We start from the raw sequence: 72,089 nt of genomic DNA, 5'->3' as shown, positions 1-72,089 counted from the left end.
GCACATAGCCTAGGGTAGTGGTAAGTGTTTGATAAATGGCATCTAGCCACAAACTGTATTCCCTCCATCTTTTAGAGATGAGACTACACATCAGCATATTGGAAGTTCTGAGAAGAGTCTCAAAGTAGAAATACTTTTTATTTTTACCTTTGGTTAACCCAGCCTTTCCAAAACATATTTGCCCACAGAGCCCTCTCTTTTTAAATTTATTTTTATTGTTGAGAGTATTACAGATGTCCCCATTTTCCCTTCTTTGCCTCCCTCCACCCAGCTCCAGCCCTATCCCAGTCCTTCACCTCACTATTGTCTCTGTCCATAGGTTATGCATATAAGTTTTTTAAAAATATTTTTATTGATTTCAGAAAGAAAGGGAGGGGGAGAGAGAGATAGAAACATCAATGATGAGAGAGAATCATTGATTGGTTGCCTCCTGCACATCCCACACTGGAGATGGAGCCCACAACCCAGGCATGTGCTCCTGACTGAAGTCGAACCCGGGACCCTTCAGTCTGCAGGCCAACACTCTATACACTGAGCCAAACCAGCCAGGGCTGCATATAAGTTTTTTGGTTAATCTCTTCCTACCTTCCCTCTCCCTTTCCCTCTGAGATCTGTCAGTCTGTTCCATGCTTCCATGCCTATTTTGCTCACCAGTTTATTTTGTTCATTAGATTACACCTATGAGTGAGATCATATGATACTTATCTTTCTCTGACTGGCTTATTTTGCTTAGCATAGTAATCTCCAGGCCTATCCATGCTGTCTCAAAGGGCAAGAGATCCTTTTTTTTTTGCAGCTGCATAGTATTCCATTGTGTAAACGTACCACAGCTTTTTATCCACTCATCTGCTGATGGGTACCTGGGCTGTTTCCAGATTTTAGTTATTGTAAATAATGCTGCTATGAACATATGGGTGCATATATTCTTTCTAATTGGTGTTTCTGGATTCTTAGGATATATTCGCAGGAGTGGGATTGCTGGGTCAAACAGCAATTCCATTTTTAATTTTTTGAGGAAACTCTATACTGTTTTCCATAGAGCCCTCTCTTTTACATTACCCTTTCAACATCCAGTAGAACTGGAACCCTCTGAAACATGCTTTGGGAAACTCTCCTCTCTTTCCAGTGAGGGACTCCAATAAAATGTGTCTGTACCTGGAGATTTTTTTCATTGATGTTATAAATACTTTCCTATTCATTATCTTCTATTTGGAAGGGGGATGGAGAGTTGTTTATTTTATTTATCATTACTTTTTTCTTTTAAGTGTATTTTTATTGATTTCAGAAAGGAAGGGAGAGGGAGAGATAGAAATATTAATGAGAGGGAATCACTGGTGGGCTGCCTCCTGCACACCCCACACTGGGGATCAAGCCGCAACTGGGCATGTGCCCTGACCAAGAATTGAACCCAGGACCTCCTGGTTCATAGATTGATGCTCAACCACTGAGCCACACCAGCTGGGCAGGTTTTAATATATATATATAGATTTCAGGGAGGAAGCGTGAGAGATTGAAACATCAATGATGAGAGAGAATCATTGATCAGCTGCCTCCTGCATGCCCCCCACTGGGGATCAAGCCCACAACCCAGCCATGTGCCCTTGACCAGAATCAAACCTGGGACCCTTTAGTCCTCCAGTTGATGCTCTATTCCAAGCATATCAAACTCAAAGGCTAACATGGGCCAAATAAACAAGGTTTAAGTTTATGTGGGTTGCAAAAAAATAAAAGCTTCAATTTTCATAGAAACATAGGTTTATTTCGATAGAGACATGCTGAATACAAAGGACTGAAATAAATGAGTAATTGTTAGCATAAAATAATAGAACATTTTAATAAAAAGTAATATTTTTTCTTGAACATTAACTTACCAGACACTGAATAACTGCACAAATTAATAAGTGTAACACAAATAAACCTATTTTTCTTGTTCTCCAAAAGTGAAATATTTCCTGTTATGCACACCAAACAGGTCAGTATAAGACTAATGACGTGGTAATCGGCTGCTAAAATATTATCTGCTAGTATTAGTGGAGAGAAACGGTGCGCCTGCACATAAGGCGCGAAAGGGAAATGAATGCAACACGATTATAGTAATCAGTTATTAGGGAACTTTGTAGTTCATTATTAATAATTATGTATAACAGGATATTGTAAAAATCAAATTATGAATTTTTATTAAAATGTTTCTTACATACCGTTATATTGGCTGGATCGCAAAAATATTCATTGTGGGCTGCATGTGGCTCACGAGCCACGAGTTTGACATGCTTGCTCTATCCACTGAACCAAACCGGGGCGGGGTTTTGTTTTTTTTTAAATGCCAGCCTGTGTCAGCTGACTGCTGAGGACAGGAAAAGAGTCATTGTGTCTTTGTTGGGGGTGGGGCTTTCTAAGAGGAGTAGTAGAAACTGGGCTGGTGGCTCTGGTGACTCTGAGATAAACAAAAAATGGAAGTCCAGATAGCTACACTCCAGCCTTCCAGATCAAAGCTGGGAGGATCAAATCTCAAGAATACCATGGATCATTCCAATGATTTAGTTCCCTTCTTAAGTCTATGAGTAGAGATGGGAAAATGTTCTCTGATTATTTAATAAAGGCTAGCCATGAACAAAGCACTGCACCTGGCTAGGCCTTTGTGGGGAGAGGATATCTGGTCCTTATAGCCCTTACACGTGGACTATATACAGCACATCTTCTGCCCCTACCAGCCACAGTGCTCTTGTGGGAAGGTCCTACATATGGTCTTGGGCAGTTCATAGACAGGCATCTGAAATAGTTTGGCCCCTGCCGGTTCTTTCTCAAGATTCTAGACCCTCCTCCTTTGTCCCATCTCTCTTACCTGCTTGGCTCAGGGAAGGAGTCCCATTCATCACACCTGAAAGCAAAGGTGGCTGCAAACAGCTTTAGCTCTACCCTTACTGCTGTAAGCTGCCACCTGCTCACCAAGCCACCCTAAATGAAAGCATAATCTAAATACAGTACCCTTAAGCAGGTGCAGCCTTCAGGCAAACTCCCCTTCTCCCTTAACACACATTTCAGATCACTGTCCCTAAACCCCTGCTGCATAAAAATGTCTGGAACTTTGTTTCTGGTCTCCCTCCCTTTTCTCCCTCCTCCTCATCCCTTGAGACTTTTTGGACTGGTAATGATTTGAAAACAGACATGCTTGGGTCAATGAATGCTCCCACTTATTCATCATAGGGTTTTCAGGATTGTGTCTCTTGCCCACAACAGCCAGCACGTTCATCCCCTCCCCCTAAAAATGCTTCCTTTAGCATCTCAACACAAAGCACCAAATGGGAGGGAGAGAAGAGAAGGCAGGAGACAGTCTCATCAGAGGAGGCTAAGATAAGTTTCTTAGGGCAGAAGCCATATTTTATATTCCTTCCAAACCCCTCCTCCACCCTGTGCTCAGCACAAGGTGGGCAGGAGGCTGACAGCAGTAAGAATTCACTTTATTCTTGCTGGCTGACTGATGGCCTGTTCTCTGCTGTTAGCACTAAATAGTCAGAAGCTGTGCAGTTGGCAGCCCTGGCTCCTCCCTTCATGCTCCTTAGCAATTCCTGCACTGAGCTACCAGCCTCACTAGGTCTCCTCAGCTCCTCATCCTGAAAGGGGCCTGCAGATATGGTCGGATGATTCTAGTAACTATGGTATGTGCAGACCCCAAGACAAATCACAAGACACATCAACATACTACTGTTCTGCATTATCTGTGGGGAATATGTTCCAAGACACCCATACTGAAATTGTGGAGATATATCATCTATCTATCATCTATCTATCTATCTATCTATCTATCTATCTATCTATCTATCATCTATCTATCTATCATCTATCTATCTATCTATCTATCTATCTATCTATCTATCATCTATCTATCTATCATCTATCTATTTATCTATATACACAGGCTGCGGCCCCCACCCGGTGGGGCTTGATGAGGGATCTCAGGCCATGCCGCCCGCCCAAGCGCCAGGCTGGGGGATCTCAGGCCATGCCCCACACCTGGTAGGGCTTGACAGGGGACCTCAAAGCATGCCCCCCACCCTGGCCCAGGCTGCGGTACCTCAGGCAGCCCCCCTCACCCCAGGCTAGGGGACCTCAGGCTGCGCCCCCTGCCCTGGCATTGGGTCGGGGGACCGGAGGGTGCACCGGGTGACCTGAGGCTGTGCCCTGTGCCCAGCATGTGCCGGGGGCCCTGAGGCTGCACCCCCTGCCCAGTAGGGCTTGACAGGGGACCTGAGGCTGCGCCTCCCACCTGGCAGGGCTTGATTGGGGGCTTGAGGCTGCGCCCACCTCCTGACAAGGCTTGATGGGGGTGGGGTCGGCTGGGTCTGGGTCTCGTGCAATTTTGAGGGGTGTACAGGTGGGCGGGGATTTGACTCTGGGTCCCCCGGCGTGCCCCAGTCTCTGACAGGAGGAAGATTTTCATATACATTTTACTAATTTTCTTTCATCTCTGACATTTCTATTATAGAGAAAGGGCAAACAGCAATATTAAAATGTTTCCTCTAATTAATTCCCTTTTAATGTGCATGAATTTCCTGCACTGGGCCACTATATATATACTTTTTCCCTGTACATACCTACATCCTTTTTTAGTTAAAGGAAGCACTTGATGATTTCTCTTTGTCATATCCGAATTGCCAGCATCACTACTCCTGTGCTTTGGGAACATTATTAAGTAAAATTAAGGGTTACTTGAAAACAAGTACTAACAGTTGATCTGACAACCCAGACAGCTACTAAGTGACTAAGGGGCTGAGAGCATCTACAGCATGGAGATGCCGGACAAAGGGATGATTCACATCCCGGGTGGGACAGAGTGGGTTGGCATGAGATTTCATCATGTACTCAGAACAGCATGCAAATTAAAACTTATGAATTGTTTATTTCTGGAATTTTCCATTTAATATTTTGGGCCTCGGGTAACTGAAACTGTGGAAAGAGAAACTGCAGATAAGGGGGGACTACTTAGAGTGCTTCCCAACCAAACCACCTCCATACTCACAGACACAAACACACAGACAAAATTTTATGAGCCAGGGTTCTGTGCAATGTTAATGAGAGAATAATCAAGGTGGGGACGATATGCCAACATATCAACTAAGATGCAACATATTGGAAAATAGAATTTCTTATGGAGAATTGCCAGGAATCTAATAGAATCTCCCTTTAAAAGGCACTCTTTTGAAAGCAGCATGACATACCCCAAAGAATAAGTCCTGGGTTCTTGTGGGTTTCTCTGCTTACTAGCTGGGTAGTCTCAGTTTCATTATTTGCAAAAGGGTGATAATTATAATTTTTTCCTTGTGGGATAAAAGTGAAGTAATGTACATCATGCAGGTTCATGGAGCACTTCTGGATATCAACTTAAGGGATTTTGGAGTTTAATGAAATGGGGCTTTGCGCTGGATTGGATGTTGTCAGAAACCAGGAGTAATTCTATAATTGGGTACCTCAATAAATCTTATCTAAAAAGGGAATATTAGACCAAAGATAAGGATGTAATTAAAGGAACAGTAGTCACTCATATTAGGCAGAATAGAGGAAGTTTGGTCATTTCTATGGTTTAGATAATGTTCATGTTTTGTCTGTGTTCAGATCTGATTACATAGTGATTTTTTCAGTCTAACACTCTCCCAGCTGAGCTATTTCAGCCCACACAGTGGTCCTTTTTGGTATTGATCCATTATGATCAAAGGGTGGCCTTGTCTAATGTTATATTCTGTGAAACTTTAGTACCAGGCCAGGTTTTAGCTGTCAGGCACTGACTGCTAGTGTCTTTCTTAGTGCTTCCCTTATGGCCAAAGGTAGATGAAGTCAGGCTGCAGGACATTAATCAATGATGTCCAGATTTTCACCATTGCCAAGATTCTGCTGATTAGGAAGTTGTAGTCTATAGTAGGACTAGGGTTAGTCTGTTCTGCTCATTATATTGCAGGATGAGTTGTTGAGTCCTCTGATGTAACAATGGTTGTGCAGCAGCATTTGAAACATGAAACAGGATACTATAATACTAACAATTATCAAAAACAAAATAAATGATTAGTACTGGAAACAAGTGACTTCCCCACACCCCAGCTGTTTTACTTATCTTGTAGTATACAGGCATAGCAAGAAGAATTTGTTACAGCATAAATTCCCCTTGACTAATTGAGAGGGGTAATGTGATTGTCTGTAACAGCCCTGTTTATTGAATTTAGACTACTTTGTCAGGCTTTCAGAATAGAGGTTATGTTACTTATGACTTTTTCTAGGTCCAGAAACAAATTTTAGACCATATTTGCCAGCTGTATTATTCCTAATCATGGGAATCACAGTCAGATAGTATAGGTACATAAAGAGGCAATCAATTATTCTCCCCAGGAGTTTTCCAAAGTATCTTGTGTATGCCTCATTTTGGAGATAATTGAGTAATTTTGGGGTAATTTAAAAATTATTTCCAGAGAAGCATGATCCTCTAGTAAAGCGGTAATTCTAAACATCTAAAAATTATCCTGAACACACAGGATAGATAAGATAGTGTGTGACATTGATGTGTGATATCTAGATATGAAGCAGTACCCTAGTGGGGCACATATGAGCAAAAATGTCATTTGTGACAATATCAGTGAGCCCATTTTGTGTACTGTTAAGTTAACAGAGTTTTTTGAGTCAAGTTAAACAGTTTTTACAAAGCAGGCTGAAGTGTCTCTGAGGTCTCTATAAGATGAAAAATTCCCCAACAGAAGTAAGAAGAAGAAATGGGTTCAGTGAGCATCTGTACAGTTTCTGCCACTCTGATCCCATACTCTGTAGTGCAATCCACCAAAGTATCAGCTCTGTTGAGTACTAGCTTGTGACTTTGACTTAGCCTCTCTGTGCCTCCGTTTCTTCAAGTATAGATAGAAGAGAACAGTAGTATCTACTTTATGTAATGAGGATTATATGATGATTAATACATATGAAGCACTTAGCACATAGCCTAGGACAGTGGCAACTTATTTAATTCATAAAGCAAGTATAGGAAATTTAGGAAGTTTGAATTATGAGAAATTTAAATCTGGTCTTGAACAAAATAAAATAGTGTGCTAAAGACACTGACTCACACCCAAATTCTTTTAAAAGAAATATGTTTTATTTACTTTCAAGTGAGAGGAAGGGAGAGGGAGAAGGAGATAGAAACATCAATGATGAGAGAGAATCATTGATCAGCTGCCTTCTGCACGCCCCCTACTGGGGATCGAGCCTGAAATCCTGGCATGTGCCCTGATGGGGATTGAGCTGTGACCTCTTGGTTCATGGGTCGATGCTCAACCACAGAGACACACTGGCTGGGCAAGCCTCTTATTTTCTTACAGCTATAATAAAAGGCTATTCTGTAAATACACTTTCAGTGCATATAAAAATTAACACAGTTTAATAACAAAATATTTTAGACAAATTTGACATCTTGTCTAGAGTGTATACAAAATAACTAAATTATATTTTGATAAGTTAATATTTAAAATTTCACAAAAGAGGGAAAAAAAGAGAAAATGGGACAGGAAAAAATAAAAATGAAAGAGAGAGCTACTTACAGTCAAATATGTAATTACCACTGTAAAGGACTATGTTTCCTCTGCAAGGAGAAAGAAGAAAGTAAACATGCAGAAATACAGATTTTAAGCTATACATACACAAAAGAGAGTAGCATATAACTGGTTTTGACAAAACATGGACCCTTGACAAGTCTTTCAAGCTGTATAATTAAAAAGCCAGCATTTATTCATTCCCCAAATATGCAAACCAAGGAAATAATATTTCCTAAGTTTAACAAATTGATCTCTCTTTTAGACAAAGAAGACAATCTCATAAAGGTTTCTTTTGCTTTTTGTTCTTAAGTACTTCTCTTGTTTAGTCCACAGCTCCCCAAAGGGGTCATTGAAATTTTCTTTTTAATATATATATATTTATATATATATATATATATATTTATATATTTTTAATATATATTTATATATATAATATATATTTTAATATATATATATTTCTTTTATATATATATATATATATATATATATATATATTCCTCACCTGAGAATATGTTTTTTAAAAAATTGATTTTTTTTAGAGAGAGAGGAAGGGAGAGGAAGAGAGAGAAATATCAATCGGTTGCCTTCCGAACTCGCCCCAACCAGGGATCCATACTGAAACCTAGGTTTGTACCTTGACCTGGAATTGAATCTGTGACCCTTTGGTGCACAGGATGACACTCCAACCAACTGAGCCACACTGGCCAGTGCTGTATATATTTTAATGTAGCTGTGAACACATGGCATATCAAATGGAAGTATCGATATTTAAAAAAAATTAACATCTTATTTTAAAAGGAAAGCATACACATTATAGAAAACTTGGAAAATACTGAAATGTATAAAGGAAATTATATCACCTAGAATTCTACTAGCCAAAATAATCATACTTAATATTTTCGTATTTTCTCTTAGTCTTTTTCTATTAATTTTCTTCTTTACATAGGTAAGCTCATAATATATAAGGTTTTTAGTATGGTTAACAAAGATCTACGTGGATGATGACAAAAATGCTACTGCAATTTTAAATAGTCTCTGCTGAACTGTTCTAGCCAGAGAGATAAACATACAAGTTAGCATCATGGGGAGAAGACATGAAAGAAGCAGGTGTTTAGCCTGAAATAGGTGCAATTTTAGAAGGAGAAAACATCATCAGAACTCAATAGTCTGTAAAGATGATGATGGTAAACTTTGTGTCTCCAGAATTTGGCTAAAGGACAATCGTCAACAATTAGGGGCCAAACAAAACTCCTGATTCTGGGTAGATGAAACTAAGGAAAACAAGTCTCATGGAGAAAAACAAGATTGAGAAGTCTTTATAAGGTTTTTAAATGATAACCTGAGATAAATTTTGTCTGAGAAAACTGTCTGAACTCAGTCCCCAGGGCCAGCTCAAGAACAAGTTTATTGAATTTATGCCATCCTCTCCCTAAAGACTTTTCCTTTTATAAACAAATAACATTAAAGACACTAGACAAGCAGACAGACTATAAGGGCATGTATCAAAAGGCTAGAAAACAGTTTCATCAAAGAATAATACAAATCCGAACAGATAACCAAAATTAGCCCAAAGGGTCTCATTCCTAAGAAAGCAAAATAAATCCTAAGAGAAAGGACTAAAATGAAATATAAGAGCTCACTTCAGCATTAACTTACCTTGCAGATATGGGCAATTTGGCACCTCAAACAGGTAGGCATAAGGAGTCTCATATGTGATTACTATTACTAAGTAGCCAATCTGGGTCAAAGGCAGTGGGGGCTTCAGCTGAATCTCAGTGAACGTCCATGTCCCTCAATGCCCTTCAGCCAAAGACCACCAGGAGCGCACACCTGGGGTTGAGCAAGTTGAGTTTATTGCTCGTTGCTGCAAGAGAGAACACGCACCTTTGGGGACAGTAGGGTGTTGGGGTGTCTCCCTTTGCTGTAATGAGCAATAAACCCTACTTGATCAACCCCATATGTATTTTTGGTAATCTTTGGCTGAAGGCAGTGACAGCATCTGAAGCCAAAGAGCCTGCATTTTGGCTTCGGCCACTTATTAGCTGTGTGACCTTGGACAGATCATTTGAGTTTTCTGATACTCAGTTTGCTTGTTTGTAGATTGGACATAGTAACAGTACACACTTTCTTGGGCTGCTGTAAAACCTGGAAATAAAATTTGTTTTAAAAACAAAACAAAAGTGTGATAGTTAGATCGTGTCTGAAGTGGCTCCTAGACTGAACAACTCAGGAACCCAGTGGCCTAGTGAAACTCTGTGCCTGTGATTTTGCTGTAGACAGAGAGCACTGTTCTGCTGGCTCTAGAGCTAGCCTGAGGGAGACGCTGAGAGCCAGCAGGATACTCTTGACAAAGGTTTAATTTCTAAAATATATAAAGAATTCATAAAACTCAACACCAAACAAACAACCCAATGAAAAAGTGGGCAGAGGATCTGAAAATACATCTCTCCTCAGAAGACATACAGTTAATAGATATATGAAAGGATGTTATACCTCATTGGCAATTAGGGAAATGCAAATCAAAACTACAATGAGATACCACCTCACACTTGTTAGAGTGGCCATTATCAACAAGACAAGTAGTAAGTATTGGAGAGGTTGTAGAAAAAAGGGAACCCTCATCCACTGCTGGTGGGAATATAGACTGGTACAACCACTATGGAAAGCAGTCTGACAATTCCTCAAAAAATTGAGAATAGAGCTACCATACAACCCAGCAACCCCTCTCCTGGGTATATACCCCAAAACCTCAAAATCATGTATCTGCAAAGATATATGCACCCCTATGTTCATTGCAGCATTATTCATGGTGGCAAAGACATGGAAACAACCTAAGTGTCCTGCAGTAGAGGTCTGGATAAAGAAGATGTGGTACATATACACAATGGAATTCTATTCAGCCATAAGAAAGGATGATATACTGCCATGTGCAACAACATGGATGGATCTTGAGACCATTATGCTAAGTGAAAGAAGTCAGTCAAAAAAAGTCAAGAACTGTATGATTTCATTCATCTTTGGGATATAAAACTGAAACGTGTGAACACAAACAATAGTGTGGTGGTTTCCAGAGGGAAGGGGGTGAGAGTTGGTCCTAATATATGGTGACAGGAGAAGATTTGACTTTGGGTGGTGGGCACATGGTACAGTATACAGATTTTGTAACATAGAAACTCACAACTGAAACCAATATATTCATGCTAACCAGTGTCACCCCAATAAATTGAATTAAAAAACCATAATAAGCATGCTATTACCATACCTAGCAATTATAACAAAGTCCTTAGTATCATCTGATCTCCACCGACTGATTTTGAATCTCATTAATCCTACATACTGCATGCAACTCACCCTGCCTGGATTTCTAATCTTGGCCTCCTGCTTAGTTTGAGAAGTGCAGAGAGTTGGAAAGTCAGGCCACAGTAGTCTGATGCCTGTCCATCCTCACTCTGGATCTTCTGGCTTAGGGCAGAAGCTCTCTGTTCAAACATTCTTTTGGAGCGGAACAACCTTCCAAGCAATGTGAGTCTGGAGAGAGGCATTCTCTAGAGGTGGCTCTGTTCCTTGCCTGCTGGGTGGCACTGGAAAATCTGCCTCTGTACTCCATCAAGAAAATGGAATATATAACTTTGGTCCTCAGGAGTTAAGTGAGTATTTGACAGCCAAGGCCTGTAGTAGTATTTCTGCTGTGCTCAGAGATCATATCAAACATGTCACCTCTCTTCATGGGCCACTGTGCCACACCTACTCGTGCTTCCATGTCAGTGAATGTAGGTTATGTGGACATCTGTTTTCTTCACATTGCTAACAGCTGTTTGGTACTCCCCAGGCACTTCTTTCCTGAGCTTATTAATCTGATTATTTTGCATTCCTCTCTACCCTTCACTCTACCATAATCCATGGGCATCTCCCCCTCTCAAATAAACAGTCAACTCATAACTAGCCTCCATCCAATTTTGCACTTCTCCCTGAATCTTCAGTAGAGGAAGAAGAGCAGACTCCACTTACCCTGCTAGTACCAGCTCAAAGTATGTAACACCTCTGGACCTCAGCCCTTTTCTTGGCCAGAAAGACATGGTCAAGCCTATTGGCATGAAATTGGGTGTGAAAAGTTTTATTGGCAAGTACATAGGGCATAATATATTGCCTGCTTGCCAGCCAACCAGCCTTATGTGCCCAGGATAGAAAAGCTGTAAGAATAAATCACTTGCCTTCCTAAATTTTTTTCTGAGAGGACATTATCTTGTGGAGGAGAAGCAAAGCCTCAACTCCAGAAACCCAAATGCTGGCAGGTGACCCTTGGCTTTCACTGGTACCATGTCTTCTCTATTCCCCTTTGATGATCTATGTGGGCATAGAGAAGTAGACATGCCCTCAAGTGCTCAAATTGGGCACTTGAGACCTTATTTAGCTTTCTAAGAGGGATTCACTGGAATTCCTTGAGTTTCATAATTCAGTCTATATATGGAGCAAAGAGAAGCCCCTTGCCTAGTAGCCTTTACAAATCAGGTACTATGGGATCACAGAGCAAAGAATGGAGTTAAAATCCAAGTGTTTTGGACTTGTTTGCAAGAAAGCTGTATAACCAAAGCAAGTTATGATCAAGGGGGCCCAGATCCTCTGGGAACCCTCAGAATTGCATATATCAAGCTGTTTACTGGTTTCAAACAATCCTGCATTGTTCCCACAGGCACAAAGTGCAGGCAGGAGGCTGCCACCAAGAAAGCTGGTAGTGCCCTCTTGAGGAATCCCTGGGCACTGCCAGAGACCCAGCTGGACTCAAGAACATTTTGCTAAGGACACCCAGCAAAACCATTGGAAGCAGAATCACAGAAATTGTGGGGGTGGGTGGTTTAAAAATACCCGTGGGGACCTGGAAAGAAACCCTATGAGGTTTGTGGGAAAAGATCAGGAGAGGGGTGATTAGCGGGTGCTGTGGCAGAGTGTTAGGACTACAGAGTGGCTGCAACACACTAGATTCTGGGCAGCTGGGAATCTTAAGGCACTGAGGACAGTGAGCATGACACAATCACCTGGCTGAGCCCCTTTCTCATACCTGGGCATAAGAACAGGAAGACATGCTCTGTAAAGAAGTGCAGAGAGAGAGAAAAGAAAGAAAAAAGAGAACGAAACAAATACACAGAGAGAAACATAGACAGAGATGGAGAAACAGAGACACAGAGAGATTGATCCTTGGGGAGAGCACAAAATGTGTAGTAAGGCAATAGAGATGGAGGAAAGAAGAAGAGATATGTGTGTTAGGTGAATGTGGTTGAAAATTTGGTATCTTTGGGTTTATTTGGAACACATTTTTTTTTCTGAGTAGTCCCCAGAGCTGCTGCTGAGAATCCAGGGGCAGATTTATGAGAAGGCTCAGCCTGAGCAATCTCTCTTGCATTCAGGGCTACCTCATCTATTTAAGCTGTGAAAAACTATCTCTTTCATCCCTAAATCAGATGCCCCAAAGTTTGGACTCCTTTCCTTTTGTCATCTGAGGAGCTGAGAGCACACATTTGGGGACTTCTTGCTCTTGGTCCTCCCTCTCCTCCAGGGTCATTTTGACAAGAACCATCCAAAAGGTAATCTTTGGCACAATGCTATGCATGACTCAGCTTCCTCAGCAGGCAGAGTCTATGGCTGGAAAGCAGGGCTGGTGTGAGGTCAGGGGTCCTGGGACCTTCTGCCCTGTCATATGACCTTAGTCTCATCTGTTCTGAAAGCTACTTTTATACTGTTCTATAGTAGGAGCAGCACTTACAGGGATCTTTTCTACTTGGGGCTGGTATAAGAGCAAAGGATCTAGGGTTCTAAGATTTTGAACAAGCCTCAAACAGTACAGGACACAGGTGGACCCACAAGGGCATCTGTAGAAGACTCATCCTTTTTCTAACAGCAGAGAACATTTTTTCTGTTTCTCAGAAACAAGTCTAAGGTCACAGATCAAAGAGAAAACTGTGAGACACAATCTTGCCTTTCTCCCTCCAGAGGAAGAGTCTAGTCTAGAGACTCTGCTCTGCACCCCCTTCCTCTCCTCTCTGACTCCAAGGCAAAGCCATAGGAAAAATTCTGGAAGCCCGTACCTTCTTTCCATGGAGTCTTCCAATAGGTACTCCTCCAGTTATATGCCAAACAGTTTCCTTACAGGCCATCCATGGGAGGATGTAGACCTCAAGTTCAAGAGAACTATGCCTTTCTGAGGTTCCTGAAAGAATAAAGAACAATATCAAAGAGCCTATATAGACACTGGTTACGATTCATCTCTTTTAGAAAACCTTCCTATGCTAATCTAACTTGGCACTCAAATATCTTCATAGTCTTTAAAAACAACTATTTTTTATAAGGCAGGTTTCATATATTAGCCCCATATTTTTGCTGCTTTGCCATTTTTTCTTAGTATTTCTTTCCCTGAGGCAAGCACGATATTTCCTTTCCCCTTCTCTCCACCCTCACTGGCACCTGCTGCTTCAACCCAACCCACACCCTCCCTGCCTCTCACCAGCCTAGTCTCAGCTCTCTGATGATACTATATTCTCAGGATGGGATATTGACCTTCTGGTTCTCAGATAATGTTCCTAACTTTTCTCAAAGTCAATTATCCTCCTTGGAAATCACCCACATACCCAACTCTGACCTTTTCTTTAGTCTATTCTGTGAACCTGCACCGGTCTTGTCCCCTCTCTGGGTCTTTGTTATCCTCTCAATAAAATTATACAATGCTAGCCTCCTACTGCTTGTCACAATCTGTTTGTGGAAGCAATAGCTTGTATTTTGTCCTCATTCAGCTGGAGAATTTGGAGGATATTATTTAAAAGACATTTTTTTCTTCTCTATTGTGTTTCTAAAGCTAAGTGGAGTGGGGTGGGTGCTAATTTGCCAAGGAGTGGGGAGAGGGGAAATGTAGACAGGGCCAAGGGCAGCTATGAGTGAGGGTTGCGAGAATTGGAAGGACTCTGGAAGATAGCATCTAAGTTTTTGACCTTGACCCCCTCACCAAAGCTACCGCTTCTGTGGCTTCTGACACTTGTGCTGCCACATCCTGTAGCAAATAGATCTAAGTATCAGTTGGAGGCTTCCAGGACCTCTTTTTTAAAAAAACTTCCAGCCCCAAACCACATTTCCAGATGTCTCTGCAGCAAAGTAAAATTCCACATAGGCAAGTCTTAGAAAAAAAAAAGAGAGAAAGAAAAAGAATTGACAGTGAAAGGCAGAAAAGAGAAGATGGAGCCCTTAAAGAAGGGAGTATCCCTGAGGAGGTGGGGATAAGAGGAGGAAAAGGGGAGGAGGAGAGGAGGAAAGTGGGCCTGTCTCTTTAAGGGGGTTGGCTGTCAATCAGAAAGCCCTTTTCATTGCTGGAGAAGAGGACAAAGATACTCAGAGAGAAAAAGTAAAGGAACGAAGAAGGAGACTGGAGAGACCAGGATCCTTCCAGCTGAACAAAGCCACAAAGCAGACTAGCCAGCCGGCTACAGTTGGAGTCAGAGTCCCAAAGTCATGGGTGAGTTTAAAAAACTTTAGCATGGAAGATTTAAGCAGGTTCAGGAATATGCAATAGTATTTATGAGTTTGGGTTTTGGGGGCTTTCAATGGTTTAAATGAGTTGTGCTTTGGCACTTGTTTTTTTTTTTTTTTTATTAAATTCCTTAGCACCCAATTAGATGAACTCTGTCTCTGCTGTGTTGAGATTGATGCTTTATTGCCAAATAATTCCAGCAGCATGTGGACATTCCCACAGGTCCTTAGAGAGAGTGCCCAATGGGCTGGATGTGGTCATGTGTATTCCTACCTTCTCACTTCCTTCTACCTTCTCTTTTCCCTTGGTTCCTGGGTTCTGGTAATGACCAGGTCAGCTGATATCCCTGGCTCTTCTGGGGGAAAAATTCTTGTAGGGTACCCTTCAGATGTACTAAATAACTGCTTGCTTCATACAAAATGAACCATATTTGGCTATAGTGGGAAATTGGAGATTGAGGCAAGATGGATTTAGGATTGGACATGGCCAAGGAGGTAAATCTTAAGTTCAGAAAATAAAGTCTTCAGTGGCTTTACTATGGGGAATGGATATAAATAGGTGTGTGTGTATGTGTGTGTGAATGCACAAGCATGTATGGTTGGCCATGTTTAGCAAATATCACAGACTTAGCCTTCCTGAAGACATATCTCAAACTCTAAATTCCTCTATGACAAGGAGGCTTCTGGGACCTTAGGGTTCTGATTGACTTGGTTGAGTACCAAGGGCTTCTCCAGGTTTCATGAACAAAGAGAGAAGTGAGGAGGTCTTGTCTCTGGCAGTGTCTACTCAGAGCAAGGTATGACACAGGTGCCACAGATAAGTGTAGACATTCCCTACATGTGGCAAAAGCTTGAATGCAGCATAAGTAAAATGAGAATCGATTGCCCTGTGTATTCACCATCAATGTAGTATCCAGAAGATTCCAGTAACACCCAGGAAGATAGGTTTTCAACTCTATTAAGCTGTGTCAGCTTTTAGGTTATTTTATCCTGAAACATCAAGAAAGCTCTTTTCAGCATGTATTCAGGTAGGATAATTAAGAGGGCATATCACTGAATTAGAAGTAAATACAATCAAGTTTAAATCCCAGATCTGCCATATATATAAGCTTCATGACTTTGGGTAGGTCATTGTGAATTATCACTTTTTCATCTGGAAAATGGGAATCACAATAACTGTTTTGTATACTTTCAAGGTTGTGAAAATCAAGTAATAGTGATGTGAAAGTCCTTTGAAAATGGACAAGCTGTGTATCCATTATAGATCATCATAATGATACCCATACCCATTATTATACAATAGCTCATGTACAGGATGACTTATGTTTTCCAAAATGTTTGGTTTTTCTGTTTCTGCACTTTGTGTAGTTGGGTAAGAATCATTTGATCAATTGAATGTGGCCAGGTAAAAGGTGAAGGTTGAAGAAACTCAATTCTTGCCCAAGGTAATATTGGAAAACTTACCTGATATCATGGAAGCTGTTTGTGTAGGCTGTGATTTAAAAATGGAGAGGGGGTAAAGAAGGGTACTGAATATTACTTCCTCAGGGGATGAAAGTGTGTGGCTGCTTAACAATTTGGAAAGTAAATTGTTAAATTTACTTTGTCAGTGCTAGTAGATGAATTATATCATGAAATCTGTAGTTGGAAGGAACTTTAGAAGCTGTCTGAGCCACATCTTAATGCAGTAGTCCCTTTTACAACAGCCAATTAAATAATCCTACAGCCTCTTCTTTTTTTAAAATATTTTATTGATTTTTTACAGCGAGGAAGGGAGAGAGATAGAGAGTTAGAAACATCGATGAGAGAGAAACATCGATCAGCTGCCTCCTGCACATCTCCTAATGGGGATGTGCCCACAACCCAGGTAGGTACATGCCCTTGACCGGAATCAAACCTGGGACCTTTCAGTCCGCAGGCCGACGCTCTATCCACTGAGCCAAACCGGTTTCGGCCTACAGCCTCTTCTTAATCACCTCCAGGACAGGGACCTCACTACCTCAACCGTATAAATCCTGTAGGATTGGAAGCTTTCTTTCAAGATTAAGAGGAACATTGAACCCAGTAGTGCCTGCACAAAAGGTTTATGGGGGAAATGGTAGTTCTTTAAACCTTGTCCCAATTTTGGAGGAGGATATTCCAAATGAATCTTTGGGATAACAATGGAACCAGAAAAGAGCCAAAGAGCAGTAGCTGATTATTCTCTGCTCAGTAATACAATGCCATTACTGAACAGCAAAACATTGGCTACTGTACATCTGTTGTCTGAGAAAGTGGCTGTAACCCTGGTAACCAGACTGTGATGTTTCCTTCCAAAGGTGGCTGTTTGCTGAGCAGTGTAGTTTTGGCTGGCTCAGAGTGAGTGGGTGCAACTTAAGCAAAAAAAGTGGAGGCAGAGCAGGGGTCCAGTTTTACAAAATGCTTGAAGACTAACTGAATCCCACCCTGATTCCAAGAATGCTGCAAGAATGCCAGGAGCTAAAAAGAAACCAGATCCAAACCAGCATATTCACTTACTCTTCTTAGAGACACTTACTGAAATGATCACAGATAGCATTACACACCCCACTCCTCACCTTGGTCCTACAGAGCCAGAGGAGCTCTTAGAGAGCCAGGCAGATGTAAAAATCTTCTCTGCTTCAAGGGGCTTTCATCTTGGCTCTGCGCTAGGAAAGCCAGTTTACTCAACAGCCCGACAATTAGACCTATTCTCTCAAAGCTATATAAGTAGTAACAAAGCTCAAGAAACCCCTGGGATATGGGTTGGAAGGGAAATATAGTCTTCAAACCCATCAAGGCAGACCCTAGCCAGTGACATCTTTTTTCTCTTGTTGATTTTTTGTGTATTATCCTGAAGCCCTGAAACCCATCATCAGGGTATAGTTCTTAATCTTGAAAGAAAGCAACAGTAAAAACACCCTCCCTGCTCATAGAAATTCAGGTCCAGGGAAGATCTAGTCAGGGTAGTGACATGATCAGGAAAGGTCACATCAGTAATGGCAGGCAAACAGAGCAGCTTTTCCATCCCTTTCCACTGTCAGGGCCTAGCCAATGCTAAACTTACATCAAAAGCTCAGCAAGTACTGATGGATGAATTCCTCCTTGGCTATTTTTAAGTGGTCTTAAGAGTGTTCTCTTACTCTGTGCTGGTCTCTGAGCTCTCTTCCAGGATGGACTCTGAAAAAGAGTCAGTGATATCCCAAGGAAGACAACAGAGTTCCCCAGATCAGATTTACAATACAACCAATAAGAGAGGAAAAATTGATAGGAGACTGACCTAAGGAATAAGGTATGGAAACTGTAGTCTCTTAGCTTAGTGTCAGTTGCTTCTTTTTCACCTTCCCATATGTGGGCAAGATGAAGAGAGTGTCATGGATAGAGTTTAACAATAAAGCTTCTACTCCAGCCTCCTAATGTTTGGGCATAAATTGGTTGTGTGTGTGTGTGTGTGTGTGTGTGTGTGTGTGTGTGTGTGTGTGTTTTGGGAAACAAGGTGGTCCAGATGCTGTTGCCATGGTAATAGTAATACCTGTTCAAAGAGGAGGCTGAGATTCCTTTTGATTTAACTCTGTCCATATGCCTTGTCTATTTAGTAGGCTTGAATTGTCATGCCCCATTATTGCAGGGCCCCTTTCCAGCCTTTAAATGTGGTATAAGTGTTGATTTCATGTAGGAAAGACAAGATTATAGGCAGGGCCTTGTCTGACCAGGATAAGGCCAGAAGCAAAAGTCTTTGCCACTAGTACTTCCTACTGATTGTTGCTTTATTTCTAGAACCCACCCCCTGATCCCCATCCATCCCCAGTACCAGTCACGGCTGCTCTAGCATCTTGGCCTTGTAAACTGCTTATAGACCCTGATCAAGGAGGCCTCTGTTCATGGGGTGAGGTTAAGGGGTGGGTTCTGGGAGGAGGGTAAGTGCAGATTAGAGACCTAGGGAGATAGGGCCAGTTTTTTACTCAATGAGCCTGCCTGTTGTTTAGTTCAATTGTATAGGGTTCTATCTCTCCCTTTGTCAGCTGGATTCAAGGGACAGGCTGGGCTTGTGCAAAGCACAATTGGTCTCTTTCTACCATCGCTTTCGATGAGGCCCTTCCTCTCCTCCCTTTGATGAGTTCCCAGATTCACACTGAATTACCATCATGGAGCTGGTCCTTGAGGCGTGCCCAGGGCATGGGAAAGAAAGGAGGGCTTGGGAACTCTTGACTCCTGCTTAAAGAGACAGCATCAGGGTCAATACAGTCTTTTGGATGGACATGGACCTGAATAAGAGTCACAATAGTGTTGTCAACCCTTTTTCAGACTCTTTCGAAGAGCATTGGTGAGAAGGGCTTAAAGTTCTATCACAGATTGATTATACTAGTTTTGGGAGTTTGCAGATCAATCTAGCTAACAATGAATATTTCCCCTTTGCTTACATTTTGCCCACAGGGTTTGATTATATACATTTTAACATAAGATGATAGGTAGCTTTAGTCTTTGATTCACAGACATAAGTTTGTTTTCTCCAACAAGACTGAAAGGATATTGAAGAAAGTGACTGGGCCTTATAATTCCATTTTGTGTCTCACAGAATCTAGGTAACTGCTACTGTGCTTAATAACTACTGAATCTACATAAACAGAAATGAAAGGAAAACACTGGGTGTGGGTCGTTATTTTTCTCTATGGCCTCTAGTCAAAATTAGTTGGTTTAATCAGACTGAGTTGCATTGGATAATATTATTACTATATATTTTTTATGCTAACTCTACTATGTTGCAGAGTGTACTTACCCTGGAAAATGTGAGACTGTCTCTTGAGAAAGACAAGGAACTTCTCCAGAATTCCTCACAGCTTTCCTGAATCACATCAATACCTTTCCAACCATGAAGGATTCTGAAATGGAGAGCCTATAGCTTTAGGCTCTTGTTCCCACATTCCCATGGACATTCCTTGGGCTGTGAAAAATGAAATGTACCAATGGACCCTTTTCAGAATATTTTGATTGTCAACTACTTTGATGAAGGCAAAATTTCTTGCATGTTCTGAGTTTTTCCCAGTTGAAACCCAAAATTTGATGTTTTCACTTGGACAGATTGACAAACTCTTCACTTCTGATGAACTTAAATACCCCCAGAACAAACACTTCATTTCAGTTGTGAAGATATGGACATCTGATGCTTGTGCCAATATTGTTGAACTGTTTATAGCTCAACAATGATAGATTTATCTAGAGCCATTTATATTTCTGACTCCATGGTAGAGACTCATTAAAACCTATGTCATTTTTGCCCCTTGTTGAGTGCCAGTAGATCAGAAAAGGTCTTACTAAGTTATTTGAGCTCCAAGAAAACATGAAAAATGGATGTGAAAAGGAAGAATATCAGTTAGTGATTCAGAGTTGCTCCCAAGATTTAGCCCTTTATCACCCAGTAAGAACAGTACATATGATACTCGCTGGTTAGGTGGAGATGATCAAGGGATCATCTAAAGAGGATTTTACGACACACTAAAGAGGATTTTCCTTCATCTTTACAACATTAGAGTGGGCATCAGCTAAAACTTAGAGTAGAATTCTCTGGTTAGCAAGAGTTCAAGTTCTTCCATCCCTGATCACACCTGCACCATCATTTAGCTCTTCCCAGGGTAAAAAAAGCTGGGGTGAGTGAGTGGGCACAGGATAGTCACTTGCTAGGATGGATGGCTCTCCTTACTCTAAACAAACAGTTCTGCCATTGTTCTCTGGGCATGACCCCCTCCCCACCCCCAGGCCTATGGGCCCCTACAGAATACCAATGAGGCTCCTAAGATCTCTGGGAGAAACAAGGCTTCTTTGTTTGGGGGAGCTATGGAGGGCTCTGTCCAAGCCCTGACCCTGTGCTAGGGAGAGAGGGAACAGTGGGGTCACTGATCTTCCCCTCCCCCACCCCCAGGCTTCAGAGAACTTCTTTACTAGAAGACTCTAAGAGTTTGGGGGTGGAGAAGAGTCGGATAGACAGAGAAGGAAAATGGCAGCACTGTTTATTTCCAAGCTCCTTTTCTTGACTTACAATATGCATCTATTATCTTAACCTGCTGTGAAATTTCTGGAATGTTTCCTAAGAATATGATCAATTTCAAATGTGTTTTTGGTATACACATGCATATGTGTTCATATTTGCATGTATGTGTGTGTGTGTGTGTGTGTGTGTGTGTGTGTGTGTGTGCATATGCCACAGGCTCACTTTGATGAGACACTCTTACCGGGCACTATTGTAAAATTCACGCTAAGTAAACTCTGACTTCACTTATGGCATCACAGCTACAGATTGCTTCCAATAGAGGCCAAGTTTCCTGACAACGATTCTTGGAAAAGAAATTCAGTTCTGCTGCAAATGTCAACTACTTGCTTTGCTTGGCTTGAGCTTCCATGCCTAATCTCTGGTGTGATATATAAGAATCTTTGAGGAAGAGGCTCTTTGAGGACTAAGGAAGGGCTGTCATTTTAGGGTATGGTGGGTGTAGGACTCACTCATTTTGTGGCTCTGAGAACAGATAAATGCATCTATCTCAATTTTTCCATGATAGAGATCATTTAGTCTTTCAGAAAATGTTCACATTGATGTAATTCTGCCATGAAAATCACCAGATGGTTAAGCACTCAGGGCTAAAAAGAAGCTGTACTGGTATTAATAGGGTTGGGCAAATGACTTCTCTAGTCCCAGCTACCTGGTATGGACAAGTGAGGTTTGCATGAAAATCCAAACCTAAAAATTAATACAATTTACTTTCTTTTTGTAAGAAGTCCCAACATGCTCTTCTAAAATAACACTTTTCAGCACACTTGCTGATTATTTGTGTGTGTGTGTGTGTGTGTGTGTATACACAAATAATTCATATATACATATATAAAAATGTAAAATAATTCATATATCATATATATACATATGATATGATATATGAACAGATATATAAAATCTGTGTGTATATTTGTATATTATGTATGTATACATATAAAGAACTCTTTTCTAGCCGAGGCCGGTTTGGCTCAGTGGATAGAGCGTCGGCCTACGGACTGAAGGGTCCCGGGTTCGATTCTGGTCGGGGGCATGTACCTGGGTTGCGGGCGCGTCCCCAGTGGGGGATGTGCGGGGGGCAGCTGATCAATGTTTCTCTCTCATCGATGTTTCTGGCTCTCTCTGTCTCTCTCCCTTCCTCTCTGTATAAAAATCAATAAAATATATTTAAAAAAAAAAAAGAACTCTTTTCTAAAGAGATTAACATTTTTATTCCTTGTACCTTTTGGGAATCAGGCCAAGAGGCCAGAGGGAGCCATCCTCGCCCAAACTCATTCTTCTCAGTAAACAAGATTCCCATATGACTGAATCTGTCGTTTATGTCTTCACATCTCACATAACACCTAGCACAATGCTAGGCACATAGTAGGTACTCCATAAGAGTTGATGGATGACTAAAACAAACAAATAAGAATGATAAGAGAGGAGAGAATGATTGCATAATCTCTCTGGGTTGCTACTTGAATTATTGATTATTAATACCCCCCCCCCACACACACACACACACAAATTCTGGGAATTAAAAGAGAGGACTTATTTTCAAGAATGGAACAAAGTATGTTTCTGGGGTCAATCTCACATTCCAGAAGCCTAAAGTCCTAGACTCTCCTGATTTTGGACTCCTGGTTAACACTTCATCCATGCATGCGAGCTCAGAGCATGATTGGTCTGGCAGAGAGGTAAGAGTGGCATTACCTTCCTATTGTACATTCCTGATTGCTTCCCCTTCTTCTTCCCCAGGTTTGTTAGAGTGCTGTGCAAGATGTCTCGTAGGGGCCCCCTTTGCCTCCCTGGTGGCCACTGGATTGTGTTTCTTTGGGGTGGCACTATTCTGTGGCTGTGGACATGAAGCCCTCACTGGTACAGAAAAACTAATTGAGACCTATTTCTCCAAAAACTACCAGGACTATGAGTATCTCATCAATGTGTAAGTACCTGTCATCCCATAAAAACCCTTCTCTTTTTCTCTCTATCTTGGAGATATAGAACTCATACTTAGTGACAAGTAGGGGATTGGTGTGGCACCAGAAAGGATTCCTGAGTCTTTCCTCTCTGTGCTGATTCCACCTATGCCACAACTCCACATCTGAACCCCTAAATAAGGGAAAAGTGCCAAGTTCATAAAGTAGGGGTCTACCTGCTAGCCCGTCTCCTAGCCCTTGTTTTCTTCCAAGCATTCTAACTTTTGCTCAGTAGGGTTAACATTGACTGAGTTGGAGCTTCCAAAGTGGTAGGTATAGAGAATTTGGGGGAGGTAAAATGACTGAACAAAGTCGGGCCACTGCTCTTGGTTTGACACACCACTTGAGTCTGCACATACCCAGTCCTAGCTTCTCTTATTCCTAGAGCTAGTTAGACTCCTGTTTCCTCATCACTTTTATTGTCCAACTTCTCTCTCTTCTGAAGGAGCATCTTTGAAAGGTCAGGCAAAGGAGCCTAGGGCTCTGGTTGTTCAGGTCACAAGGTGGGCAAGGTGTGCATCGAAGAGCATGTGCTTCTGGCTGCACATTCCCTATCTTCCTTTACTTCAATCCAGACAAGGTGGAAGCATGGAGATGGAAATTTGTGATCCCTCTAAAGACTTCCTAATCTTGTTTAAGTGCTCACTTAAGTGTCCATCTCACTTATGCAGGAAGGGAACTAGTTCCTCAATTAATAAGATTCTCTGGTCTCATTTGTCTATCTGTTAATGCAGGATCCATGCCTTCCAGTATGTCATCTATGGAACTGCCTCTTTCTTCTTCCTTTATGGAGCCCTCCTGCTGGCTGAGGGCTTCTACACCACCGGCGCAGTCAGGCAGATCTTTGGCGACTACAAGACCACCATCTGCGGCAAGGGCCTCAGTGCAACGGTAACAGGGGGCCAGAAGGGGAGGGGTTCCAGAGGCCAACATCAAGCTCATTCTTTGGAGCGGGTGTGTCATTGTTTGGGAAAATGGCTAGGACATCCCGACAAGGTGATCATCCTCAGGATTTTGTGGCAATAACAAGGGGTGGGGGACAATGGGGCGTGAGTCTGTGGCCTCACCCTCACCCAAGGCTGGGAACTTTCTAGGTGCCTGGCCTTTTAGTGAGGAAGTGATGGCTACAGCCGAACGAGGTCAGGAAGAACGTGGTGCCCAGCTGGCTTAGCTTCACCTTTGAAAACTTCCCTAGAAAATTTCATCTCAAAATGAAAAGCATGAGTTTTGTGGGATATTTTATACAATCAGACCATTTCTAAGCCATCTGTTGATCCCTTTACTCCCCTCCTATGAGGGACCACAACAAGAGATCTGACTACTCAAGAGTCTACAATGCTACCCATAGAACTGAAATGTAGGTAGCTAATCTTAGAGGGGGGTGGATCATGGAAATTAAATAATTGACTCCAAGGTGGAATTCACAATATTCTGGGATCCTACACTGTTGGAGGTCCCAGAGGGAACTAGAATAAATCTACATATTTACCGCTACATCTTTGACTGGGGACTATTCATGTTTCTACTGAGGCACACATTGGTTTTCAGCCTCTAGAGTTAAAGGTTCCTTTGGGGGCTAAACATCTGTGGGTTGTGGTGATGTCTTTTGTGGCCAGCAGTTGGCTTAGAAAGGTGCTGGTTTTTTTTTAATCTGAACTTTAAATCTCCTATTGGCTTTGTTTAATGACTAGGGATCAAAAGTTCTGTGACAAGAAACTTTTTCTACGCTCAGCCTAAGGCAAGAAATGGCACGACTTTCTTTCAAGATCTATTTTGATTTTTTCACACCTTATCTGCCCAACAAATCTCCTGAAGCTTCTCTAACCCAGGGATCCTTCTCACTCCAATCCCCACCCATTCCTGCCAACCTCTGTCACACTCAGGGCCAGTTCTCTAGTAGATACTGCCAATGACATTTGGCAGAGATGCCCTGCTTACTAATTTCATATAGTGGAGATCTCTGGAATCTGGTTCCATTTCTGGCACATACCACTCCAGGATCTCCCAGTTTGTGTTTCAGTGTCTACAGGCTAATGCTCATTTCTAATCACACCATGTCAATTGTTTTAGTTTGTTGGCATCACCTATGCCCTGACCATTGTGTGGCTACTGGTGTTTGCCTGTTCTGCTGTGCCTGTGTACATTTACTTCAACACCTGGACCACCTGCCAGTCTATTGCCTTCCCCAGCAAGACCTCTGCCAGTATAGGCAGTCTATGTGCTGATGCCAGAATGTATGGTGAGTTAGTGCATGGGTGTCTTGGCTTCTCAACCCCCTTATGGAAGTGTATTAATTTAGTTTTTTATTTAGGGTAAGGAGGGTGATAATTATGGGGGGAAATAAGAGGGATGCCTAGACCTTAGTTTATTAAACCCTCACCACTGAAACTAGAGAGATGTCTTCCCTTCGAAAGAAACTTCTTGGAAGTGGGGGAAGATTTCTTGACTGTACACACTGCTCTACCCTATTTGACTGCTGTTCTCAGCAGTACATTTCAATAACAAATACAAGATTTCACAACTGTTCAATACCACCTTCTATTTTTTGGTAAATCTTTAGAAAAGAGGATCCTGATTGTTAGTAGGATCGAATTTTCAGCCAGGATGGTTAAAGATGGAAGAAAAACTCTGCAGGAAAGTCACCATGTAGCCCTACAAGCCCATGAAGCTCACCTTAGTTGATTTGTGTATCTTACTTAGGTGTTCTCCCATGGAATGCTTTCCCTGGCAAGGTGTGTGGCTCTAACCTTCTGTCCATCTGCAAAACAGCTGAGGTAAGTGATCCATTTGGGTTACTTTACAGTGGAATGGCTAGTACCATACAAGTTCCTTCCCACGGCCTTTAATTTTAACGACCACAGTTTCTCTTGCTCGATTTTGAGTTGGCAAATTGTTTTCTACAAAATATTGATTTAATGTGCCTGAGCCAATGAGCATAGGTGGTAAAATATGTATGTTCCATAGAGCTGCATAGAAAGCCTTCTATTTCAAGACTTCTTCCCTTAAAAGAGAAATTTGTAACTTAGGTATAGATAGAGCTTAATGGTAAAATCCCCCAAATGGAAATTTTTATTCTTTTAGTTAAAAAACATATAAAGAAAATGGGTTGTGCACAGAAATATTCATGGGTTTTACAAAAACACTTTCAGTTTGGAATTTCTCAGTCTTCAATGTGAAGTAAAAACAGTACATTTGAAGAAGGAAAACATTGTATTGAGACAGATTATTGCACACAAATGAATCAAAGGATTAAAAGTAATTCTGAGGAAGAAGGTGGGGAATAATTTCTTTGAAAACAACATGTTGATTTTAAATTTTGTGACCCTGGGCACAATGATAAGAAACCAGTTGATTAAAATATTTTTATGAGTGTTTTATGAGTATTCTGTGTTCTGAGTATTATGGTGTACATTTAGGAGTGGAAGGCTTACACTCAAGGAAGTGACAACTTAGTGATGCATAATTAACACACAAAGATATCAGCACATATTCAGAAAGCTGTGCTTATGATCTATAGCAGAGCATATTTTTGCTGTTGCAAGAAATAGTTCTTCCTTTTGCACTTTCTTGTAGTTCCAAATGACCTTCCACCTCTTCATTGCTGCATTTGTGGGGGCTGCAGCCACACTGGTTTCACTGGTAAGTTGCCTTTGGATTATCTTGGCCAATAAATGGTCCTGGGATAGCTGGTGTTCAGCTATGCTGCAAGGCAAAAAGATAGATTCCTTCTAACCTTGAAATGCTGGAGAGAAGCTACTGGGAAGTGTAGAGACTGTATATCTCTACTTTGGTTGGCAAGGCATAAAAACTTCAGAAATTAGCCAGGGACAAGAAAAGTGGTATGAGGGAAGAGGAGGTAAGAGATCCATAGATAAGAATTATAATATTTGGCATTTACAGAGCATGTAATATTGCCAAATGCTTTGCAATCCTACATTACAGTTAATTCTCAACACATCCTGGTCAGATCAGTTTCAAGAACACTGAAATATTACTAAAAATAATATTCTAAAGCCTGGAATTCTATATACTATGACTCTATCTTGTACACTTTCCAAGGGATTTAGTTACGCTCCTGAAAATATGGGAAGGATTCTCTGACAGTATGGGAACTGTTATTGCTATAATGTGATTCTATGTCCCAAGTTCCGTTGTTGGTGTTACAACACAGTGTTAATGTAGTGCATTCACGGTTCACATTAAAAACCTAGGGCAATGAAGGGTGAGGCAATTTATCTGAAGTCATTGAATAAGTGGTGAATGTGCAAGGATAAGCTCACAGAACTCCTGGCCCTTATTGCTGAGGTTTTTATAAAGTCTAGTTGTTTTTCATTTTGTAAAATAAATTGATGCACTGGCGGGCTGTGTTGCACAGTGTGGCTGTGTGTCTGCAGCAAGCCCTCTATGATTCCAGGTCACTCAGACATGAAAGTAAGATGATGGCAGACCTATGTATCATTTACTTTTCCCTCAAGAAAAGTCAGTGCTAGGCCAAGCATAGTGTGGAATAAATCAGGCCGAGTTGGTTCTCTGTACCTGGGACATTAGAAGAAAATGTTTCAGAAAGGACTTCTAGTCAAGTATATAGGACAAAAGCCTGGGACATGCTGCTTTTTATAGAACAGGGATTTTTCCTTTATTTAGCTATGATTTTATTTTATCACTTCTTTTTAAAAAATGTATTTCGATTGATTTCAGAGAGGAAGGGAGAGGGAGAGAGAGATAGAAACATCAATAATGAGAGAGAATCACTGATCAGATGCCTCCTGCATGCCTCCAACTAGGGATCCAGCCCACAACCCGGGCATGTGCCCTGATTGGGAATCGAACCGGTGACCTCCTGTTTTATATGTTGACACTCAACCACTGAGCCACCATGGGTATACTATTTCATCACTTCTTCATTCCCAAAAGGACTGGAGGAGAGAGAAAGCTCCCTTTTCTACTCTTACTCATATTCTCTCTCTGTTCCTTACAGCTCACCTTCATGATTGCTGCCACTTACAACTTTGCTGTCCTTAAACTCATGGGCCGAGGCACCAAGTTCTGATCGCCTGTAGAAACTTCCCTTTCTCTAACAGCAAGGCTCTAACCACACAGCCTACAGTGCTGTGTCTCCCATGTTAACTCTTTGCCTTTACCACTGACTGGCCCTCTTCTTACTTGATGAGTGTAACAAGAAAGGAGAGTCTTGTGGTGATTGATGTCTCTCTGTGGACTCTCCCCTCTTATGTTCCTTTTTTAGTCATTTTGCTTCACAGCTGTTTCCTGCTAGAAATGGGAAATGCTTAAGATGGTGACTCCACCACTACAAGTCACAAAGAAATGGAGGCTCTACTTCAACTTTCAAGCATCTTCTGAGGACCAGGGAGTGTTTTCTTCTCAAAGGGCACTTCCACTGATGGAAACAAAGTGGAAAGAAAGATGCTCAATTAGAGAGCAGGAATGTACCTGGCCCCATTAGATGATAAGGGACCAAATATATTCTCCTTGGTGTGCAAAACAGAGAGCTCAGTCCTGTCTCCCTATTACCACTGAAAATAGAAGACAAAAATGCCAGTAAAACAATAAGAGCATTTGCCCAAATCTACCTATTGCAGCTGGGAGAAGGGGGTCAAAGCAAGGATCTTTCACCCATAGAAAGAGAGCACTGACCCCAATAGCGAAGGACTATTTAAGCCCTAACTCAGCCAACCTTACTTACAGCATAAGGGAGCATAGTGTCTGTGCAGACAGAGGGGGCACCTGGCCTTACACCTCGTTAAAGAAGAGAAACAGGGTGTTGTCAGCATTTTCTCATTATCTTCTCCTTGAGAACAGCTACCATGACAACCCTGTGGTTTCCAAAGAGCTGAGAATAGAGAAAAACTAGCTCAGATGAAAAAAGACTGGCTTAAGTAACAGCAGTTGCTGGTGGCTAATGGTGTAAATAGAGCCAGCCCTCTGGTAGACACAGGATAGATAACTCTTTGGATAGCATGTGTTTTTTCTGTTAATTACTTGTGTACTCTGGCCTATGTCATACCTTCACAATGGTGCTCTTCTCATAGGGTATTATCCATTCAGTCATTGTAGGTGATTTGAAGATCTTGATTTGTTTTAGACTGATGCACATTTCACATTTTCCAGTTTGTTTATCACTTGGTCAGGGTTGTATCAGAAAGGTCTGGAGAATGATCCTTTGAATATGATTCTTTAACTAATGAAAATTGGACATTAAACATCACAAATGATATGTAAAATTGGCTAGTTCCATACATGTACTGGAATTTTCTATAAGTTATTCTTCCTTTTGCAGAAACAGATTTGGTGAATTTTAATCTCAATTTGAATAACCTATTATTTTAATAATTAGTTGGTTGTTCTTTCTAGCTAGTGGGGGATGATTTAATTTAACAATGTTACCTTGGTGTGTTAAAGAGTCAGATTTAACATACAGGTTATTCTTTCCTGGTATAGATCTCTAAACTGAATACACCAGCTGTCAGCTATTCGGTTGGCAAGTTTCCACAGAAAAGAAAAGGTGGAAAGATTTTGAAACCAGGTTTCAGTCTTCCCTTTCTCGTTTATTAACTTTGGGTTAAAATATAAAAGGCTGATTGGTCATTATTGAAGGAAAGGTTTTATGGGTCTGACTGTAGGCAGCTCTTTTGTTGTAAAGAGTTGTATATTTTTCTCCCAAAGTGGTTTCAGCAATGTTTGAGGTGTAAGATCTTTACAAAAAGACACTTGATATTTGTTTTTAGACCAGTATACCAGATAAGCTTCCAGGCTGCATTGAGGGAGGAGATGGAAAAAATTCTGTAAGAAACCAATCAAGATCAAGGAAAGTGAAGTAATCCATACCTTGTGTTTTGTTTTGATTTAATAGCATAACAAATAACCAACTCTTCCCTGAAAACCTCCCAGGCATACATACACACATATACACACAAAGAGGGTTAATCAACTGCAAGAGTTTCCTTCATTTCTGATATAGAATTTCAATTTTAACATACATAAAGGATAAACTTTTAGAAACTTATCTTACAAAATGTATTTTATAAAATTAAAGAAATAAAATTAAGAATGTTCTCAAACATTGTGTCCTCTGAGTGAATTGTTCTGTTTAACTCACAATTGAACTTGAATAATTGCACTTTATTTTGCTTTGTTCAAGGACTTCGTTCATTTTTTTCAGGTTATCCAAGTCATTCTCACAATTCTCTAAAATAGAGTCGATAAATCACTTCTGTTTTTATAGCTGGTGACAATAAGAAATAGAGGCCAAAAAAAAAATTAATCCAAAAAGTACATTTCTGAGCTTGGACTAGAATTCAGATCTTGATACCAATTCATTACCTGTTTTAGGGTTTCTTTTCTCCTAAGTTGGGTTTCAGAGTGGTCTGCTAATTCGGAGTCAAACATGGTTACTTTAACAAATAGTGCCCAGCTCTGGTGTCTTTAGAATTATGTTATTGTTAGCTCTTTGAATTTTCCAATGAATCCTTAATGTTTCATACGTGAGTAATTCTCATGTATCTGAGAAATACTGGATGAAAGGTTTAATGTCAAAGCAGAGCAAATATGGTAAGGGCAATATAAATTTAGTTTGTGGCAGGAAAGTATTAAAATGATTAATGACATCTACTACTATGATTGGCCAGCCCACTAGCCCTTGGGACACAGCATTAAATACCCAGCTAGCATTTGGTACTCTTGAATAGTACTCTAATGACCAGCCTAAAGAAAACTGGCTTAAAGTTCACTATAGATTCATTGTCTCATAGTTGCAGCTGGCAAGGAGCATGACTAGAGAGAAACCTAAGGAGCTCCGTTCAAAAATAGTTTCAATTTAATCTCCCGATTTCTGCTTCATTACAATTAATATTCTGCAAGCAAGTCTGGTTGGATGACTTTAAGACTAAAAGAATAAAGATATGACAAGGACTTATTTTTAGACACTGGCAAACAAGGACACAGCACCGTATTTTAGAGAATTGATTCAGAATGCTATAGAGTGAATGTATTTTTGCCTCAGAACAGCAGAAAGCCAGTTCCCAAGAAAGCTGTGTTTGTCTGCCATTATTTGGCTCTGCCCTCTGGGACTGATCTATAGATGAAGTTTCCAGGCTCTCAGAAGCTGAGAGCATCTCCAGTGTATCAATTGAGCCCATTGTTCTTAGCTCTCCCACACATCATAAACCTCCTTTCTCTAAACGGAAAGAGCTCTCTTTGTGCTTAGATCAGCCAAAGATCGAGATGCAGCAGTATAAACAAGAAACATTTTCTTACAGCGTCAGTTATGTTGCTTTTCCTATCTTCAGGGTCAGTACTGCATGCAATTATGCAGGGCGTGGAAGCTGCAGGTTTGGTCAGAGCAACATTGGTTCATTCATTAATTCAGTCTACAAACATTTATGGAGCATGTACTAAGCTTTGTACTAAACCCTGGGATCCTCAAGTTTTGGGGGGGGGGATGTGGGTAGAAAGGCGATATAGATATGATCTTACATTCAAGGAGGTCTACTAGGGTAGAGTGAAGTGGAGGCAAGAAGCATGCAAGAAGCAATCTGACCAGCTGACTGCAATGGGCATCTGAATTCTCCTCTCAGTATGTGGGAGAGGGGTGGTTAAGGGCCATGACTTCACGTGGGTCTGGTTCTCTTAGGCCCTGATAAAAACAAAACTTCAATTTAGAATCTTGACAACTTGTGACTTGCCCTTTCTATGTAACCCTGCTTCTGGCCTTACATGTGACAGTATTTATGCACACACTGTCACAATGCATGCGCATGCTTCCACCCACTCAGTCATTTGAGGAGTCAGAGGGCACATGGATCAGGATTTACACAAACATGGGGCTATTTATCATTGCTTTTTCTCTCCATCAAGGCTAAATATGAGAAGCTTTGGAAAGGTATGTGATGTGATAACGATACAAGGTACTTCTCTCTGAATTTCCTTACTGTGAGCACACAGAGTGTGTCTATTTTGACATTAACATTTGAATATTAAGTAACAAATGGAATAAGAATTGATTCTTATATAAACAAAATCAAATAAAAACTTGGCTTTTTCCTGTATCAATAGCAGGTAAGGAATTCAAGTCAATATCTACAAATTGGGAAAGATTTTCCTTGTTCACTCACTTGCATTGAAATAAGCAACCATGCTTTTCACAATTTTTGTTGTCCTGCAAAGTATGTTGTCTGTGTTCCTGCTCTGATACTCCTTGAACTGATCTACTTTATTCCAAAGGAAAGAAAAATTAGATAAAGGAATAAATATTTTTCCAGATTATAAATAACCAAAAGAAATCCAACCTTAACATTTTATTCAAACCTGCAACACATTTATTTAATAAATTCTCTGTGCCAAGTGTTATGTTAGGTGCTAGTAATACAGCAGTGAATAAAACAAACACAGTCTCTGCTCTCATAGAACTCAACTAGACACAAAAAGGGTTAGGGAGGGAGATAGGAAGTGTGGTGAACAATGAGACTAACATCCTTTGACTGGAAAAGTAGAAAAGATAGAATCGAGGAGAAACTTGTACAGTCCCATGAAAAACAAAGGGTCAAGTAAAAGAAGATGTAGGCATGCAATTCTATATCCAGAGAAAGAGGCCTGGCATGCTATGGTATTTAGGGTCAAAAGATGTTAAAAATGGCCTCTTACTCTTTTGCTCACCAGCGTGGACAGTAAGCCACTCTGGGCTTCAAAGGAATGAGCTTCATTAATAGTCCATGTACTACATGAAACTCTACCTTTCAAACATGAAAAGGGAAAACCACAAAGCTGAATTTGAAGGCTACAATTTATTTTAATTTTTGTTTTACTTTTTTAAAATTGATTTTATTGGGGTGATGTTGGTTTGCAAAACCATCCAGGTTTCAAGTATACAATGCACTAAAACACCATCTGCACACTGCATCATGTGTCCCACCCAAAACAAAGCCTTTCTGTCCCCTTTTCTCCCCCTTTATCCCTTTCACTTAGCCACCACCCCCTTTCCCTCTGGGTATCACCACACTGTTGTCTGTATTTATGTGTTATGATAAATGGACAATCAATGTGTCCATGCTGCCTGTCACTACTTGAGCCAATTAAGCAGAGACAGCATTGACTCATATACTAGTATGATCATTTATTCCAATACTGCCAGCAATATGGGAGAGCAGCGGGTCATACACAAAAATCTGCTCTGCACCCCACCATAAGCCAATTGCTTATATTGGGTAGAAGTACAAAGATTACATGGGGAAGTAGCCAAAGAGTATGCCAAATGGGCAGTTAACAGGTAAGCAGAGAGCTGGGGATCTTCACAGGGCTAGTGATATGCAAGGGCTGGGGGTCTTCAAAGGGCTGGCGATTCTGGTTCCTGCAACAAATTTGTTAATCTTTCCATGATAATAGGCAGCTCCCTGATAAGGAGGATGGGATGCATTTCCAGGTGAGCTCCCAAGTCCCCAGTGCAGCTGTCAGCCAGGTTAGAATGTGCCTTCCTAATCAGAATAAATCAATCACAGTTAACAGGGCATGCTTGATATTTTTTACAATTTTAGCTGGCTCCCCAACATGCTATTTCTGCCCCTATCATTATATATATTTTTGGTTAATCCCTTCACCTTCTTTCATCCAGTCTCCAAAACACTCTCCTCTCTGACAGCTGTCAGTCTGTTCCATATATCCATGCGTTTGTTACTATTTTGCTGGTCAGTGTATGTTGTTCATTAGATTCCATATATAAGTGAGACTGTATGGTATTTGTCTTTCTCTGGATGGCTTATTTTAATTAGCATAATACTCTCCAGGCCATTCCATGTTGTCACAAAAGGTAAGATTTCCTTCCTTCCCCCCCGCCCAGCTGTGTAGTATTCCATTGTGTAAATGTACCACAGCTTTTTTATTCAGTCATCTACTGTTGGGCACTTGGGCTGTTTTTAGATCTTGGCTATTGTAAATAATGCTGCTATAAACATAGGGGTGCATATGTTCTTTCAAATTAGTGTTTTGGGTTTCTTAAAATATATTCCCAGAAGTGGGATTGCTGGGGCAAAAGGCAGCTCTATTTTTGATTTTTGAGAAAACTTCATACTGCTTTTCACAGTGGCTGCACACTCTGCATTCCTATCAACAAGGCATGAGGGTTCCCTTTTCTTCACATCCTCTCCAGCACTTGTTTGTTGGTTTATTGATGATAGCAATTCTGGAAGTTGTGAGGTGATACCTCATTGTGGTTTTAATTTGCATCTCTCCGATGATCAGTGACATTGAGGATTTTTTCATATGTCTATTGGCCATCTGTATGTCCTCTTTGGAGATATGGCTATTCATCTCCTTTGCCTATTTTTTAATTGGGTTGTCTTCCTGGTATTGAGTTGTATATGTTCTTTATATATTTTTCAAAATTAACCCTTTATGAGATGTATCATTGGCAAATATGTTCTCCCATTCAGTGGGTTCCCTTCTCATTTTGTTGATGGTTTCTTTTGCTGTGCAAAAGCTTTTTAGTTTGATGTAGTCCCATTTGTTTATATTTTCCTTTGTTTCCCTTGCCTGAGGTGATATGTCAGCAAAAATATTGCTACAAGTTATGTTTGAGATTTTGCTGCCTATGGTTTCTTCTAGAATTTTAAGGTTTCATGACTTACATTTAAGTTTTTTATCCATTTTGAGTTTATTCTTATGTATGGTGTAATTTTGTTGTCTAGTTTCATTTTTTTGCATGTACCTAATTTTCCCAGCACCATTTATTGAAGAGACTATCTTTACTCAATTGTACGCCCTTGCGTCCTTTGGCAAATATTAATTGAGCATAATGACTTGGGCCAATTTCTGGGTTCTCTTTTCTGTTCCATTGATCTATATGCCTATTCTTGTGCCAGTACCAAGTTGTTTAGTCTACAATAACTATAATATAATTTGATATCTGGTATTATGATTCCTCTTACTTTGTTCTTTCTCAAGGTTGCTGTGACTGTTTGGGGTCTTTTGTGGTTCCATATACATTTTTGGAGTATTTGTTCTAGATCTGTGAAATATGCCATTGGTATTTTAATGTGAATTGTGTTGAATCTATGGATTGCATTGGGTAGTATGGATATTTTAATTATGTTAATTATTCCAATTCATGAACACAGTATATTCCCCCACTTGTTTGTATTGTCCACTTTTTCTTTGTCCAATGTCTTGTAGTTTTCCAAATACAGGTCTTTTACCTCCTTGGTTAAGTTTATCCTTAGGTATCTTATTTTTGTTGTTGCAATGTAAACGGGATTGATTTCTTTTAGTTTATCTTCCTGGGAGTTCATTGTTGGTATATAAAAATGTCACCAATTTCTGAATATTAATTTTGTATCCTTCTCCTTTGCTGAATTAATTTAATAGATCTATTAGTTTTTGGTGGAGTCTTTAGGGTTTTCTATGTACAATATAATGTCATCATGCAAATAATGACAGTTTTACTTTCTACTTTCTGATTTGAATGCCTTTTATTTCTTCTTATCTTATTGCTGTGGCTAGGTCTTCCAGCACTATGTTGAATAAAAGTGGTGGAAGTGGACACCCTTGTCTTGTTCCTGTTCTTAAGGGAAATGCTTTTAGTTTTTGCCCATTGAGTATGATGTTGGTTGTGGGTTTGTCATATGTAGCCTTTATTATGTTGAGGTATGATCCCTCTAGTCCCACTTTGCTATGTTTTTATCATAAATAGGTGCTGAATTTTATCAAATACTTTTCAGTGTCTATTGATATGATCATGTGATTTTTATCCTTATTTTGTTTATGTGATGTATCATGTTTATTGGTTTGTGAATATTGTACTAACCTTGCATCCCTGGAATAAATCCAACTTGATAATGGAATATGATCTTTTTAATATATTGCTGGATCCAATATGCTAATATTTTGTTGAGGATTTTAGCATCTCTGTTCATCAGGAATATTGGCCTATTATTTTTTTCTTTTTAGTGTCTTTATCTGATTTTGGAATTAGGATAATGCTGGCCTCATAAAAAGAGCTTAGAAGTCTTCCCTCCTCTTGAATTTTTTGGGATCCTTTGAGAAAGATAGGTGTTAGTTCTTTGAATGTTTGGTAAAATTTGCCTGTGAAGACATCTAGTCTAGAACTTCTGTTTGCTGAGAGTTGTTGTTTTTTTTTTAACTCTCACTCGTGGACATGTTTATTGATTTTAGAGAGAGAGGAGAGGAGAGGAGAGAGCTATAGAAACATCAATGTGGGATAGAAACAAGGATTGGTTGCCTCACATACACAACCAGATAGGGGATTGAACCCATAACCTAGGTATGTTCCCTAATTTGGAATTGAACCCACAACCATTTTGGTGAACAGGATGATGTTCTAACCATCTGACCCATCTTGTCAGGGTTGCCAGGAGTTTATTATTATTATTATTATTATTATTATTATTATTATTATTGCTTCAATTTCATTAGTTGTTATAGGTCTATTCAGGTTTTCTGATTCTTCCTGATTCAGTTTTGGAAGATCGTATATTTCTAGGAATTTATCTATTTTGTGAGGGTTACAAGTTAAAAACAAACAAGCCAGCTGATATTTGAAAATGTATAGATGCTCTAATTCTATGTGATGACTGGAGCTCACATGTAGAGACACTTAAAATACAGAAGGGAAATGTGGCCCTTGCAATCAAAGTTCTCTTCCATGTGTCCAAATGTGCCAGATATCAATTGTGTGGGCTCTCATTGATTTAAAAGCTGAAATCAGCCCAATTAACAAAAAATGTTAACAGAAACATAATCATTGTTCTATATGCAGATAATATTATAACAAGGTAGGAGTCGTCTTAGTAAACCAATGTCTTAACTAATTATTATGAGGAAATAGGCCTACATATCAAGTTTTCTAAAAACAAATTTGTAATTTTCAGTAGCTGTCCCCAGCTTTTTATTGGTGAATAGAAGAAATTATTTTGTAGGGTACATAGCACAGGATATATTCTGCAGCAAGTGTATCTGGGAAGACATAAGTAAGTTCCATCTCTCAAAGCCAGGTTTTTATGGGGGCTTACCTAATTTGTGTGTGTATGTGTTTTTGCTGTTATTGTCTGTTTATCTTCTGTTTGTTTTAGTAGCTAAGATGGTTATAGCTACTTTGAAATATTTCCAGGTTAAAAATATTTTAATGCCATTGTTTATGATGTGGGTTTTGATCACCTGTTTGTCTCAATGTTAAAGAAAACCTAAAATAACTGTCTGAAAAAAATCTTGGCCCAGTCCACAGGCAGCCATACCTCCAACAATAATAGCTATATCTTATTGAGCCCTCTACAAAATACTTTAGATGTCTTTTTTCATTTAACCCTCATGTCAGTCTTTTGAGGTAGAAGCAACTATTATCCCTCAGTTCCAGGCTGGACCACATGCCATTGCTGATCACATCAGTTTGAACTTGAAGATGTCAATCCTGTTTTAGTTCAGCTGACTGCTAAAGTGGCAGAGAGGAGCTACATCCAGATGTTTGTTAAGGAGGGTGGGCAGAACCTCAGCCATTGTAGCTCACTACTTATCAGACACTCCACTGAGAAAAGCAGTGGCTATGGAGGATAACCTGAATGGAGTGTAGTCCTTTCATTCCCTAGTCATCACCAAACATTTTAGATGTGCAACCCTACCAGTTAAATACTGTGTTGGAGCCCTGCCTCCCTGCCCCATGACCTTGCTGCTCAAAGTGTGGTCTAAGAACAAGCAGCATCACGATCCCCCAGGAAAGCTAGTTAGAAATGTAGAATCTCAGGCCTAGCCCTAGAACTACTGAATCAGACACTGCACTTTAACAAGATCCCAGGTTGATGTGTACACACACTAAAATTTGAGTAGATTTGTTGTATGTAATTATGTAAAAATGTATTAAAATATATAATAGACTTGTTTAAAATATTAATGTTATATTCATGTACTGTCGTATTAAGATATATACATTATAAAGCATGCATAATAGAACATTTAAAAGTATGAAATAACTATGAAATAACGTTTTAAAATAAATTTTACATTTTGATTTATATATAGATTTATTTTTTATTTGATAGATATTATTAATATCTTAGTGAGAACAATGTAATTAAATATGCCTCATTGATTTTAAAATGATGGTTTAACAATTTGGAATCCTACTGAGTTCAGTTTCAGCTCACACTTGGCTCCAATGGATGTCATAGGTGTAAACAATACCTCGCCAAGATTACACATCTAAATGGCTGCAGCACAACATTAGCTGTGCTGAGTAAATCATGTTACTAATTTTTGATTCTCACTCTGCAGTTACACAAAGGTTTCTGTTAAAATTCAGTTATTCAATTTCCACTTTCCCTGACATCAATCCGTGGCTCTTGCAAACTAAAGTATCTTTAAAAGTGAGTTCAAGAATTATTTTAGGCAAGTTTAAAATGTCCTGTTATATATTTTTTTACAACTAGTTAGGCAAATAGGTGACACACATAGTTCTCAGCAACAAAAATCACAAGATGATGATAGCATTTTCAAATATCTGTTTTCAAATTGCTCTATGGCATTTTTTTTTATTGCTTAAAGTATTACAAAAAGTATTACATATGTCTCCTTTCCTCCCCCCCCCCCCGCCCTTGACAATCCCCTGGCCTCCCCTACCCCCCAGTGTCTTATGTCCATTGGTTATGCTTATATGCATGCATACAAGTCCTTTGGTTGATCTCTTACCCATCTCCCTCCTGCCATCCCACCCTCCCCGGCTTTCCTGCTGTAGTTTGACAGTCTGTTCGAGGCAGCTCTGCCTCTGTATCTATTTTTGTTCATAAGTTTATAATGGTCTTTATTATCCAGAAATGAGTGACATCATGTGGTATTTTTCCTTCATTGACTGGCTTATTTCACTTAGCATAATGCTCTCCAGTTCCATCCATGCTGTTGCAAATGGTAAGAGTTCCTTCTTTTTTATAGCAGCATAGCATTCCATCGTGTAGATGTACCACAGTTTTCTAATCCATTCATCTACTGATGGGCACTTAGGCTGTTTCCAGATCTTAGCTATGGTGAATTGTGCTGCTATGAACATAGGGGTGCATAAATCCTTTCTGATTGGTGTTTCTGGTTTCCTGGGATATATTCCTAGAAGTGGGATCACAGGGTCAAATGGGAGTTCCATTTTCAGTTTTTTGAGGAAACTCCATACTGTCTTCCATAGTGGCTGCACCAGTCTGCATTCCCACCAGCAGTGCACAAGTGTTCCTTTTTCTCCGCATCCTCTCCAGCACTTGTCGTTTGTTGATTTGTTGATGATAGCCATTCTGACAGGTGTGAGATGGTACCTCATTGTTGTTTTGATTTGCATCTCTCGGATGATTAGTGACTTTGAGCATGTTTTCATATGTCTCTTGGCTTTCTGAATGTCCTCTTTTGAAAGGTGTCTATTTAGATCCTTTGCCCATTTTTTGATTGGATTGTTTATCTTCCTTTTGTTAAGTTGTATGAGTTCCCTATAAATTTTGGAGATTAGGCCCTTATCAGATATGACATTGGCAAATATGTTTTCCCACACAGTGGGTTTTCTTGTTGTTTTGTTGATGGTTTCTTTTGCTGTGCAGAAGCTTTTTATTTTGATGTAGTCCCATTTGTTTATTTTCTCTTTAGTTTCCAATGCCCTAGGAGCTGTATCTGTGAAGAAATTGCTTTGGCATATGTCTGAGATTTTGTTGCCTTTGGATTCTTCTAGTATTTGTATGGTTTCCCATCGTATATTTAAGTCCTTTATCCATTTTGAGTTTATTTTTGTGTATGGTGTAAGTTGGTGGTCTAGTTTCATTTTTTTGCATGTATCTGTCCAATTTTCCCAACACCATTTATTGAAGAGACTATCTTGGCTCCATTGTATGTTCTTGCCTCCTTTGTCAAATATTAATTGAGCGTATTGGTTGGGGCTGATTTCTGGGCTCTCTACTCTATTCCATTGATCTATATGTCTGTTCTTGTGCCAGTACCAGGCAGTTTTGAGAACAGTGGCTTTGTAATACAGCTTGATATCTAGTATTGAGATTCCACCTACTTTGTCCTTTCTCAGGATCGCTGCAGCTATTCGGGATCGTTTTTTATTCCAGATGAATTTTTGGAGAATACGTTCTAGGTCTGTGAAATATGCCATTGGTATTTTAATGGGAAGTGCGTTGAATTTATAGATTGCTTTGGGCAGTATGGACATTTTAATGATGTTGATTCTACCAATCCAAGAACATGGTATGTTCTTCCATCTCTTTATGCCTTCCTCTATCTCTTTTTTCAACGTCCTGTAGTTTTCTGAGAAGAGGTCTTTTACCTCTTTAGTTAAGTTTATTCCTAGGTAGCTTAATTTTTTTGGTGCGATGGTAAATGGGATAGCTTTTTTAGTCTCTCTTTCTGCACATTCACCATTGGTGTATAGAAATGCCACAGATTTCTTGGCATTAATTTTGTATCCTGCTACATTGCCGAATTCTTTTATTAAGTCTAATAGTTTATTGATGGAGTCTTTAGGGTTTTTTAAGTATAATATCATGTCATCTGCAAATAAGGACAGTTTTACTTCTTCTTTTCCAATTTGGATGCCTTTTATTTCTTCTTCTTGTCTAATTGCAATGGCTAATATTTCCAGTACTATGTTGAACAGGAGTGGTGAGAGTGGGCATCCCTGTCTTGTTCCTGTTCTTAGGGGAAATGGTGTTAGTTTTTGTCCATTGAGTATGATGTTGGCTGTGGGTTTGTCATATATGGCTTTTATTATGTTGAGGTATGATCCTTCAATTCCCACCTTGCTGAGAATTTTTATCAAAAATGGGTGTTGAATTTTGTCAAACACTTTCTCTGCATCAATTGATATGACTATGTGTTTTTTTTCTTTCAATTTGTTTATGTGATGTATCACATTTATTGATTTGCGGATATTGTACCATCCTTGCATCCCTGGGATAAATCCTACTTGGTCGTGGTGTATGATCTTTCTGATGTACTGCTGGATCCGATTTGCTAAGATTTTGTTGAGGATTTTGGCATGTATGTTCATGAGGGATATTGGCCTGTAATTCTCTTTCATTGTGTTGTCTTTACCTGGTTTTGGTATTAGGGTGATGCTGGCTTCATAGAATGAGCTTGGAAGTGTTCCTTCCTCTTGGATTGTTTGTAGTAGTCTGAGGAGGATAAGTTTTAGTTCTTCCTTGAATGTTTGGTAAAACTCCCCTGTGAAGCCGTCTGGTCCTGGGCTTTTGTTTGCTGGAAGCTTTTTGATGACTGCTTCAATTTCTTCCATAGTTATTGGCCTGTTGAGATTTTTAGATTCTTCCTGATCAAGATTTGGAATGTTGTATTTTTCTAGGAATATGTCCATTTCCTCCAGGTTGTCTAGTTTGTTGGAGTAGAGTTGTCCATAGTATTTATTAACAATCATTTGTATTTCAGTGGGATCTGTTGTTATTTCGCCTCTATCATTTCTGATTTTGTTGATTTGGGTCCTTTCTCTTTGCTTCTTGGTGAGCCTGGCTAGAGGTTTGTCAATCTTGTTTATCCTTTCAAAGAACCATCTCTTGGTTTCATTGATTTTCTGTATTTTTTTTTTGGTCTCTATGTCATTTATTTCTGCTCTATTCTTTATTATCTCCTTCCTTCTGCTCACTCTGGGCTTTTCTTGTTGCTCTCTTTCTAATTCTTTGAGCTGTAGATTTAGGTGATTTACTACCATTTTTTCTTGTTTGTTGAGATAGGCCTGTAGAGCTATAAACTTCCCTCTCAGGACTGCTTTCATTGCATCCCAAAGGTTTTGGATTGTTGTGTTTTCATTGTCATTAGTTTCCAGGATGTTTTTAATTTCTTCTTTGATCTCATTGGTAACCCAATCAATATTTAATAACGTGCTATTCAGCTTCCAAGTGTTTGAGTATTTTGAGTTGTTTTTGTTGTAGTTTATTTCTAATATTATGGCCTTGTGGTCTGAGAAGATGCTTGGTATGATTTCAATCTTCTTGAATTTGGGGAGACTTTGTTTGTGACCTAATAAGTGGTCTATTTTTGAAGACGTCCCATGAGCACTTGAGATGAATGTATATTTTGTGGCTTTGAGGTGAAGTGTTCTGAAGATGTCAATTAAGTCCATCTGATCTAGTGAGTCATTTAGGATTGCTGTTTCTTTGCTGAGTTTTTGTCTAGCGGATTTATCCAGTGATGTCAGTGGTGTATTAAAGTCCCCTACTATGATTGTATTGTTGTCGATCTCTCCCCTGATATCTTCCAGGAGTTTTCTTATGTATGTGGGTGCTCCTGCATTGGGTGCATATATGTTTATCTGGGTTATATCCTCTTGTTGTATTGATCCCTTTAGTATTATGAAGTGGCCTTTCTTATCTCTTGTTATGGCCTTCACTTTGAGGTCTATTTTGTCTGATATAAGTATTGCTACCCCAGCTTTTTTTTTTCATTTCCATTTGCCTGAAAGATATTTTTCCATCCCTTCACTTTCAGTCTGTGTGAGTCCCTTCTAATGAGGTGGGTCTCTTGTAGACAGCAAATATATGGGTCATGTTTTTTTATCCATTCAGCCATTCGATGTCTTTTGATTGGACCATTTAGTCCATTTACGTTTAAAGTTATTATTGAAAGGTACTTGTTTGTAGCCATTTCTATTTTTTTTTTTTGTATGGCTGTTTTCTTTCTGGGCTTTTTATTTCTTCTTTTTACACCAGTCCCTTTAGCATTTCTTGCATTGCTGGCTTGGTGGTGATAAACTCCCTTAGCCTTTTTTTGTCTGTGAAGCTTCTTATTTCCCCTTCAATTTTGAATGATAGCCTTGCTGGATAGAGTATTCTTGGATTCAGTCCTTGCTTTGCATCACTTTGTAAATTTCTGTCCATTCTTTTCTGGCCTGATGTGTTTCTGTTGAGAAATCATTTGATAATCTGATGGGGGATCCTTTGTAGGTAACTCTCTGTTTCTCTCTTGCAGCCTTTAAGATTCTCTCTTTGTCTTGTACATTTGCCATCGTTATTATGACGTGTCTTGGTGTGGGTCTTTTGGGGTTCATCTTGCCTGGGACTCTCTGTACTTGTGTAACTTTTTTCTTCCCCATATTAGGGAAGTTTTCTGACATTATTTCTTCAAATAGATTTTCTAATCCTTGCTGCTCTTCTTGTCCTTCTTGCAGCCCTATTATGCGTATGTTACTTCTTTTCATGTTGTCCCGAAGCTCCCTTAGGCTCTCCTCCTGCTTTTTAATTCTTTTCTCCAGTTGCTGTTCAGATTGAGTTTGTTTCTCTGCCTTATCTTCTAATTCACTAATTCGGTCCTCTGCTTCTTCTAGTCTGCTGTTGAAACTTTCCATGGTGTTTTTGATTGTAGCTATATCACTTTTCATTTCTTCCTGTTTCTTGCATATATTGTTGATTTTCTCATCCATCTGGTGAATGAATTGTACAACCATTATTCTGAATTCTTTTTGTGTCATGTTGCATGCTTCAACTTCATTAATGTCCTTTCTTGGTGACTCCTCATTGTCTTTTCTCTGGGTGTTGTTTCGTCTCTTCATTCTGATTATCTCCTGATGGTTCAAATGTCGAGTTGCGTGGGCCTGGGCCGTGTGCAGTGCGAGCCTCCCACCATCCTAGTGTCACTGAAGGCTCTGACACTAAGATGTGTGGTTGTTGTGGGTTGGTGGGAACCAGGCTCGCTCAGAGTCAGTGGTGTCAGCACTCAATGTGGCCTCGTACGCGCCCTTAGAATCAGGGACCCTGCCTGCACCACGCTGAAACAGAGACCCCCCTGAAGCGTGTTGAAAACCAGAGCCCCCTAGCGTGCGCCAGGAGTCAGAGTTCCCCAGAATCCAGTATCAGAGTCTCTGTTGCTTCGCGCGACCTTGCCTTGAGAATCAGGGTCCCTGTGTGCCCTTGCACCAGGAATTGGAGTCACTGGCTCTTAGTATGAATGCACAGGGAATCAGGATCTCAGGCGCAGGTGATAAGAAACACAGTCAAGTCACTGGTGCTTGGTGCTGCCACCTGCCCAGAGAATCGGGGTCCCTGGGCCTGTGATATGTGGGACAAATTCCCGGTGTACACGCGATTGCTCCCAGCCCAGGGCTCAGAAGCCGGCAGTGCGCATAGGCTCAGTTCCAAGGTGCTCATGCACTTCCAGGCTAAAGTTCCTGGAGCACTGAGGCCCCGGCAAGGGGTGGGTCTGTCAGTTAGTTACTCTGGCGCTGCCCACAAGCCTGTAGGAAGGGGGGATGGGCTCTGTTACTCACGGATCTGCTGCGGGGATTTCCGAACTTTTGGTGTCCGCAGGTCTGTAGCTGTGGTCACAGGTCTCTGTCCCCAGTGGCTGCAGGGTCCTGGTATGCGTCTGAGATCAGACTGGGTGGTGCTGAGGCCAGGATCCTAGTCTCAAGCAGCTCTGTTTCCCAAGATGGCGTGGTCGCTGTGCCTGTGCTCGCCGCCCAGGAGTGTCCGTGCAGGGAGCGGGACTCCGCCGCCTAAGACTGCCCGGTTTAGCAGCCCCTTAGAAAACCTGCAGAATCTAACTGTCCCTAGCTCACACACACACACCGCACACGTCCACACACTCCTCTATCACTTCCTTGCGCTCTCACACTCTCTCCATCCCTACCTTCCTGCTGGTTGCCATTTTGGAAGTCGGCATTTCTTTTAAAAAGCACTTATTTTCTCACCCATTGTTAAAAAGGAATCTTTTCTTGACAAATAGACTGAGTGATAACACCAGATTCCATCTTTATATTAAATATTAATAAACATTTTTCTTATTTTACAATTAAAAATTGATATAAATATTAGTTCTGATGAATCATGTTGCAGTCTCATAGAGTAAACACCTCCTACAGTTAGAGACCATAAGAACTGTGTAGCAGTTTTTCCAAACCATTCTGAGTCTGAAAATCTTTCTAAGGTAAAAACTGTTCTTAGGTCTCCACCATGACAGTTACTGTACTTTTTAAATCCATTGGTTGAGAAAACATTTAAAATCTACGATTAATTCAGTAAAATTCTTTTTAAACTTTTAAAAATATATTTTTATTGATTTCAGAGAGGAAGGGAGAGGGAGAGAGAGATAGAAACATCAATGATAAGAGAAAAACCATCAAAGGCGGGATCGAGCCCACAACCCGGGCATGTGCCTTTGACCAGAATCAAATCTGGGGCCCTTCAGTCTGCAGGCCAACGCTCTATCCACTGAGTCAAGGGCTTAAAACGTTTTCTTATAGAAAGTTTCAAATATATACAAAAGTCGAGAATGGTGTAATCAACTCCATGTACTCATCACTCAACTTCAACAATAATTAATATTCAATGACACTTTATTTTAAGTCATTTTCTACATACATGAAGATACATCATTCATTCATTCTAATGACAATCCTTGATGTTCAGATAAATATGGTGACTCCTTTCAGAAATGCCTTCATTTTCTACCCTATCCCCAAACAGACAGAGGAGCAAATCTTTGAGAATCGATCCATTTTAGAGTGTAAAATTGCTTCATGATTTAAGGCAGACCAACAGGTGGCAACATGCTTGAATTGCTTAATATTGGCCCCTGTGAAATAATTTCTAATGAATTTCTCTGCTTTGTGATATCAGTGTCCTAGATTAATGGGCATGTTAAAAAAGCAGCCCCATGCAACAGTGACTGTGTTTACTATGGGCATATTTTTGTGGGAGTCATTCATCTATACTAATAAAAGGGTAATATGCTAATTAGACTGGGAGACCTTCCGGACGTCCTTCTGGACAAAGCCATGGTGGCGGGACCAAGGCAGAGGTGGTTAGGGGCGATCAGGCCAGGAGGGGAGGGCAGTTGGGGGTGATCAGGCTGGTGGGGGGGACAGTTGGGGGCAAGCAGGCTGGCAGGGAGGGACAGTTGGGGGGCAAGAAAGCCAGCTGGGGGGGCATTTGGGGGCAAGCAGGCCAGCAGGCAGAAGCAGTTAGGGCCAACTGGGCAGGCAGGCAGGCGAGTGGTTGGGAGCCAGCAGTCCACAGGGATTGGGCCTAAACTGGCAAGCAGACATCTCCTGAGGGGTCCCAGATTGGAGAGGGTGCAGGACCCGTGTGCACGAATTTCATGCACTGGGCCACTAGTTATACTATATTTATCCAGAAGGTTGCAGTGGAGACATTTTTCTGTAGTTTCAGTATCAAAAATAATTGTGCTTTATTTGAGTAGTGGGATAAGGCAGACTGTCATTATGATTGCTGATGTTGTGTTTGGATTTTTTTCTGGAACACATTCATTACTTTAGTAATGTAATCCATTTATGAGTTGTTGAAACCATTCCAAAACAACCTTTTGCTTTGCTATTTCTTTTCTTTCCTCTTTCCCCTCTCATATCTATGGAAGTGGTCAGGGTGGCCAGGAATGAAAGACAAAGAAAGAAAACAGTTCTAGGTCTCTTTTTCCCCAGCCTTCATTCCAAACTCCAGAATTCAGGAACCTTTAAAACATTGGGCTTAGATCTTGTGTTTTTTTTTTTGTTTTTTGTTTTTCCAGTAAGTTAATGTACTGATTCAAATATGGTGAATTAGCATCTTCTCTCAACCAGATCTGGGCATACTTGATATTGCAACCTTAATAAGAACTCCAGGCTCTTTGTCATTTTGATACATCAGCCTGGAAGGTAACCTGTGTGGAAGATACTTCTAAAAATAAATATAAATTTGAATTAAAATGGGTCCATGTCCAAAGCTTTTACTTTCACAGGTTAGGGAGGCTTTTATAGTGTTCATTATCTCCTTCCTATAAGCCATAGGGGAGTTAATTCCCAGGGCTGTTTCCACCAGTTCTCCAATTATTTCAAGGAGTATCAGAAAAATGATATAAATAAGATTTTGATGCAGTTCCAATTGTAAAGGCATATGCTATACATTTTTAGGAAAAGAGAATGAGATAAACTAAAATAAATGAAGAAATAGTGTTTGATTCTAAAATATCTGGGGATTATTAAAACATGGTTTGCAAAAGAGGGGATACATTGTAGGCTCTGCCTCATTCTCTCTGCCCTGCTTTCCTGGGCTTATAGTTGGGTACAATTATGTCCTCAGGACTGGGCTTTACTGATACTATCCTGATACTAATAGCCCCTCCTCCATAGTGTTCTTCCAGCCTGAGTACTCACCATTTATAGTAGTATTGTTCCCGTTTAAAATCACCACAGCACTTATTACACTAGTCTCCTTCTAGTAGTATGGCTCATAGTTGCTCTTACCACTTGGTCCCACCACTTTCTAGGTACCCTGTTTTTGTTAAATGGTGACAGGCCTTCTAATGGATGCTTAAACCTCTCTAAAAGATTTGTTTACTGTCAGGCCCACCTTCTACACTCTGCTCATCCTACTGGCATATAAATAATTTACTTGTTTTACCAGAGAATCCTGAAATATGACTAACAACCTAGAAATATAATAACAGCAAATACATGTAGGTTCTACTATGTGCCAGCATTGTTCTTAGTGCTTCACATATATTAACTCATGTAAACCTCATAATACTTCAGAGATCAGTATTATTATTACTAGAGGCCTGGTGCATGAAAATTCGTGCATAAGGCTGGGGGAGGGGGATGTCCCTCAGCCAGGCCTGCCCCCTCTCACAGTCTGGGAGCCCTCAGGGGATGTCTTAATGATGGCTTAGAACCGCTCCCCGCAGTCTGGTCTCCCTCTGCGGGAGGTGACCATGCCGATCAGGGGAAGGTGCTGTCCCATCACCCCACTGCTGCTGCTGCTGCTGCCGTGAGCCACCACAGCTGCCTGCCCTTGGCCCTTGCAGCCTCCGTGGCTTTGTCTGGAAGGACGTCTGGCTGTCTGGTCTAATGAGCATATAATGCTTTTATTATTATAGATCATTATTCTGATTTGAAAGTCAAAGAAACTGAGATAAAAATAGGTTAAAAATATTGCCCAAAGTTACAAGCTAAAAGGTGGAAAGATTTTAAAAACACTTTATTGAGGCCTTATTGACATACAAAAGCAATACATGTCTATATGTATAAAACCCTAATATGCAAATAGACCAAATGGCAGAACAACTGATCAACCAAATAACTGAACAACCAGTTGCTATGATGTGCACTGACCACCAGGGGGCACACCCAGAACATGGCAGGTGTCAGCAGCAGGAGGCAGGGCAAAGAACATGGCGGGCATCGGCTGCGGTGGGATGATGGGGCAGGTGAGCGGGGGTGCCAGACCAAGGTGGGGTGCCTGTTGCTGTCATCGGGGCAAGCTTCTGGTGGTTCCCGAAAATCCTTCGTTCCCACGTGTCACACTCCCACTTGCTGCTGGCACTGGAGCCGCTGCTTGCACCTGCTGCCAGTGCCTGGCACTGGCCTTGATCACTCAGTGCTGTCAGTGGGTGTGAGCAGTGGTTGCCAGCCGCAATCGCCCCTCAGAGCTTCTCCATCTCCCCCTGCTCCTGAGGGAAAATCAGGGCCAGCAGCCACCTTTCTCACCTGCTGCTGGCAACAACCCTGCTCGCACCTGCTGCTGGCACTGGTCCCAATCATTCTGTGCCATCAGAGGGTGCAAGCAGGGCCAGCGGTGTCAGCACGTGGGAGAAGCTGCAGTGGGAGTGGGGCTGCTGGCAGACAGGGGACTGGGGGCCACAGTGGGTGGGGGTGCGGATGATGGGCCAAGACCCGTCCCTGTGCCCACTGCAGCCTCGTGGCCCACAGTTCCTTTCAAGGTGCACGAATTCATGCACTTGGCCCCTAGTTTAATATATTACATATTAAATGTGTTTGGAAATGTTTGGATGTATTTGGAAATAAGTATACATTGTGAAACCATAACCACTACAATGTCATAAACTTAGCCATTACCTCCAAAAGTTTTCTTCTTTACCCTTTGTTTTCCCTTTCATGTTAAGAAAACAACATATGGTAATATGTATCTTCTTAGCAAAATTTTAAGTATGCAGTGCAGTATTGCTAATCATAGGCCCTTTGTTGTAAAACAAATCTCCAGAATGTGTTTTATATAACTGAAACTCTATGCCTTTAACCAACACTCCTCAATTCCTCCTCCCCCCAACCCCTGGCAAGATTTAAAACTAGGTAGTCATATTCCAGAATCTCTGCACTTAACCACTGCTCTATATTCCTCCCATTAAAGGGACAGAATCTATCATAGGGCAGCAGGACTTTAAATTAAAGAAAACATTTTATATAACAAAACTGTCCTGTTTGTCCTGGGAGGAAGGTGTGTTGAGGACAAAATGAGAATAGTTAAGAACAGGATGCTGAGGATCAGAACAGGCTAATCAGAACTTGGAACACCCAGTCCTCAATATGAGGAAGAAGCCCACAGCATAAATTTTATCATATAATGATAAATGTGCAACTTATGTAGCCACAAAGTGAAGAACAAATTTTATCAAAAAAACCAACAGCTTTGATTTGCATTTCCCTAATAGCTAGTGAAGTTGAACATTTTTTCATATATCTGCTGGCTATTTGTATGTCTTCTCAGGAGAAGTGTCTGTTCAGGTTATCTGTCCATTTTTTGATTGGATTGTTTATTTAGTGTTGAATTGTATAAGTTTTTCTGTATTTTGGATATTAACCCTTTGTCGGAGCTGTTGTTTGCAAATATCTTCTCCCATTCAGTTGGTGTCATCCCAATAAATTTATTTATATTTTTAAAAATCTTTATTGTTGAGCGTATTACAGCTGTCTCACCTCCCCCGCCCCCTCCACATTTCCTCCTCCACCCAGATCCTGCCCCAACCCAGGCCTTTACCACCCTTATTGTCTGTACCCATGGATAATGCACATATAAGTTCTTTGGTTAGTTTCTTCCCGTCCCCACTTCCCTGAGATTCCTCGGTCTGTTCCATGTTTCCATACCTCTGCTTCTATTTTATTCATCAGTTTACTTTGTTCATTAGATTCTTTGTTCTTTTATTTTGATTTTTAGATTCAGTTGTTGATAGATATGTATTTATTGCCATTTTATTGTTCATATTTTTAATCTTTTTTTTCTTATTCTTAATCTTAAAGAAGACCCTTCAACATTTCATGTAAAACAGTTTGGTGCTGATAAACTCTTTTAGCTTTTTCTTGTCTGGGAAGCTCTGTATCTGTCCTTCAATTCTAAATGATAGATTTTCTGGGTAGAGTAATCTTGGTTGTAGATCCTTGCTATTCATCACTTTGAATATTTCTTGCCACTTTCTTCTGGCCTGCAACGTTTCTGTTGAGAAATCAGTTGACAGTCATATCAGTGCTCCCTTGTAGGTAACTTTTAAGATTCTTTCTTTGTCTTTAACCCTTGGCATTTTAATTATGAGGTATCTTGGTGTGGGCCTCTTTGGGTTCATCTTGTTTGGGACTCTCTGCACTTCCTGGACTTGTAAGTCGATTTATTTCACTAGGTAGGGAAAGTTTTCTGTCATTATTTCTTTAAATAGGCTTGCAATTTCTTGCTTCCTCTCTTCTCCTTCTGTCCGCCCCCCCCCCCCACATGAGGAGAATATTGGTAGGCTTGAAGTTGTCCCAGAGGGTCCTTACACTATCTTCATATTTTTGGATTCTTTTTTCTTTTTGCTCTTCTGATTGGGAGTTCTTTGTTTCCTTATATTCCAAATAACTTAATTCTTGGCATCCTCCACTCTACTGTTGATTCCCTGTAAATTACTTTTCATTTCAGTTAGTGCATCCTTCATTTCTGACTGGTCCTTTTTCATGTCTTTGATGTTCTCACTAATTTCCTTGAAATTCTAACTAAGTTCCTTGACATTCCCGCTAAATTCCTTGAAGCATTCGTTAACTTTCTTAAACATCATTATAACCATTGTTTTGAACTCTGTATCTAGTAGTTTTCTTGTTTCCATTTCATTTAGTTCTTTTTCTGGAGATTTCTTCTGTTCTTTCTTTTGTGATATGTTTCTTTGTTTCTGCATTTTTGGTGCTTCCCTGTGTTTGTTTGTATTTATTAGGTAAAGCTTCTATGTCTCCTGGAATTAGTAGAGTGGCCTTGTGTAATAGGTGTCCTGTAGGGCCCAGTGGCTCAAACTTCCCAGTAACCTGAGCTGGGCACTCTAGGTGCACCCCTGTGTGGGCTGTGTACACTGTCCTGTTGTAGTTGAGCCTTGATGGCTATTGGTGTCACTAGGAGAAATTGACCCCAGGCCAATTGACTGTGACTACAGCAAAAGAGCTGCCTTGCATGAGCTACCTCTATGGAGCAGGACTTGCTTTAATGGGGCTTTGGTGCTCACCGAGTCTGCTCCTTGAGCATGTCACTAATGGATGTGTTAGAGTTATAGTCCGGCATTGTCTGATGCTGTTCACAGGGTGCACTGGCTCTGGGGCCTCCCAGGAGGTACAAAGTCAGCCACTGCCTGTGCCCTGCCTGGGTCCACCCAGCACTAGCTATGGAGTGATCTCTAGATGGCTGCTACTTGTGTTGGACTTGGAGATACCCAGGAGAGGCCAAGCTGTGAATCTTGGCAAGCTGCTGCTAGTGCGGGGCTGGGGCCACTTATTGAGAGGTATGGGGCATGCTGAGTCCAGCTGCTACTTGTTTGAGAGATTTTAGGAAAGTCTGAAGCCTGAACCAGGACAGGCCATTCATTATGATAAAACTACTGAAAACAGTTTGGGTGGGACTGCAAATTGGGTGGAGCAGGATCTCAGGGAATCACCAGGGTGGGGCTAACAGTGTGGGCCAGGTTGATGGTGACTCAGCTATGGTTTTGCCAGTTGGCAGTATGGTGGGGGAGGTCTCAACAAAGGAATAGTGACCTTTGCCAGCACTTTTGTTTGGGAGAAAGCTGCCCCCCAGTTCTTGCCCTAATGCCAGACAATTTAGTTCCCCCCATATGTCCTTGGATCCTTTCAAGCTGTTGCCCCAGCGCTGTAGCTCAGAGGAAATGAGTCCTAGTAAGTACATTCCCAGGCCCTTTAAGAGGAACTACCTGAGCCTCTGGTTGTCTCTGTGTCACTCATCCACAATCCCTGCTGGTTTTTACAGCCCAAAGTTACAGGTATTTCTCTTCCTGGTACTAGAACCCTGGACTGATGGTTTCTGTGTGGGGCTGGGACCCTTGCTCCTCATAGGAGACCTCCTCAGCCAAGATATCCTTCCCAATTAAAAACATGCCACATGTAGGTGTTGGAGCCCATTCCATGCCTCTACCCTTCCTACTCATCTCAATGTGGTTTCTTCTTTAATTCTGTGTTGTAGGGATTTCATTCTACTTGTTTCAGGTGGTTCTGAATGATGGTTGTCCTGTATTTTAGTTGTAATTTTGACGTGGTTGTGGGAGGATGTTTACCTACACTAACATCTTGGTTCCTCCACTCCAATAAATTAAATTAAAAAAATAAATTGTGAAAAATAAAGTTAAAATACATAATACTTAAAGTACTAGTACATAATTTACAAGGATACCAGCATGTTTAAAGACTATATTAAATACACTGGAGTGGGTGCCTGATGTGTGAGTGGAAAAAGGGAGGATGGACCATGGAAGAAAGAAAAAGAGATGAGAAGAGAGAGAGAGAGAGAGAGAGAGAGAGAGACCTTGCTTGGAATGATGATGAAAATTTACTGATAACTGAGGAGTGTGATCAACTTAATTCTCAGCCACCTGAAGCCCAAATTAAACAAATAAGTAGTTGCCCTACAATAGAAGCCTTTGCTCTTGAAGTTGCTCATAATTTTTCTGGTTGGATATATAAAGTTTCTGATACATCTCAAGGGCAAGCACGATTAAAATATAGGAGATGGCTGCATGGAAAGGCACCTTATGTAGCCTTTGCTTTACTGGGAAATAATGAGGCTATTCTTGCCTTTCCTTTTCTTTGAAGTTAGATGTGGAAATAAATCCAGGCTATGAGTGCATGATAGATTACTTTTATGGAGATATAAATCACATGCAAACTGACCCATTTAAAGTGTACAAGTCATTGGGTTTCAGCATGTTCACAGAGTTCTGCAACCATCTCCACAATCAATATTAAAACATTTTTATCACCCCCACAAGAAACCCCATATTCATTAGCAGTCACTCCCCATTCTCTCACTCTCTCCCTCCCAACCCCAGGCAACCACTAATCTACTTTCTGCTTCTAAGAACTGTCTGTTCTGAACTGTTAATTTAAACAGCACCATGAAATATGTGGTATTTTGTGACTGGCTTCTTTCCCTTAGCAAAACATTTTTAAGTTTAATCCATGTTGTAACATATATAAGTACTGTGTTTCTTTTTATTGACAAATATACCTTCCAATTGCTAAACAATATATCCAATTACCAAATAATATATATATAGGGTGGGGCAAAGGTAGGTTTATAGTTGTGAGTTCAGAAAACAGAGTTTATTCTTGTATTATTATTTATTAATTATTGTATTATTTTCTATGAACAACTGTAAATGTACTTTTGCCCTACCCTGTATTCCTTTGTATGGATATACACATTTTAGCTATTCTTCAGTTATAGACACTTGTTTGTTTTTCACTTTTTGGCTATATAAACATTGCTGCAATAAACATTCCTATTGTACATTCCATATCCAAGTTTTTGTGAGAACATATGTCTGCAATTCTCGGGTATATACCTAGGCGTAGAACTAGTAAGTCATTTGATAATTCTGTTTATATTTTTGAGGAACTGACAGACTGTTTTCCACACTGGCTACAGTACTCTACATTCCCAACAGCACTGTATGAAGTTTCTGATTTCTTCACATCCTCCTCAACATTTATTATCTGAATTTTTTTAATAGCCATCCTAGTAAGTATGAAGTGATATTTCATTATGGGTTTGATTTGCACTTTTTTGATGACTAGTGATGTTGAACATCTTTTTTTTGTACTTGTTGGCCATTTATATATCTTTAGAGAAATATCTATTTGGATCCTTTGCCCATTTTAGGGGGGTTATTTGTCTTTTTATTATTGTTCTGTAAGATTACTTTATATATTTTTGCTATAAGTCCCTTATCAGATACATGATTTTCAAATATTTTCTCCCATTCTGTGGATTGCCTTTTCACTATCTTGATGGTAGCTTTGAAGCAAAATAAAGTCTTAAATTTTGAAGAAGTCTAATTCATCTAATGTTCTTTTATTGCTCTTGCTTTTGTTAGCACATCTAATAAACCATTCCATAATCCAAGGTCACAGATTATCCCTTATGTTTTCTCCTAAAAGTTTTTAGTTTTAACTTACATTTATATCTATGATCCATTTTAATTTAATTTTTTTGTATATTCTGTGAGGCAGGGGTACAATTTTATTATTTTTCATGTAAGTATCCAGTTGTACCAGCACCATTGTTGAAAAGACCATTTTTCCCCATTAAATTATCCAAGCACCCTTGTTGAAAATCAATTCACCATAAGTATAAGGATATATTTCTAGGTTCTCAGTTCCAGTCCATTGATCTATTGTTATGTAATTACCACACTCTCTTGATTACTGTAGCTTTGTAGTAAGTTTTGAAATTGGGGCATATGAGTCATCCAAATTTTGTTTTTCTTTTTCAAGATTTTTAAAAGCTATTTTAGGTCCCTTGCACTTTGTATCAGTTGTCAATTTTTGCAAAGAAGCCAGCAGGGATATTGCTGGGATTATGTTGATATTGTAGATCAGTTTGGGGAGTATTGCCATCTTGACAATACTAAGTCTTCCAATTTATGAACACAGGATAACTTACCATTTTTTTAGGTCTTTAATTTTGGTCAGTGAAGTTTTTGGTTTTCAATGTACAAATCTTGTACTTTTTTGTAAAATTTGTTTCTAAGTATTGTATTCTTTTTAAAATAAAATTTATTGAGGTGAATTTAATGGTTTTTTTTTTGTCTTGATGCTATTATAAATAAAACTAAAGGCCCAAGACCGACGCCAAGGCACATAATAATTAAATTGGCAAACACCAACGACAAAACAAGAATCTTAAAAGCAGCCAGAGAGAGACAGAAAGTTACCTACAAAGGATCCCCCATCAGACTAGTGACCGATTTCTCAACAGAAACACATCAGGCAAGAAGGGAATGGAATGAAATATACAAAGTCATGCAAAGGAAGGGTCTGAATCCAAGAATACTGTACCCAGCGAGGCTATCAATCAAAATTGAGGGTCAAATCAGGAGCTTCACAGACAAAAATGGTCTACGGGAGTTTATTACAACCAAGCCAGCAATGCAAGATATGCTAAAGGGTCTGCTGTAAATAGAAAAAATAGGAAACAAAGAAGGAACGCAGCGGTAAAGAACAAAAATGGCGTCTAACAAGTTTCTATCAATAATAACTTTAAATGTAAATGGATTAAATTCCCCAGTCAAAAGGCATAGGGTAAATGAGTGGATAAGAAAACATGACCCATATATCTGCTGTCTACAGGAAACCCACCTCAGAAAAAAAGATGCACACAGACTGATGGTGAAGGGATGGAAAAAGGTTTTTCAGGCCAATGGAAGTGAAAAAAAAGCCGGGGTAGCAATACTTATATCTGACAAATTAGATCTCAAAGTGAAGGACATAAAAAGAGATAAAGAAGGCCACTTCATAATACTAAAGGGAGCAGTCCAACAAGAAGAAATAACTCTGGTAAATATATATGCACCCAATATAGGAGCACCCAAATACGTAATAAATCTTCTGGAGAAGATCAAGGGAGAGATTGACAGCAATACAATCATAGTAGGGGACCTTAACACCCCATTATCACCACTGGACAAATCCTCTAAACAGAAACTCGGCAAAGAAACATCAATCCTAAATGACTCACTAGATCAGATGGAATTAATTGACATCTTCAGAACATTTCACCCCAAAGCCACAGAATATACATTCTCCTCAAGTGCACATTTGTCATCTTCAAAGATAGACCATATATTGGGTCACAGACAAAGTCTCTTCAAATTCAAGAAAATTGAAATCATATCAAGCATCTTCTCAGACCACAAAGGCATAAAACTGGAAATCAACTACAACAAAAACAATCCAGAAAAATCAAACACATGGAGACTAAATAGCATGCTATTAAACAACGACTGGGTTACCCGTGAGATCAAAGAAGAAATAAAAAGCATCATGGCAACAAATGACAATGAAAACACAACAATCCAAAACCTATGGGACACAGCAAAAGCAGTCTTGAGAGGGAAGTTCATAGCTCTACAAGCCTACTGCAAGAAACAAGAAACAATGAGAATAAATGACCGAACTCTACAACTCGAAGAGTTAGAAAGAGAGCAACAAAAAAAGCCCACTGTAAGCAGAAGGAAGGAAATAAAAAAGATCAGAGCGGAGATAAATGACATAGAGACCAAAAAAACAATACAAAAGATCAACAAAACCAAGAGCTGGTTCATTGAAAGGATAAACAAGATTGATACACCTCTAGCCAGGCTCACCAAGAAACAAAGAGAGAGGACCCAAATAAACAAAATCAGAAATGAAAGAGGAGAAATAACAACAGACCCCATAGAAATACAAAGGATTGTTAGAAAATACTATGAACAACTCTACTCCAACACACTAGGCAACCTGGAGGAAATGGACATATTCCTAGAAAAATACAACCTTCCAAAACAACCAGGAAGAATCTAAAAATCTCAATAGGCCAATAAATATGGAGGAAATCGAAGCAGTAATCAAAAAGCTTCCAGCAAACAAAAGCCCGGGGCCAGATGGCTTCACAGGGGAGTTTTACCAAACATTCAAGGAAGACCTAAAACCTATCCTCCTCAGACTATGTCAAAAGATCCAAGAGGAAGGAACACTTCCCAGCTCATTCTATGAAGCCATCACCCTAATCCCAAAACCATATAAAGACAATACAATGAAAGAGAATTATAGGCCAATATCCCTCATGAACATAGATGCCAAAATCCTCAACAAAATCCTAGCAAATCGGATCCAGCAGTGCATCAAAAAGATCATACACCATGACCAAGTAGGATTTATCCCAGGGATGCAAGGATGGTACAATATCCGCAAATCAATAAATGCGATACATCACATAAACAAATTGAGAGAAAAAACCACATAGTCATATCAATTGATGTGGAGAAAGCATTTGACAAAATCCAACACCCTTTCTTGATAAAAACTCTCAGCAAGATAGGAATTGAGGGATCATACCTCAACATAATAAAAGCCATATATGACAAACCCACAGCCAACATCATACTCAATGGGCAAAAACTAAAACCATTCCCCCTAAAAACAGGAACAAGACAGGGATGCCCCCTCTCACCACTCCTGTTCAACATAGTACTGGAAGTACTAGCCGTTGCGATCAGACAAGAAGAAGAAATAAAAGGCATCCAAATTGGAAAAGAAGAAGTAAAACTGTCCTTATTTGCAGATGACATGATACTGTACATACAGAACCCTAAAGACGACATCAAAAAATTATTAGACTTAATAAATGAATTTGGCAATGTAGCAGGATACAAAATTAATGCTAAGAAATCCATGGCATTTCTTTACACCAATAGTGAACTTACAGAAAGTGAAACTACAGAAGCAATCCCATTTACCATTGCACCAAAAAAATTAAAATACCTAGGAATAAACTTAACTAAGGAGGTAAAAGACTTGTATGCCAAAAACTACAGGACACTGAAAAAAGAGATAGAGGAAGACTTAAACAGATGGAAGAATATACCGTGTTCATGGACTGGTAGAATCAACATCATCAAAATGTCCATACTACCCAAAGCAATTTATAGATTCAATGCAATCCCCATTAAATTACCAACGGCATATTTCACAAATCTAGAACGAACGTTCCAAAAATTCATCTGGAATAAAAAAAGACCCCGAATAGCTGCAGCGATCCTGAGAAAGAACAAAGTAGGGGGGATCTCAATACCAGATATCAAGCTGTATTACAAAGCCACTGTTCTTAAAACAGCTTGGTACTGGCACAAGAACAGACATATAGATCAATGGAATAGAATAGAGAACCCAGAAATCGACCCAAGCCACTATGTCCAATTAATATTCGACAAAGGAGGCAAGAGCATACAATGGAGTCAAGACAGTCTCTTCAATAAATGGTGTTGGGAAAATTGGACAGATACATGAAAAAAGATGAAACTAGACCACCAACTCACACCATACACAAAAATAAACTCAAAATGGATAAAAGACTTAAACATAAGACGAGAAACCATAAAAATACTAGAGGAATCCACAGGTAGCGAAATTGCAAACATATGCCGAAGGAATTTCTTCTCTGATAATGCTCCTAGGGCAATGGAAACTAAAGAGAAAGTAAACAAATGGGACTACATCAAAATAAAAAGCTTTTGCACAGCAAAGGAAACCATCAACAAAACAACAAGAAAAGCCACTACATGGGAGAACATATTTGCCAATGATACCACCGATAAGGGTTTAATTTCCAACATTTACAGGAATCTCATGAAACTTAACAAAAGGAAGATAAACAATCCAATAAAAAAATGGGCAATGGACCTAGATAGACACTTTTCGAAAGAGGACATACAGAAGGCCGAAAGACATATGAAAACATGCTCAGAGTCACTAATTATACGAGAGATGCAAATCAAAACGACAATGCGGTATCATCTCACACCTGTCAGAATGGCTATCATCAACAAATCAACAAACGACAAGTGTTGGAGAGGATGTGGAGAAAAAGGAACTCTTCTGCACTGCTGGTGGGAATGCAGACTGGTGCAGCCACTGGGGAGAACAGTATGGAGGTACCTCAAAAAACTAAAAATGGAACTCCCATTTGACCCAGTGATCCCACTACTAGGAATATATCCCAAGAAACCAGAAACGCCAATCAGAAAGGATATATGCACCCCTATGTTCATAGCAGCACAATTCACCATAGCTAAGATTTGGAAACAGCCTAAGTGCCCATCAGCAGATGAATGGATTAGAAAACTGTGGTACATATACACAATGGAATACTATGCTGTGGTAAAAAAAAAAAAAAAAGGAACTCTTGCCTTTTGCAACAGCATGGATGGAACTGGAGAGCATTATGCTAAGTGAAATAAGCCAGTCAGAGAAAGATAAATACCACATGATCTCACTCATTTGTGGATTATAGAGAACAACATAGACTGATGAAAAGGGACAGACCCAAAGACTGAGAAACAGCAATCAGGCTATCAATCCCCAGAAGGAAAGTAGAGGAGGGCGGGGGTAAGGGGAAGAGATCAACCGAAGGACTTGTATACATGTATATAAGCCAAACCAATGGACATGGACAACAGGAGGATGGGAGCATGAGTGTGCGGGGCGGGGGGGTGGGGGGGGAGGTTGGGGGTTTATGGAGGGGATGAGGACACATTTGGAATACCTTAACTAATAATAATAATAATAATAATAATAATAATAATAATAATAATAAACTAAAGGCCCAGTGCACAAAATTCATGCTTGGGGGGGTTGGGTGTCCTTCAGCCTGGCCTGCAATGATGCCAGTGTCCCTGGCCCCAATCTCTGGCCCGAGGCCCTTCCCCTCCCCTGCTCCACGTGGCCAGGGCCCCTCACCTCCCCTCTCTGTGCGCAGCTGGGACAGTGGATGCTGGGCTTGTGTTGCCAGGACAACGCCACCAGCATCATGCCCCAGCCACTATGGGTGCCGCCATCTTTGTTGAAGAGTGATGGTTAATTTACATATTAGTCCTTTGTTAGATAGGATTATCTTTTAAATTTCATTTTGGCCAATAACTACCAAAGAAATTGAAGCAGTGATCAAAAATCTTCCAGAAAACAAAAGCCCTGGTCTGGACAGCTTTACAGGGGTGTTCTACCAAGCATTCAAAGAAAAAGTAAAACCTATTCTCCTCAGAGTATTCCAAAAAATTCAAGAGGAAGGCACACTTACAAGATCTTTCTATGAAGCCAGCATTACCATAATTCCAAAACCAGATAAAGACACCGCAAAGAAAGAGAACCACAGGCCAATATCCTTGATGAACATAGATGCTAAAATCCTCAACAAAATTCTAGCAAATCAGATTCAGCATTTCATTAGAAAGATCATACACCATGACCAAGTGGGATTTATTCCAGGAATGCAAGGATGGTACAGTATCCACAAATCAATAAATGTGATGCATCACATAAACATATTGAGAGATAAAAATCACATCATCATATCAATCAATGCAGAAAAATCATTTGACAAAATCCAACAACCTTTCATGATAAAAACTCTCAGCAAAGTGGGAATAGAGGGATCATACCTCAACATAATGAAAGCCTTATATGACAAAACTGTAGCCAACATCATACTCAATGGGCAAAAACTAAACTCATTTCCCCTAGGACTGGGAACAAGACAGGGATGCCCACTTTCACCACTCCTGTTCGCTATAGTACTAGAAGTGCTAACCATAGTGATCAGACAAGAAGAAGAAATAAAACGCATCCAAATTGGAAAAGAAGTAAAACTGTCCTTATTCACAGATGACATGATACTATACATACAAACCCCCAAAGAGTCCATCAAAAAACTACTAGACCTAATAAATGAATTCAGCAATGTAGCAGGATACAAAATTAACACTCAGAAATCTATGGCCTTTTTATACACTAATAATGAACTCACAGAAAGAGAAACAACAACAAAAACAACACACACAAAAAGAACAACAATCCCATTTACCATTGCACCAAAAAAATTAAGATACCTAGGAATAAACTTAACTAAGGAGGTGAAAGACCTGTACTCAGAAAACTACAGGACATTGAAAAAAGAGATAGAGGAAGACATAAACAAATGGAAGAACATACCATGTTCATGGATTGGTAGAATCAACATCATTAAAATGTTCATACTACCCAAAGCAATCTATAGATTCAATGCGATTCCCATTAAAATACCAATGGCATATTTCAAAGTTCTAGAACAAACTCTCCAAAAACTTATTTGGAGTAAAAATAGATCCCAAATAGCCACAGCAATCCTGAGAAAGAAGAACAAAATTGGGGGATCACAATATCAGATATCAAGCTATATTACCAAGCCACAGTTCTCAAAACTGCCTGGTACTGGCACAAGAACAGACATATAGACCAATGGAACAGAACACACAGAACAGAGAACCCAGAAATCTACCGAAGCCATTATGCACAATTAATATTTGACAAAGGAGGCAATAGCATACAATGGAGTCAAGACAGTCTCTTCAATAAATGGTGCTGGGAAATTTGGTCAGATACATGCTAAAAAATGAAACTAGATCACCAACTTACACCATACACAAAAACAAACTCAAAATGGCTAAAGGACTTGAATGTAAGACGGGAAACCATAAAAATCCTATAAGACTCCCTAGGCAGTAAAATTGCAGACATATGTCATAGCAATAGCTTTACAGACACATCTCCTATGGCAGTGATGGCGAACCTATGACACGTGTGTCAGAGGTGACACGCAAACTCATTTTTTGGTTGATTTTTCTTTGTTAAATGGCATTTAAATATATAAAATAAATATCAAAAATATAAGTCTTTGTTTTACTATGGCTGCAAATATCAAAAAATTTCTATATGTGACACAGCACCAGAGTTAAGTTAGGGTTTTTCAAAATGCTGTCATGCTGAGCTCAAAAGGTTTTCCATCACTAGTCTATTTTGTCTGGTTTAAGTCTACTTTTCCCTTTTTCTGTGTGTGTTTTTCCATTGTCATGAGATTTTTTTCCAGATCTTTACTTTCAGTCTATCTGTGTCTTTTGTTCTGAAGTCTCTTATAGACAGCATATGTAAGAACTGTGTTCTTATCTATTTAGCCACCTTATGTCTTTTGATTGAAGCACTTAATTATTTAAATTTTAAGTAATTGTTGGTAGAGGCCTGGCTGGGTAGCTCAGTTGGTTGGAGTGTCATCCTGATATGCCAAGGGTGCAGATTAGATCTCCTGTTGGGGCACATACTAGTAAAAGAGGTAAACAATAGATGCATAAATAAGTATAGCAGCAAATCAAAGTTTCTCTATTTCTCTCTCTCTCTCTCCATCTTCCTCTCCCTCAACAAATCAATAAATTTAAAAAATGAAAGTAATTGTCAGCAGATATGTAGTTATTGCCACTTTATTGTTCATATTTTCTATCCTTTTTCCCCTCTTCAAGAAGTCTCTTTCCAAAACAGTATGATACTGGCATAAAAACAAGTATAGTGACCAGTGGAACAGAATAAAGAGCCCAGAAATAAGCCTGCACATTTTTGGTAAATTGGGGTGGGGGTGGGGGAAGGAAAAAAAAAGTCCCATTTAACATCTTACCTAATAAAAGAGAAACATGCAAATTGACCATAACCCCGACACCGTTCCCATTAGCTAATCAGCAGGATATGCAAATTAACTGCCAACCAAGATGGCGGCCGGCAGCCATGCAGCTGAAGCAAACAGGAGGCTTGCTTGCTCCAGTGACAGAGGAAGCTAACGTTCCCGGCCTGCCACTGCCAGCCTCTGAGCTGCACTCTAAGCAACTATGTTGCAATTATAGAAGCTAAACAAGCTCCAGAGACCTGCTTTCAGCCAGCTTCAGCGTCAGAGCTTAGAGCTGCTGTGATAGCAACAGAGTTTCAATTATAGAAGCCAAACAGACCCAGAAACCTGCTTTCAGCCCTCAGAGCTGGAGCCAGCTCTCAGCTCCAGTAACAGCTATAGAAGGTAAATAAATCCCAGAATTAAAAAAAAAGAAAAAAGAAAAAAAAGGAGAGGCTGGGAGCTTAAGTTGCCCTCCAGCCTGAAAACGGCTCTCAGGCCCTCACCCAGACTGGCCAGGCACCCCAGTGGGGACCCCCACCCTGAAGGGGGTGTGACCAGCTGCAAACAGCCTTCAGCCCCTCATTCAGGCTGGCCAGGCACCCAAGCAGGACCCCCACCCTGATCCAGGACACTTTCAGGGCAAACCAGCTGGCCCCCACCCATGCACCAGGCCTCTATCCTATACTACAGGCAGGGTGGGACAGCGTGAGCTGCCATCCGGGCCCCATGTGCAGCCCTGGGCAGCGGGGCATAAGGCCCGCTCCCAGCCGGGACCCCTTTGTGCCACCTGAGCCCCCAGCTGGGACCCCTGTGCTGCCTAAGCCCTGCACTGCTAAGCCCCGGCCCCAGCCGGGACCCTATGACTATTGGAGAGCAGGAAAGTGCCACTAGGCCCTGGGTCGCTGTGGTGATCTGGCCATTGGTAAGTAGAAAAGTGCGACCTGTAGGCAGCCCCCAGCTGCGCCTGATCCAGGAGCAGGAAAGCAAGCCCAGCCTGAGGGCAGCCCCCAGCTGGGCCTGATCCGGGAGCAGGAAAGCAAGCCCGGCCTTCGGGCAGCCCCCAGCTGTGCCTTCTCCCTGGTCGCCATGAGGATCCAGGAGCAGGAAAGCAAGCCTGGCCTGCGGGCAGCCCCAAACTTTGCCTGCTCCCCAGTTGCCATGGTGATCCGGGAGCAAGAAAGCAAGCCTGGCCTGCGGGCAGCCCCAAGCTGGGCCTGATACGGGAGCAGGAAAGCCTAGCCTGCAGACAGCCCCCAGCTGGGCCTGCTCCCCGGTCGCCATGGCGATCCGGGAACAGGAAAGCCTGGCTTGCAAGCAGCACCCCCATCCTGGCCATAGCTCAGGGGAGAGTATATCATGCAGTGGAGGCCAGGAGCCTGAGAGATCAACACAGAGGGGCTCCTGCTCCAAGCCTCCATGGTGTGGCTGGGGGAAGACCCCCAGCAGACACACACACACACACGCACACACACACGCACGCACACACACACAGTGTCTGCTCTGAGCCTCCAATGTGGCTGGGGGCAGACCCCCAGTGGGGACACACACAAACACACACACACACACACACACACACACGACGCCTGCTCCAAGCCTCTGCTGCCAGACTGTGGCCATCAGTAGGACATCCACTGAGGGCTCCCGGACTGTGAGAGGGGCAGGCTGGGCTGAGGGACCCCCCCCCCCGTGCACGAATTTTGTGCACTGGGCCTCTAGTTTCTTATAATACTGGTTTGTTGGGGATAATTTCTTTAACTTTTTCTTGTTAAAGTTAAAGGAGTTATCCTGTGATTCTAAATGATTTTTTATCCTTTGATGTAAAATGATAGCTTTGCTGGGTAGAGTAATCTTGGTTGCTTTTCATCACTTTGATATTTCATGGCAATCTCCTGGCCTGCAAAGTTTCTGTTGAGAAATCAGCTAACAATCTTACAGGAGCTCCCCTGTAGGTAACTGAATATTTTTCTCTTGCAGTTTTTAAGAGTCTTTCTTTGTCTTTAACTTTTTACATTTTAATTATGATGTGTCTTGGTGTGGGCCTCTTTGGGTTCACCTTGTTTGGAACTCTCTAAGCTTCTTGGACTTGCATGCTTATTTCCTTTGCCAGGTTAGGGAATTTTGGTTATCATTTCTTTAAATAGGTTTCCAATTCCTTGCTCTCTCTCTCTCTTCTTCTACCCCTATGATGTGATTGTTGGTATGCTTGATGTTGTTCCAGAGGCTCCTTAATCTACCCTCATTTTTTTTTTCTTTTTGCTCTTCTGATTGGTATTTTCTGCTTTCTTATCTTCCAAATTGCTGATTCGATCCTCTGCTTCATCTAATCTTCCATTTATATGGAAAAGCCATTGGAAATGGCTTCGGTGGGCCTGGAGTTGCACTGTCCTCAAAAGGGAAAACATCTCCTTTGGGCCCTCAGTGACCTCACCCGCTTGCTGAAACTGCCCGTCCATCCATGCCAGGCTTAGAGTAATTGTTGATAGATATGTATTGATTGGATTTTATTTTTCATGTTTTCAATTTTTTTCTTCTTCTTAAAGAAGACCCTTTAACATTTTATGTAATACTGGTTTGGTGGTGATAAACTCCTTTGGCTTTTTCTTGTCTGGGAAGCACTTTATCTGTCTTTTGATGCCAAATGACAGCTTTGGTGGGAATAATAATCATGGTTGTAGGTCCTGCTTTTCATCACTTTGAATATTTTGTGCCAATCCCTTCTGACCTGCAAAGTTTCTTTTAAAAAATCAGCAGGAAGTCTGATGGGAGTTCCCTTGTAGGCCACTAACTGTTTTTCTCTTGCTGCTTTGAAGATTCTCTTTTTGCCTTTGTCCTTTGTTGTTTTAATTATGATGAGCCTCTTTTAAAAATATTTTTTCTATATTGATTAAGGTATTACATATGTGTCCTTATCCCCCTATTGCCCTCCTACCCCCTCCACTCATGCCCTCGCTCCCCTGGTGTCTGTATCCATTGGTTAGGCTTATATGCATGCATACAAGTCTTTTGGTTGATCTCTCCCCCTTACACCCACCCTCACCTACCTTCCCTCTGAGGTTTGATAGTCTGATCAATGCTTCTCTGCCTCTGGATCTGTTTTTGTTCATCAGTTTATGTTGTTCATTATATTCCACAAATGAGTGAGATCATGTGATATTTATCTTTCTCTAACTGGCTTATTTTGCTTAGCATAATGCTCTCCAGTTCCATGATGGGCCTCTTTGGGGTCCTCTTGTTTGGGACTCTCTGTGCTTCCTGCTCTTGTATGTCTATTTCCTTCATCATGTTAGCAAAATTTTCTGTCATTATTTTTTCAAATGGGTTTTCAATCCCTGCTCTTTGTTGTCTCCTTCCAGCACCCCCATAATGGCAATTTTGATACACTTGAACTTGTCTGAGAAATTCCTTACACTATTCTCATTTTTTTTAAATTCTTTTTTCTTTTTGCTGTTCTGATTGGGTGTTTTCTGCTTCCTTATCTTCAAAATTGCTGATTTGATCTTCTGCTTCATCTACTCTACTGTTGATTCCCTATAATATAAATTTCATTTCAGTTAGTGTATTCTTCATTTCTAACTGTTTCTTTTTTATGTTTTCTATCATTTTTATGTTTCCTATCTCTTTGTTGAAGTTCTTACTAAATTCCTCTACTCTACCCCTAAATTCATTGAACATTCTTATAACCAGTGTTTTTGAACTCTGCATCTAGTAGAGTGTTTGCCTTCATTTTATTTCATTCTTTTTCTGGATTTCTATTCTGTTCTTTCATTTGGGATATGTTTATTTGTCTCCTTACATTGGTTGCCTCCCTGTGTTTGTTTCTATGTAATAGATAGAACTCCTATATCTCCCAGTCTTGATAGAATGGCCTTATGTAGTAAGTGTCCTGTAGAAGTCAGCGGTACAGCCTCCCCAGTCACACAAGCTGGATGCTCCAGGTGCAACCCTCATGTGGGCTCTGTTCACCCTCCTGTTGTAGTTGAGCCTTGACTGCTGTTGGCATGTCAATGGGAGGGATTTACTCCCAAGCCAATAGGCTGTGAAGACTGGCTGTGACTACAGTGGAGGATCTGCTGTTCAGGAGCCAACTCCTTGGAGCAGGACTTGCTTCAGTGAGGCTTTGATGCCTGCCAAGTCTACCCCTTGAGTATATCACTGGTGGAAGTGGTTGGGTTGTAATCTAGTGTGGTCTGAAGCTGAACTGGGTGCACTGCCTCTGGGGACTCCTGGGAGGTACAAGGTCAGCCACTGCCTGTGCCCTACCTGTGGCCACTTGGCATGAGCTACCAAGTGATTTGAGATGGTTGATAATTATGCTTGCCTTGGAGATGCCCAAGGAGAGTCCAAGCTGGGAACCAAAGGTGCCTGCCACTAGTGCCAGGCTTGGGGTCACTTAGCAAGAGGTACAGGGTATGCAAAAGCCAGATACTGCTTGTTTGAGAGATTTTAGGAAAGTTAGCAGCATGAGCCAAGATGGGTCATCTGTAAGGAAAATCCACTGACAAGGGCATGGGTGGGCCTGCAAGTGGGGTGGGACCACATCTCAAGGAATCACTAGGGTGGGGTTAACAGTGTTAGCCAAGTTGATGGGAACTTAAATATGGTGCCCACCTGCTGGCTCTGTGGGTGGGGGTGTGTCTAAGAAAAGGAACAATGGCCTTTGCCAGCACTTCTGTCTGGGAGAAAGCTGGCCCTCCAACTTTCACCTTGATGCCACACAATTCAGATCCTCCTGTGTGTTCCTGGTGCCTTTTGAGCTGTTGTATCAGTGCTGGAGCTCAAAATAAGTGAGTCTGAGTAAGTCCACATTTGGACCCTTTAAGATTAATGCCTGGGGCTCCAGCAGCCCATTATCTCATGCAGGCACAATCCTTGCTGTTTTTTACAGTCAGAAGTTATGGGAAGTTCACTTCCTGGCACTGGAACCCTAGGCTGGCAGGGGTGGGGGGAGTATTGGTGTTGGGCTGGGACCCCTCGCTTCACTCAGGGGAGGAGGGGGACCCCTCAGCCTGGCCTGTGCCCTCTCGCAGTCTGGGACCCCTCAGGGGATGACCACCTGCTGGCTTAGGCCCGCTCCCCAGGGGATTGGGCCTAAGATGGCAATCATACATCCCTCTGGCAGCCTGGCAGCCCTCAGGAGATGTCCACTTGCCAGCAGGGAGCAGGCCTAAACTGCAGGACATCCTTAGCGCTACTGAGGAGGCAGGAGAGGCTCCCACCACCACCACTGTACTGGCAGCCATCAGCCTGGCTTGTGGCTGAGCAGAGCTCCTCCCATGTGAGAGCGCCCTGACCACCAGAGGGCAGCTCCTGCATTTAGTATCTGCCCCCTAGTGGTCAGTGTGTGTCATAGTGACCAGTCATTTCCAGTCATTCTGCTGTTAGGGTCAGTTTGCATATTACCCTTTTACTATATAGGATAGAGGCCTGGTGCACAGGTGGGGGCTGGCTGGTTTGCCCTGAAGGGTGTCCTGGATCAGGGTGGGGGTCCTGCTTGGGTGCCTAGCCAGCCTGGATGAGAGGATGATGGCTGTTTGCAGCTGGTCACACCCCCTTCAGGGTGCGGGTCCCCACTGGGGTGCCTGGCCAGTCTGGGTGAGGGGCTGAGGGTCGTTTTCAGGCTGGCGGGTGACTGAAGCTCCCAACTTCTCCTTTTTTTCTTTTTTTTTTTATTCTGGGATTTATTTACCTTCTATGGCTGTCACTGGAACTGAGAACAGGCTTTAGCTCTGAGGCTCGGCTCCAGCTCTGAGACCTCGGCTGCTGAAAGCAGGTCTCTGGCTTTGTTTAGCTTCTATAATTGAAACACTGTTGCAGGTCCAGCTCTGAGGCCAGCTGGCTGAAAGCAGGTTTCTGGGGTTTTTTTAGCTTCTATAATTGCAACATTGTTTCTTGGAGTGCAGCTCAGAGGCCGGCAGCGGCAGGTGGGGAACCTTGGCTTCCTCCATCACTGGAGCAAGCAAGCCTCCTGTTTGCTTCCGCTGCCTGGCTGCCGGCCACCATCTTGGTTGGCAGTTAATTTGCGTATCTCACTGATTAGCCAATGGGAAGGGTAGCAAAGTTATGGTTAATTACCATGTTTCTCTATTATTAGATAGGATTAGTCTGTATTTTCCTTTTCTCATGATATCTTTATCTGATTTTGGTATGAGGATAATAGTACTGACTTCATAGAAAGAATTGAGAAGTGTTTCCTTCTCCTTTATTTTTGGGAGAATATGAAGAATTGGTATTAATCCTTTTTAAAAATATATATTTTATTGATTGTTTACAGAGAGGAAGGGAGAGGGATAGAGAGAGTTAGAAACATCAATAAGAGAGAACAGCTGCCTCCTGCACACCTGCTACTGGGGATGTGCCCGCAACCAAGGTACATGCCCTTGACCGGAATCAAACTTGGGACCCTTCAGTCCACAGGCCAATGCTGTATCCATGGAGCCAAACCTGCTAGGGCTGGTGTTAATCCTTTTTAAAAAAATTGGTGAGCCCTGGCTGGTGTGGCTCCCTTAGTTGGGCATTGTCCCATGCACTTAAAAGTTGCCAGTTTGCCCTGGCTAGTTTGACTCAGTGGATAGAGCCTCGGCCTGTAGACTGAAAGGTCCCAGGTTCAATTCAGGTCAAGGGCACATGCCCGGGTTGTGAACTGATCCCCAGTAGGTGGCATGCAGGAGGCAACCGATCTACGTTTCTCTCTCACATTGATGTTTCTCTCTCTCTCCCTCTTTTTTCCTCTATCTTTAAACATTAATAACAATATTTTTTTAAATTAATAAAATAAAAGTTTGGTGAAATTAATTAGTGAAGCCATCTGGTCCTGCCTTTTTCTTTGTGGAACATTTTTTTTTTTTTTTACTGCGATTTCAATCTCTTTACCTATTCAGATTTTTTTATTTTTCTAGAGTCAGTTTCAATAGTGTATGCCTTTCTAGAAATGTTTAGTTCATCTAAATTATTGACCCAAAATTGTTCATAGTTTCTAGTTTCTTCTATAATCTTTTTAAAATTTTTGTAAGATGATCTTTCATTCTTGGTAAATTGAGTCTTCTCTCTTCTTGATTGGTCTAGTAAAGTTTTGTTAGCTACGTCGATCTTTTCAACAACCAACTTTTGGTTTTATTGATTTCCTTTATTGTTTTCCTATTCTTTTTTTATTTTTTTTAATATATATATATTTTATTGATTTTTTACAGAGAGGAAGGGAGAGAGATAGAGAGTTAGAAACATTGATGGGAGAGAAACATCAAACAGATCAGCCGCCTCCCTCACATCTCCTACTGGGGATGTGCCCGCAACCCAGGTACATGCCCTTGACCAGAATCGAACCCGGGACCCTTCAGTCCGCAGGCCGACGCTCTATCCACTGAGCCAAACCGGTTTTGGCTGTTTTCCTATTCTTTATTCCATTTATCACCACTCTAATCTTTGTTATTTCTTTCTTTCTGCTTGTTTAGGGTTTAATTTAGTCTTTTTTCTAGTTTCTTAAGGTGAAAGGTTAATTTATTGATTTGAGGTCTTTTTTCTTCTTTAAAATAGATGTTTACAGCTGTAACTATCCCTCTAAGCACTGCTTTTACTCCATCCTCTAAGTTTAGGCATGTGGTACTTTCATTTTCATTTATCTTAAACTATTTTCTAATTTTCCTGTATTTCTCCTTTTATGTATTGGTTATTTAGGTAAGTATTTTTAAATTTCCACCTATTTATACATTTCCCAAATTTTCTTCTGTTATTGATTTCTATTTTCATTCTATTGTGGTCAGAGAACCACTGTCTGTGGTCATAATACTGTGATATTTATATAACTTTAATTCTTTAAATTCTTTTGAAACTTGTGTTATGGCATAAGATGTGATCTATCTTGGAGAATGTTCCTTGTGTCCTGGAGAAAAATATATTTTTTGCTGTTTGGGGGTAGAGTTTTCTATAGATGACTTTTAGGTTGAATTTGTATAGAATGTTGTTAAAGTCTTCTATTTTCCTTATGGATCATCTATCTAGTTGTTCTATATATTACTGAAAGTTGGGTATTAAACTCTCCAATGATTATTGTTGAGTTGTTTATTTCTTCTTTCAATTCTGTCTTTCTGCATCATATATTTTAGGGCTTTGTTGTTAGATGCATATATGGGGTATATTCTTGAAGGTTGCTCAGCTCCCATCTATGCAAAGGTAATAAAATAATGTATTCAAACCTCAGGAAGAGATTTAACCAGGTCTCTTCATTTAGTCTTGAGAACAACATGGAAACAATACTGATTATTGGATGATATAATTCTGTGGGTTTGTAATAAGTTGAATGATTGTGCTATAAATGTGCTAATTGGTGGGTTTATATCAATCTGAAGGTCTCTGTTCTTCAGCACACCCTGTTCAAATTTTTAATCAATGACTTAGGTAAAGATATAAAAGGTTTGTATATTAAATCTGTAGATGAAAAGAACTGAGAGTGATAGAAAATATAGTGGTTGCCAGAATTAGGGTAAGAAACCATCTTTAAAATTTGTGAACATGGGCTGGCTCTAACAAGACGCAATTTACAAGGGCTAGGTGTATTCACTCAGCATTAAGTGCCATATTGAATATAGTAATAGCCTTCTATTCTTTTCTCCTCCAATAAATTGCTTTAGTACAAGATAGGGGTACAAGGTTGAACATCTAGGAGTCATAATTAATAATGAGCTTGTTGTGCCTAGCCCAGGGCCTGGCAATAACTAGTGGAAGAAGGGAAAAATAAAGGGAAGGAGAAAAGGAAGAAAGATTGGTGTAGCTGTGAAGACAGCTAAGGTAATGAATTAATAGGAGTTGATTATCTCAAGAAAAATCCACAGCAATGAAGTTCTTGGGGGTGGGAAGAGTAGTTGGAAGGTAGAGAACTCATTGTGGTCCAAAGCTTTCCACACTTTCCCTCTTTGTTCCAGGGCATAGGATGTCACTAGAACCAATGCTAGTGAGGAAAGCTGCTGATGGTAAAAAAATTTACTCTGTGATCTTCCAAACACACCTAAAATAGCACATGTTTTAGGAGAGAAATGAACAAAGAGTTTGCTCTGAGGTCAGTGCTCAAAAACCAAAGAATCATACTGGACCCTTCTTTCATGATCCACAATAGTCCTGTTCATTCCACCTTTTCCCTCTCATTACAATTACAATTTGAATAATTGCAATAGCCTCCTCTTTGCTCTTCTTTGCCTCTGTTCTAGCCCCAAATCTAATCCATTCTCCTGACTATAGTCAGAGGACTCTTTTAAAAAAGCAATTCTATTTCCAGTAACTTTTTTGTTTAAAACTCTACTGAAAGCCATACTGCTAGTGACTCCTGTGTAGCCTTTCTCCTCCTCTTCTCCTGTACCGCTGACACCTCACCCCCCCCCCATTCCTCCCATAATAAGATTCTGTCTTTCTCTGCCTCTCCCATTGTCAAGGGACTCTTCTCTGAAAGAATAACATTTCCTAGGCTTCCTTCACTGCATGGGAATGACACAACTTCTCATTAAAAGCCCTGGGTGGGAGTGACCTACCCAGTCCCAGCATCCACAGCTAGACAGAGAGAAAGCCAAGGGGAGAAAGAGGCATAGCATCAGGGGTGGGTAGTCTCCCTGAAGGGCCTATGGAAGGGAATCCCTGAGACCCAGGTGGCAGGAGAGTGACGGGGCACGTGGAGGCTCTTCACTGCAAGGTGACCACAGTGCTGATCAGCTGTGCCAACCTGCTCAAAAGCTTTGGATAAACAAAAAAGGCCTGATCCCCCCATGCTTACCAGCCAGTATTGAGCAAAGAAAAT

The 72,089-nt window shown here is 40.7% G+C and overlaps 1 protein-coding gene across 2 annotated transcripts; it reads left to right on the top strand.

Moving 5' to 3' along the window:
• Positions 1 to 14,900: 14,900 nt before the first annotated feature.
• Positions 14,901 to 30,150, top strand: PLP1 (proteolipid protein 1). Of its 2 annotated transcripts, none has more exons than XM_036305847.1 (7): positions 14,901 to 15,057; positions 22,849 to 23,035; positions 23,804 to 23,960; positions 25,140 to 25,308; positions 25,770 to 25,843; positions 26,643 to 26,708; positions 28,048 to 30,150. In XM_036305847.1, the coding sequence occupies exons 1-7, from the start codon at positions 15,054 to 15,056 to the stop codon at positions 28,117 to 28,119; spliced, it is 729 nt and encodes a 242-aa protein (XP_036161740.1). In that variant the 5' UTR covers positions 14,901 to 15,053; the 3' UTR covers positions 28,120 to 30,150. The 2 variants fall into 2 exon arrangements, with proteins under 2 accessions (XP_036161740.1, XP_036161739.1); XM_036305846.1 differs by having other exon boundaries at positions 23,804 to 24,065.
• The last annotated feature ends 41,939 nt before the right edge of the window (positions 30,151 to 72,089 follow it).

Source organism: Myotis myotis, unplaced genomic scaffold (assembly GCF_014108235.1).
Source record: "Myotis myotis isolate mMyoMyo1 unplaced genomic scaffold, mMyoMyo1.p scaffold_m19_p_4, whole genome shotgun sequence".
In the NCBI taxonomy this organism is placed as follows: Eukaryota; Metazoa; Chordata; class Mammalia; order Chiroptera; family Vespertilionidae; genus Myotis; species Myotis myotis.
This window is presented reverse-complemented; position numbering and strand designations above follow the sequence as displayed.

What these genes read in the sequence shown, in the direction of transcription:
- PLP1 (XM_036305846.1), top strand. An exon ending in TGCTGATGCCAGAATGTATG is followed by an intron (nt 25,309 to 25,769) that starts GTGAGTTAGTGC and finishes TATCTTACTTAG; the next exon opens with GTGTTCTCCCATGGAATGCT. An exon ending in CAGCCACACTGGTTTCACTG is followed by an intron (nt 26,709 to 28,047) that starts GTAAGTTGCCTT and finishes TGTTCCTTACAG; the next exon opens with CTCACCTTCATGATTGCTGC.